Source organism: Spinacia oleracea, chromosome 1 (genome assembly GCF_020520425.1).
Source record: "Spinacia oleracea cultivar Varoflay chromosome 1, BTI_SOV_V1, whole genome shotgun sequence".
NCBI lineage: Eukaryota > Viridiplantae > Streptophyta > Magnoliopsida > Caryophyllales > Amaranthaceae > Spinacia > Spinacia oleracea.
Genome location: NC_079487.1, coordinates 56,786,036 through 56,858,124, shown reverse-complemented (window position 1 = coordinate 56,858,124; position 72,089 = coordinate 56,786,036). Strand labels below are relative to the sequence as shown.

At 38.7% G+C, this 72,089-nt stretch overlaps 1 protein-coding gene and 1 non-coding gene across 2 annotated transcripts; one reads left to right on the top strand and one right to left on the bottom strand.

Annotated features, from left to right (window-relative positions):
* The first annotated feature begins 19,085 nt into the window (after positions 1-19,085).
* On the top strand, positions 19,086-52,207 carry LOC110774875 (ATP-dependent 6-phosphofructokinase 5, chloroplastic). Its single transcript, XM_021979468.2, has 14 exons — positions 19,086-19,267; positions 19,590-19,915; positions 20,110-20,215; positions 22,041-22,114; positions 29,358-29,469; positions 30,334-30,429; positions 30,509-30,610; positions 30,744-30,818; positions 32,048-32,188; positions 32,314-32,430; positions 32,559-32,663; positions 48,970-49,050; positions 49,206-49,334; positions 51,689-52,207. Exons 2-14 carry the CDS (start codon positions 19,605-19,607, stop codon positions 51,866-51,868), a joined length of 1,629 nt encoding a protein of 542 aa, XP_021835160.1. The 5' UTR covers positions 19,086-19,267; positions 19,590-19,604; the 3' UTR covers positions 51,869-52,207.
* Positions 52,208-57,418: 5,211 nt separating this feature from the next.
* On the bottom strand, positions 57,419-57,524 carry LOC130466636 (small nucleolar RNA R71). Its single transcript, XR_008926808.1, has one exon. It is a non-coding gene; the product is annotated as a small nucleolar RNA R71 (small nucleolar RNA).
* Between the last annotated feature and the right edge of the window lie 14,565 nt (positions 57,525-72,089).

Here is a 72,089-nt window from a genome sequence, read left to right as displayed (position 1 = left end):
CTGCGACGAGTGGGCTGGCGCTGTGCGTGGGCCGCAAGGCCTGCGTGCGGTGCTAGCGTATTACTCGAAGTGTGTTACTCGAATCCTAAAGCGTATAGAATTCGTTTAATGATTAAATTCCTAATCCTAAAAGATAAATTAATTAAATAAGAGTTCCACTAGGATTCTAATTTAATTAATTCGTATCCTAGTAGGATTCCAATTCTCTTTCCATACCCCTATAAATATGTGGCCTGGGTTCACAATTTATAACGAGTTTTCAAGTATTCAAAGTGAGTTTTTGAGAGAAAAATTCAGTCACATACCTTGCCTAAAAGTGCCGAAATTATTAGTACCTTAAGGGCGATTCTAGTTGGTCAATCTTAAGGCGGATCCGGACGTGCTGTGGACTATCTACGGAGGGACGACACTCGGAGTCCTAAAGACTAGTTCTTGTTCGGTTCGGGCGCAGCTAGGGAAGGCACGCAACAAAGAGTATGCTTCTAAACTATGCTATATGATTATGTGTAAATAATATGTATTCCTGGCTTAATGGTTGTTTCCGCATGATTTATGAATTGTCATATGTATCATAACCTAATACGAGCATGCTGCCGCAGCCCATCGCTGGGCGCAGCGCTCGTCGCACGTCGCAACACGCACCCGCACGCCATCGCTGGGCGCAACGCTCGTCGCACGCGCAACAAGCACTCGCAGCGCGCGAGCGATCGATGCTTGGCGCAGCACTCGTGGCACGCGCGAGGCTCCGCACGCTTGTGCGAGGCCGTGCGCGCTGTGGCGCAGCTCGCTTGCTGCCCACACGCGACTGCTCGTGCCTTGCTCTCGCCCTCGCCCATTCGCCTATTGCACACAGCCCACGACACAAGGCAGGGCTGCTGCCTTGTGCTCGTGCACCATGGCCTTTCTCATTGCATTCGTACCGCATGGGCGACGAGCTCCCTTGCTCGTCGTCACATGCCCGCACTATACAACACCCCTTAAGGGTAACACGTAGCGTCCATTGCTTTGTGCGTGCAAGTTATATGAGCGAATCGCATAAAAAATTTAAAAAAAAAATTTATTAAAAATTAATGACAAATTAATAAATAATATTAATTTCATAATTTTAGAGCAAAAAATCGAAAATTTATTATTCAATTGATTTCCGATTAACATGGATTCAAGTCTAGGTCAAAAAAAAATTTAAAATTTAACATAAATTTACAATTTTTATGGTGGTTTTTAATCATAGGTATCTAATTAAATTATAACTAATTATGAAAATCAAATTAATTCTAAATTATTCCAATTTTCAACAAATTAATCATAATTACAAATTAGATTGCATAATTAACAAGGCTAGGCATTCAAACTTGTTAAACATATACAGTAGGTCAATCAAAAATTCAAGATTTATCAACAAGAATCGCAAATATTTAATTTAACATCTTAAATTTACGAAATTTTGCATTCGAAAAACTAAAACCTCCGAAAAGTCATAGTTAGGCTTCGAATTTGAGAATTCTGGGTTCGGCCGAAAATTGCTATTTTTGTCAAAATCTTAGAATGCCTTTTACATGCGGAATTGACACAAAAATCACTCGATTTGGATGAGTAACGAAGAAACTGCCGAAAAACTGCGTACGTATAATTAAATAAACGCAATTTGCAATTAATTAACAATTACGAAAATTAATCACCCCTTTTAATTCTTGCAAATTTGTAATATTTAACCATGTTCATGCAATTTAGATTATGAAAATAATAAGAGGCTCGTGATACCACTGTTAGGTTATGATACATATGACAATTCATAAATCATGCGGAAAAACCATAAAGCCAGGAAAACATATTATTTACACATAATCATTTAGCATAGTTTAGATGCATACTCTTTGTTGCGTGCCTTCCCTAGCTGCGCCCGATCCGAACAAGAACAAGTCTTTAGGACTCCAAGTGTCGTCCCTCCGTAGATAGTCCACAGCACGTCCGGATCCGCCTTAAGATTGACCAACTAGAATCGCCCTTAAGGTACTACTTAATGCCCTTGGTCCAAGTATGCATTCTATGTTGAGTCTAATAAATGCGGTTCAGTATTAATTAACAAGTTAATAATTCAGTGAGATCAAGTGAGCTGAATGCCTAGCTAGAGGCCGCTTCAGTTCAAGTGGAAATAATGATATTAATCCACAGCTTACTCTTGACTGAACCCGTAGGGTCACACAAATAGTACGTAAACGGATCAAGTATTTAATGCCATTAAATACTCCAACTATGGATATTCGGAATCGACGGATCTTGGTTTCAGTGGGAGCTGAGATCGTCACGGGCAAGAAATGAATACTCCGGAAACGATGATATTGCCGGAAACGAAAATATGGATCGTATCGGAAATATAAATATTATCCAAGTCGTAGATGTTGCCGGAAACGGAAACATGGTACGTATCGGAAAATATTATCGGAAATGGAAATATTGCCAGAATCGGAAATATTGCCGGAAACGGAAATATCGTCAGAATCGGAAATATTATCGGAATCGGAAAATAATTCCGGAAACGGAAATATTAAATATTTGTTCGAAACGGAAATTGATTCCGGGATCGGAAATATTAAATATTGTTCGTATCGGAAATGAATTCCGGAATCGGGAATTTAATCGGAAGCGTATCGTACGAATTAGCATCGGACGAGGCCCGCTAGACGAAGGCCCAGCACTGAGCCAGGCCATCGCCCAGCGAGCCAACGCGCACCATCGCACGCCAAGCCTCGACCAGGCCCAGCGCAAGGCCAGGCCCAGCCAAGGCCTTGGGCGCGCGCGCGAGAGCACAGCAGTGGGCCGAGCGCTGTGCGCCTAGCGTGGGCCGCAAGGCTTGCGCGGGTGTACGGTGCTCGTGCAATGCTTGTGCGGGAATCCTGAAGCAATCAGGATTCGAAGTATGATTAAATCCTAAAACTATTAGATAATGATTATTTAATTAGAGTCCTAGTAGGGTTATAATTAAATAAATTAGTATCCTAATAGGATTCCAAAACCTTTTCCATAACTCTATAAATAGGTGCCTAGGGTCACATATTTACATAGATTATTCAAGTATTCAAAATGAGTTTTTGAGAGAAAATTCAGACACATTCCTTGCCTAAAAGTGCCGAAAATCTTTAGTACCTTAAGGGCGATTCTAGTTGGTCAATCTTAAGGCGGATCCGGACGTGCTGTGGACTATCTACGGAGAGACGACATTTGGAGTCCTAAAGACTTGTTCTTGTTCGGTTCGGGCGCAGCTAGGGAAGGCACGCAACAAAGAGTATGCATCTAAACTATGCTATATGATTATGTGTAAATAATATGTATTCCTGGCTAAATGGTTTTTCCGCATGATTTATGAATTGTCATATGTATCATAACCTAACAGTGGTATCACGAGCCTTTTATTATTTTCATAATCTAAATTACATGAACATGGTTAAATATTACGAATTTGCAAGAATTAAAAGGGGTGATTAATTTTCGTAATTGTTAATTAATTGCAAATTGCGTTTATTTAATTATACGTACGCAGTTTTTCGGCAGTTTCTTCGTTACTCATCCAAATCGAGTGATTTTTGTGCAATTCCGCATGTAAAAGGCATTCTAAAATTTTGACAAAAGTAGTTTTTTCTGCCGAACCCAGAATTCTCAAATTCGAAGCCTAACTATGACTTTTCGAAGGTTTTAGTTTTTCGAATGCAAAATTTCGTAAATTTAAGATGTTAAATTAAATATTTGCGATTCTTGTTGATAAATCTTGAATTTTTGATTGACCTACTGTATATGTTTAACAAGTTTGAATGCCTAGCCTTGTTAATTATGCAATCTAATTTGTAATTATGATTAATTTGTTGAAAATTAGAATAATTTAGAATTAATTTGATTTTCATAATTAATTATAATTTAATTAGAAACCTATGATTAAAAACCACCATAAAAATTGTAAATTTATGATAAATTTTAAATTTTTATGACCTAGGCTTGAATCCATGATAATCGGAAATCAATTGAATAATAAATTTTCGATTTTTCGCCCTAAAATTATGAAATTAATATTATTTATTAATTTGTCATTAATTTTAAATATAAATTTTTAAATTTTATGCGATTCGTTCATAAAACTTGCACGCACAAAGCAATGGACGCTTCGTGTTACCCTTAAGGGGTGTTGTATAGTACGGGCATGCGACGACGAGTAAGGGAGCTCGTCGCCCGTGCGGCACAAATGCAATGAGCAAGGGCATGGTGCACGAGCACAAGGCAGCAGCCCTGCCTTGTGTCGTGGGCTACGAGCTATGGACGAATGGGCATGGGCGAAGGCAAGGCACGGCAGTCGCGTGTGGGCAGCAAGCGAGCTGCGCCACAACGCGCACTGCCTCGCGCAAGCGCGCGCAGCCTCGCGCGCAGCGAGCGCAAGCTCGCGTGCCACGAGTGCTGCGCCCAGCGTCGATGACTCGCGCACAGCGAGCGCTGGCGAGCGCGTACATCGAGCGCTGGCGAGCGCGCACAGCGAGCAATTGCTCGCGCACAGCGAGCGATGGCTCGCGCACAGCGAGCGATGGCTCGCGCACAGCGAGCGATGGCTCGCGTACATCGAGCGCTGGCGCGCGCGCAGCGAGCACCAACTTGTGCGATGGCTTGCGAAGGGTAGAAGCAGCAGCTATGCGACGAGCGCATGGGCTGCGCGCACATGGCCAGCGATGGCTGTGTGCGTGTGGCCCATGGGCGTGCGATGCGTAGGGTGTTTGCGTTGCGATTAGATCGTTTTGAATGTTTAATTTGAAATTTTCAGTTCACGTAATTTTAATTAATTTTAAAATTAATAATTTAAATTATTTTCTTGGATTTTAATTTTGAATATTGTAATTATAATAAATTTGATTTATTCTAATTATTTTACTAAAATTAAAATCATGAATTAATTTAAATACGACTGAAATTAAATTAAAATTTTTTTGGATTCAATTATAAATTTATATGAGCTTTAAATTTTAATTAAATTTGTATGTTTCCGGTTAGACTAGAAATACATTTTTATGTTTAAAATTAGTAAAGCATATGAATTTATTGGTTTAAGTGGGAGCACTTTTTAGTCATAGACTCTTGATTAGGTCTACAAATCCTTTAAGGTTAAAACAACTTGATTAGAATTATTAAGGACTGAATAATTGGTAGATTATTGGTGCCCTTGATTAATTGCTGCAAATGTTTATGTGATGCATACAATGTGTTTTAACTAACCAATTATGTGGGCCATTCATGATAATGAATGGGTGAATGGTATATATTGTATATGTACTGTTTTGCAGGTTATGAAGTGACTAGTATGGCCCAAATAGGATAGAAAATATGGTGTGCGTACCATTACTTTGAATGTAATTGGTCTAAAGCACCAAATTTGTTTTTCAATTTAAATATGGTCTGCGTACCATCAAATAGTTGTAATTAGTTTTAATTATAGCTTATCCTATTTGAAGAAAATGGCGCCTCCCACGGTGAAATTCAAGACGAAGTTTCCATTTTCGAGACGGACTTTGAAGTTAAAGCTTCAAGATGAAGTCGGGCCATACTAGATCACATTTATCTTATGCATGTTTTAAGTTATTTATTGCTTTTAAATATGTCTTAAAATGCATGAGATCAAAAGCTTGATTATGTTGCATGATTAAGGATTTTAGTTCACTTAAAATCTAACCAACATAGTTAGAGCCTTAAGTTCCAAACTTAAAAATTGAGTTAAAAGGTGCCATGCCAAAATATACACTTGCTTGGATATCCTTTACATCAATCTAGTAATAGTTTTCGCTCAGCGCGGTGTTACTTATTGGTCCTAAAGGGGCAAGGTACACAAATAATTGTGAGTACATGTTAGTTTTGGTGAAACTCAATGATATAAGTAAGGAGTCCTTTTATGTCGTGGCAAAATCGATAGGTTTACCTAATAAGTTCTTAGACGTACCTATCAACCAAGAATAGTTTCTAGACTATTAGCAAAAGGCTTTTGCTTACCTAAGATGTTTTAGGATTAAGTCGACAAACTGTGCTTAGTTCTTCAATGATTTTAGGATCTTGGAATCATTTTATTCACACCTGCCGGAACACATAACTTGAATAAAATTCTTAATAAACATTGAATTATGCATGTATGCTAGAATTTAAGTTTATTAAGAGAAACTGTGAATGGTTATTTATTTGTTTATTCTTTTCAATTGTAGTTTTTAATATGGCAAACAACAATTCATTCAACATTCGATCAATTCTCGAAAAGGAGAAGTTGAACGGGAAAAACTTTCTTGACTGGCAAAGGAACTTGCAAATAGTTCTTATGCAGGAAGAAAAGGAGTATGTCCTAGATGAGGCGATGCCCGAAGCCGCAGGCGACGGGGTCACTCAGGCAGCCCTCAATCGTTGGATTGATGCCAACAAGGATGTGAAATGTCTAATGCTCGCCACCATGAGTGCGGATCTGCAGAAAACGTTCATCAACTCAGATGCTTTCACAATCATCAGTGAGTTGAAGAACATGTTCCAAGATCTGGCTCGAGTCGAAAGATTCGAGACTCATAGGAAAATTCTTGAGACCAAGCTTAAGAAAGGCGAGCCCGTAAGTCCACATGTTCTCAAAATGATTGGACTCATTGAAAATATGAGTCGGCTGGATCAGCAGTTTTCTCAGGAAATGGCTATAGACACCATCCTCCATTCTCTTCATAACGGGTATGATCAGTTCAAACTGAACTACAGTATGAATAGTCTGGACAAAACGCTCACTGAGCTTCACGGTATGCTGAAGACCGCTGAAAAGGCGCTCAAAAGTGATAAGCAGGATGTGCTTATGGTGCGTGGGGGCAAGTTCAAGAAATCTGGAAAGAAGAGGAATGCTAAGAAAGGTGGCAACAAGGCCAGCCCAACTAAGAAAACTGGCGCCAAATCTGTAAAGAGGAAGGTCAGTCAACCCACTTCTGAATCCGAATGCTTCTACTCCAAGAAGAAGGGGCATTGGAAGAGAGATTGCTTGAAGCTAAAGGAAGATCAGAAGAACGGAACAGTCGTTCCATCTTCAGGTATTTTCGTTATAGACTGTATACTTGCTAATTCAACTTCTTGGGTATTAGATACAGGTTGTGGCTCACACTTATGTTCCAATCCACAGGGACTAAGAAGAAGTAGAAAGTTAAGCAAGGGTGAAGTCGACCTACGAGTGGGAAATGGAGCACGGATTGCTGCATTAGCTGTAGGAACTTACTATTTGTCGTTGCCCTCCGGGCTAGTTTTGGAACTGGAAGAATGTTTCCATGTTCCAAGTCTTACTAAAAACATCATTTCAGTTTCTTGCTTAGATGCTAAGGGATTTTCCTTTTTAATAAAAGACAATAGTTGTTCGTTTTATTTTAAAGAGATGTTTTATGGATCTGCTAGATTAGTCAATGGACTTTATTTATTAGATCACGACAAACAAGTATATAACATAAATACCAAAAAGGCCAAAAAGGATGATTCAGATCTCACCTATCTGTGGCATGGTCGATTAGGCCATATAAACTTGAAACGCTTAGAAAGACTTCAAAAGGAAGGAATTCTAGAACCATTTGACTTAGAGGATTATGGTAAATGCGAATCATGTTTACTTGGCAAAATGACAAAGCAACCTTTCTCTAAAGTTGGAGAAAGAGCAAATGAACTATTGGGTTTAATCCATACAGATGTATGTGGACCAATGAGTACAAATGCTAGAGGTGGTTTCAGCTACTTTATCACTTTCACTGATGACTTCAGTAGGTATGGTTATGTCTACCTAATGAAGCATAAGTCTGAATCCTTTGACAAATTCAAGGAATTTCAGAGTGAAGTAGAGAATCAATTAGGCAAGAAGATTAAGGCACTGCGGTCTGATAGAGGCGGTGAATATCTGAGCTATGAATTTGATGACCATCTGAAAGAATGTGGAATTCTATCAGAATTGACTCCTCCTGGAACACCACAATGGAACGGTGTGTCGGAACGGAGGAACAGAACCTTGCTAGACATGGTCAGGTCAATGATGGGTCAGGCCGAACTTCCATTAGAATTTTGGGGACATGCACTAAATACAGCTGCACTCACTATAAATAGAGCTCCGTCTAAAGCTGTCGAAAAGACTCCATACGAATTATGGTTTGGAAAGCCTCCAAATGTGTCTTTTCTTAAGATTTGGGGATGTGAAGTATACGTCAAACGATTAATTTCAGACAAACTTCATCCAAAATCTGACAAATGTATCCTTGTGGGCTATCCAAAGGAAACAAAGGGGTATTACTTCTACAATACATCTGAGAACAAGGTGTTTGTTGCTCGAGATGGTGTCTTTTTGGAGAAAGATCACATTTCCAAAATGACAAGTGGGAGAAAAGTAGACCTCGAAGAAATTCAAGTCGAACAACAAACTCTAGAGAATGCTCAAGATGACATTCAGGATGAAACTCAAAGATCTTTAGAAGAATCTGGTGAGAATCATGGTCAATCTAGAAATGTTACCCCGCGTAGATCGCAAAGATATAGATCTCAACCGGAAAGGTACTTAGGTATTTTGACGAACGAGAGCTATGACGTTCTATTACTTGAAAGTGATGAACCTGCGACTTACAAACAAGCTATGACGAGCCCTAGCTCCAAGCAATGGCAAGAAGCCATGCAATCTGAATTAGACTCCATGTCTGAAAACCAAGTATGGGATTTGGTCGATTTGCCAGATGGCTACCAAGCCATTGGAAGCAAATGGGTTTTCAAACTGAAAAAAGACAAGGATGGGAAACTTGAAGTTTTCAAAGCTAGATTGGTTGCTAAAGGTTACAGGCAAGTCCACGGTGTGGATTACGATGAAACCTTTTCACCAGTTGCAATGCTAAAGTCTATTCGGATAATGTTAGCAATCGCTGCATATTACGATTACGAAATATGGCAGATGGATGTCAAAACTGCTTTCTTAAACGGTGTTTTAACAGAAACTGTGTTTATGACACAGCCTGAAGGTTTTGAGGATCCAAAGAATGCTAAAATGGTATGCAAGCTAAAGAAGTCAATCTACGGATTGAAGCAGGCATCCAGGAGCTGGAATATACGTTTTGATGAAGCAGTCAGTGACTTTGGTTTCATCAAGAACGCAGACGAATCTTGTGTATACAAGAAGGTCAGTGGGAGAAAAATTGCTTTCCTAGTATTATATGTCGACGACATATTACTTATCGGAAATGACATTCCTATGTTGAACTCTGTCAAGATTTGGCTTGGGAAATGTTTTTCGATGAAAGATCTAGGAGAAGCACAGTACATATTGGGCATCAAGATTTACAGAGATAGATCTAAAAAGATGATTGGACTTAGTCAAAGCACTTATATCAATAAGGTGCTTGATAGGTTCAAGATGGCGGACTCCAAGCGAGGCTACCTACCCATGTCTCATGGAATGACTCTAAGCAAGACTAAGTGCCCAAAAACACTTGATGAGCGTAGACGAATGAATGGGATTCCATATGCATCATTGATTGGTTCAATAATGTATGCTATGATATGTACACGCCCGGATGTTGCGTATGCACTCAGTGCTACGAGCAGATACCAGTCAGACCCAGGGGAGGCGCATTGGACTGCTGCCAAGAAAATTCTGAAGTACCTGAAAAGGCACAAAGATGACTTCCTGGTCTATGGTGGAGATGATGAATTAATTGTTAAAGGCTATACGGACGCAAGTTTCCAAACCGACAAAGATGATTTCAGATCACAGTCTGGGTTTGTCTTCTGCCTCAACGGAGGAGCAGTAAGCTGGAAAAGTGCTAAGCAAAGCACCATTGCGGATTCTACAACTGAAGCGGAGTACATTGCTGCACATGAAGCAGCAAAGGAAGCTATATGGCTAAGGAAGTTCATAGGTGAACTTGGTGTAGTCCCCTCCATTAAAGGACCAATAGCCCTGTATTGTGATAATAACGGAGCTATTGCACAGGCAAAGGAGCCTAGACACCACCAGAGAGTCAAGCATGTACTTCGTAGATTTCACCTTCTACGAGAGTTCGTTGAAAGAAAAGAAGTAGAGATAAGCAAAATTGGAACTGATGACAACATATCAGATCCATTGACTAAACCTCTGCCGCAGGCGAAGCACAACTCGCACACTGCAGCTATGGGAATCAAGCATATTGGAGAATGGCTTTGATGTCTCTGTTTAATGTTTTAAAGTTTTAGAGTTTAAATCTTTGTAAAACATTATTGGTTAATCATTCACAATAAATGAAAAGAATTCATTTTTCCATTTAATTTGTGGTTTATTAAATGATGAGTCCCTTCAATTTGACGATATATTCAAGATAGACTGTCAGGACCAGTCCTGTGACTAAGAAATGTCTATCAAGTGAACTTGAATGTCAAAGGTTGAAAATGGTCCCTAGTCGGAGTTTTCTATAAAATTGGACGCATAGAAAACGTTAGACGATTAGAATGCAAGATGACTAGTAGTTCTGTTTCTTGAACTATGTGGACATGGCAATGTCATAAACATTTGCATAGATACTTACTTTGGGAAGACTAGTATCGGACAAGACCTATGAAACTTTACTGTAAGAGATGAAAATCTGTCATAAGTAAATTTCATTAAAATTATTAGACACTAAATCCTCAATACCTGAGTGATTTGAGATTACTTGTTTGAGAACTGGTTACTTTGACGTTGACCAACCGTCGCACCGTAAAAGGAGGCTATAAAGGCAACGCTCAGGTAATCACCTATCAAACGAAGTCTAATCTCAAGATCGCAAGATTGGGATTGTCCTCCCATAAATCGGGATGAGATTCTTAAAAGTTGTACAAGGCCACTCGGAGAGCTAGAAACTGTGAAATGCATGGCCGTGCTCGGATGAATCATAGGCTATGATTATCTGTTTATTTGATCAGTTGAACTCTGAAACCGAGGAACACCTCTGGACATAATAAGGATGACAACTCTTACCTTATGTTCAAGAGCAAGCATCGAGCGACAAAGGAATTAGGAAATGCACACTTGTCCCTAAGGACAAGTGGGAGACTGAAGGAAATAATGCCCTTGGTCCAAGTATGCATTCTATGTTGAGTCTAATAAATGCGGTTCAGTATTAATTAACAAGTTAATAATTCAGTGAGATCAAGTGAGCTGAATGCCTAGCTAGAGGCCGCTTCAGTTCAAGTGGAAATAATGATATTAATCCACAGCTTACTCTTGACTGAACCCGTAGGGTCACACAAATAGTACGTAAACGGATCAAGTATTTAATGGCATTAAATACTCCAACTATGGATATTCGGAATCGACGGATCTTGGTTTCAGTGGGAGCTGAGATCGTCACAGGCAAGAAATGAATACTCCGGAAACGATGATATTGCCGGAAACGGAAATATGGATCGTATCGGAAATATAAATATTATCCAAGTCGTAGATGTTGCCGGAAACGGAAACATGGTACGTATCGAAAAATATTATCGGAAATGGAAATATTGCCAGAATCGGAAATATTGCCGGAAACGGAAATATTGTCAGAATCGGAAATATTATCGGAATCGGAAAATAATTCCGGAAACGGAAATATTAAATATTTGTTCGAAACGGAAATTGATTCCGGGATCGGAAATATTAAATATTGTTCGTATCGGAAATGAATTCCGGAATCGGGAATTTAATCGGAAGCAAGTCGTAGATGTTGCCGGAAACGGAAACATGGTACGTATCGAAAAATATTATCGGAAATGGAAATATTGCCAGAATCGGAAATATTGCCGGAAACGAAAATATTGTCAGAATCGGAAATATTATCGGAATCGGAAAATAATTCCGGAAACGGAAATATTAAATATTTGTTCGAAACGGAAATTGATTCCGGGATCGGAAATATTAAATATTGTTCGTATCGGAAATGAATTCCGGAATCGGGAATTTAATCGGAAGCGTAACGTACGAATTAGCATCGGACGAGGCCCGCTAGACGAAGGCCCAGCACTGAGCCAGGCCATCGCCCAGCGAGCCAACGCGCACCATCGCACGCCAAGCCTCGACCAGGCCCAGCGCAAGGCCAGGCCCAGCCAAGGCCTTGGGCGCGCGCGCGAGAGCACAGCAGTGGGCCGAGCGCTGTGCGCCTAGCGTGGGCCGCAAGGCTTGCGCGGGTGTACGGTGCTCGTGCAATGCTTGTGCGGGAATCCTGAAGCAATCGGGATTCGAAGTATGATTAAATCCTAAAACTATTAGATAATGATTATTTAATTAGAGTCCTAGTAGGGTTATAATTAAATAAATTAGTATCCTAATAGGATTCCAAAACCTTTTCCATAACTCTATAAATAGGTGCCTAGGGTCACATATTTACATAGATTATTCAAGTATTCAAAGTGAGTTTTTGAGAGAAAATTCAGACACATTCCTTGCCTAAAAGTGCCGAAAATCTTTAGTACCTTAAGGGCGATTCTAGTTGGTCAATCTTAAGGCGGATCCGGACGTGTTGTGGACTATCTACGGAGGGACGACATTTGGAGTCCTAAAGACTTGTTCTTGTTCGGTTCGGGCGCAGCTAGGGAAGGCACGCAACAAAGAGTATGCATCTAAACTATGCTATATGATTATGTGTAAATAATATGTATTCCTGGCTAAATGGTTTTTCCGCATGATTTATGAATTGTCATATGTATCATAACCTAACAAAATATAACACTCACATTGTGGCACTGGAAGTCAAACATAGTTTTGAATTCCATTAATTGTTTTAAAGATGGGTTAGAGGCCCATGGTTGTAAAACATTCAGGTTGAACATCTATCATATATGAAATTTATTTTCATATTCCATTTAATCTTGGTTTAGTATTAAATGATGAGTCCCTTCAATTTGACAATATATTCAAGATAGACCGTCAGGACCTGTCTTGTGACTAAGAAATGTCTATCAAGTGAACTTGAATATCAAAAGTTGAAAAATGGTCCCTGGTCGGAAGTTTCTATAAAGGTGGACGCATAGAAAACGCTAGACGACTAGAATACAAGATGACTAGTAGTTCTGTTTCTTGAACTATGTGGACATGGTAATGTCGCAATCATTTGCATAAATACTTACTTGATAAGATTTGTATCAAACAGACCTATGAAACTTTACTATAAGAGATGAAAATCTTTCATAAGTAAATTTCATTACATTATTAGACACTAATCCTCAATACATGAGTGATTTGAGATTACTTGTTTGAGAACTGGTTACGTTGACGTTGTCAAGCGTCGCACCGTAAAAGGAGACTATAACGGCAATGCTCAAGTAATCACCTATCAAACGAAGTCTAAACTCAAGATCACAAGATTAGGATTGTCCTCCCATAAATCGGGATAAGATGCCGAAAGTTGTACAAGGCCACTCGGAGAGCTAGAAACTAAAAAATGCATGGCCGTGCTCAGATGAATCATAGGCTACGATTATCTGTTTATTTGATCAGTTGAACTCTGAAAGCGATAAATACCTCTGGACATCATAAGGATGACTACTCTTACCTTATGTTCATGAGCAGGCATCAAGCGACAAAGGAATTAGGAAATGCACACTTGTCCCTAAGGACAAGTGGGAGACTGAAGGAAATAATGATCTTCGTCCAAGTTTGCATTTAATGCATTTAATGCTAAGTCTAATAAATGCGGTTCTGTAATCCCCCGTATATTTATAAAGTTTATTAATATAGTTTTACGAATAATTAATTATATTTAAATTATATTGGTGAATTTTAGCAATAAATATACATATTTAATGTATATTTATTTATTTAAATGCATTTTAAATATTTTAAGAATTTACGAAATCGAAAATAATTTTAGAATTTTATTTCGAAATGAATTCGAATTACAAAAATGATTGAATTTAGAAAATAATCCTAATCGGTTTTGGGATTTCAAATTCTAAAACTAAATCCTAACTCTAGCCCAATTGGGTGAAGCCCAATAATAAAACCCAAACTACCAACCCCCCTTCTCTTTCAATATTACGTAAAAACAAAAAAAATGAAACAACAACCTCTCTCCTTCAAACTCACGCAAACCAGCATACCAGCAAACCCTCAAACCTTGGTACTCTCTGCCCCAGCCGCAGCCACCGTACACCCGCCAGACCGCCGCCGCCGCGTTGCACCGCCAGTCCCTCGCTGGTAACCCCCTCTCCTTCTTCTTCTTTTCTATTTCGCTTGCTGTTTCGTTCTCCTTCTCACTCTCGGTTGTTTCTGTCTACTCGACAGCCACCACCGACCACCAGTGTGCCGGCGCAACCACCGACCTGCGACCCCGACGTCGTCGCCCTTTTCTGGCCGGTGTTTTCTCTCCTCCCTAGTACTTTGCTTCCCCTCTCACGTCGCTGCAAGCCGCACCGCCCGCAGACCACCGCGCCGCCTGCCGACCTCCGCAACCGCCTGCCTGCTTCCGCGGCGCCCTGCCGCCGGCCAGCCTTCACTCCTTTCTCTTTGGTTAATTCTTGATCTTTTTATTTAATTAACGTACTTTTATGTTTTAATAATTTAATTAATATTTTCATAATATAAATTATTAGTTTTGATAATTTACATTTGGAATTCATATTATATGTTAGTATAACAAATTTAACTATTTTCAGATTTCACAAATTGATTGAAACGGAGATTTTGAATTAATCAAAGCAGGAATTTTAAGTTTTAATGGTTTTAAATTATAGTAAGAATGATTAGGAATGATTAAAACTATTATTTTTATACTCTAAGCATGTTAATTTGGTATTGGCAAAGTTTTTAAACGAGTTTAAATTGTTGAAAATTAAAGTATGATGTTAGCAAAGAGTTTTCAACGAATTTCAATCGTTGATTCAATAATTATGATGCTAGGAAAACAAATGTTCAAGTTTTAATGTTAGGGAATGTCCTAAATATGTTTAGGATGTATTTAGAATGCTTTGTTATTGTTGTGAGTGATTAGAAGTTGATTGGGAATATTTGTTGGTTGTTTTAGGCGGAGAATCATCTTTAGGCGACTTTTGAAAGTGTTAAAGTGGCCTACTAGTTGTTTACACAAGGTACGTACATACCTGTGTGCTTGGAATGTGTGCTAATTGTTGAAACCATGTTGAATTGTTGATAAACTTGGTTATGTTGATATTGTTGATGAACTTAGTCAGGTTGAAATTGCATGTTTAATACTGTTGGATGGACATATTAAACCTATATTGCATTTTGAGGATTTTAACATGTTAGTATGGATGATTGATGCAAACATGTTTGATTGGGAACACTAGATTACTTAGTATATAATTCATATCAGTTGATTGTTGTTCCCTTTTAGCTTTTCACTACTTTATGAGGGCGGAGGACCTTATTTAGTAAGTTGAAACCTTATACCCACATACAGGGTTGATCAGTATTAAAGGAAAGATTGGAGTTAATTGGAATGAGTCTTGTTTGATGCCTTTGTGATCACTTACTTAATTCCAGGATAAAAGCAGTTGTAAATAAATGTGAGTTGTATGCCTTATGTGATTGTTGAGTCATAACAGGGTGTCAATTTGTAAATCATGTAAAGTGAAACTGAGTAGCAATAGCTTTAGACTGTGCACGTCTAAAGTGACGGACAAACAGGAGTTGGGGTTCATGGTGGTAGCCCATGGCCTTTCATTCGGACCGGATTGATCACCGCGTCCTATTTTTAGTCAAACGTTCCTCGATATCGCAGGTCACTGAGGTTACGGAGTCGCGCCCGTACCTCGTCTTCCTTAGTGAAGACTTCTAGCTAGAAAACTCGGTCCATTGCCTATTTCAATTAAAATAATATTATTGTTATAAAAGTCTAGTCCAGTCTAGCCTAGTCTAGTTAAGTATGGTCGTCAGATTATCATGCTTTGTCTGCCCTTATTTATGTTCATTAGTGTCATGTTAGGATTGATCGTTTAATAGTATCATGTTAGGATCATTATTGTTTTAGTATGTAGTACTCAGCTTTGCTGATTACGTGCTTTGTTTGTGTGTGTTGATCATGGCTATGCCTTATTGATCCTGTGATGACCCATCTTTGGTGAGCAGTCTCTAAGGATCAATAAGCGTCGCCCATCTACAGGTTTGAAGATGATGCATCATTGGGATCGGGATTAGAGAGCTTGTAGTTATATTTGTTTAATTAAGTGATTTAATTTGTTAATTTGGACTTGAAATTTGTCGTACTATTCGTAATTCCTTATTTTCGTTAATTGGTTTTTGAACTTAATATGTAATCGATTATTTATAAACCTAAAAGTTAGTTTTATGTTTTCCACTGCAAAATTCTGAATAAGCCGTTACGTTTTCACACGGGCGATAATACTTTGATAATTCTCTATAGTTATATTTATAAAAGGGTTATTTTAGAAAACGGGAATTGTCGGGGTGTTACAGGTTCAGTATTAATTAACATGTTAATAATTCAGTGAGATCAAGTGAACTAAATGCCTAGCTAGAGGCCGCTTTAGTTCAAGTGGAATTAATAATATTAATCCACAACTTACTCTTGACTGAATGCGTAGGGTCACACAAATAGTACGTGAACGGATCAAGTATTTAAGTGAATATATTATTCATTAAGTATTCTATTTATGATCATTCGGAAATGACGGATCTCGGTTCCAGTGGGAGCTGAAATCGTCAAAAGGCAAAGTAAAGAATATTCCGGAAAGGAAGATATGGCCGGAAACGGAAATACGTTTCATGACGGAAATATAAATATTATCCAAGTCGTAGATGTTGCCGGAAACGAAAACATGGATCGTATCGGAAAATATTATCGGAAATAGAAATATGGCAGGAATAGGAAATATTGACGGAAACGGAAATATTACCGGAATCGGAAATATTGTCAGAATAGGAAATTATTTCCGGAATCGGAAATATTAACAGAAACATAAATATTTGTTTGAAATGAAAATAAATTCCGGAATCGGAAAACGAATCGGAAGCTTGACGAGCGACAAGCCGGCAAGCGAGTCGGCCCATCGCTCAACAAGCACGAGGCCGAGCGCACAACACTGAGCATGAAGCCTAGCGCCAGCGCCCAACCATAGGCGATGGGCCTGGAGCGTTGTGGGCCGCGAGCACGCCAAGGCAAGCAGGAGCGAGCCAAGGCAAGCACCAGCAAGCCAAGGCAAGCAACCCGCCAATGCCAAACTGCAGCGCGCTGGGCCTTGGGCCAGCAACGGTTGCGTTTGGGCCTAGCCTAGCACGCGCGCCAGTGTGGCCCTTGTGGCTGCGTTGGTTGCTTTGTCTTGGGCTTCAAGCAAAATCCGTTTACTTAGTCATCAAGTAACTTTGGCCTTAAGTATTAGTTTTCCTAGTCCTACTAGAATCGAATTAATTAAGTGTTTAATTATTGCTACAATTCTAATTGGTTAAGAATTTCAATCCTAATGGGATTGGTAATTTTTTTCCTATTAAGACTCAATTTCCTTATTTCCTACACTGAGCATGACTGGATATTTGTTTACTTATGGAGGCATTGCAATATCTTGGAAATCAACAAAACAAACGTTGACCGTTACATCATCCATCCATGTGGTGGTATTGATTGCTCTTTATGAGCTGAACAAGAATGTGTATGGCTCATGTCAATGACCAGTAATATCAAAGGAGAGTATGAAATTAACTTAGTAACAGAGAATCCAACCATCATCTATGAAGACAATATTGCATGCATCGCACAAGTAAATGAAGGAAACATCAAAAGGTGATCGAACAAAACACATTTCCCAAAAGTTTTTCTTCACACACGATTTCCAAAAAGAAGCAAAGATACACGTACAACAGATTCAATCATGTGACAATCTTTTACCAAATCCCTTCATTCGAAGAGGTTTGAGCAGTTGGTACACAAAATTGGAATGCCAAGGATTCGTGAGCTATGTTAAATTCAGGGGAGTGTTATATGCACTTCACTGTTTTTCCCTTCGATCAGGTTTTTATCCCACTGAGTTTTTCCTGACAAAAGTTTTTAATGAGGCAGTACACGAAAGCATATAATCACAAAATTTGTTCCCCTTTTCTCTCGCTATGGTTTTTATCCCACTAGTTTTTACCGAATAAGGTTTTAAACGAGACAACTACTACATCGTTAACGATGGACATTCAAGAGGGAGTGTTATGAAGTATAGGACGGCGAATGTCCTGCAAATGCTAGCTCTTTAGTTCCCTATATTTGACAAAATGATTGACAGATTTGTACTCCCTCCGTCCCTTAATACTCGCCCCACTTTCCTTATAAAGTCGTCCCTTAATTCTCGCCCCGTTTCTATAAATTGCTTACTTTTACTAATATTATATCATTTCTCTCACTTAATCAAAGGCACAATTATATTCCTACTTTCTAAAAAAAAACATTAAAAAAATTCAACTCACACTCATCCCTCAAAAAAGTTTGACACATTTCCCACTAACTATTTAAAAAAAATACCCCACTATCAACTACCACCTAATAAATTAATAAGTCAACTAAATTGCATAAAACTCTGTATTAATCAAACCGGGACGAGTAATAAGGGACAAAAGGAGTAGTAAATAGTTAAACTTGTCATTCTACAACAATAACAAATATCCTCTCTACATACTTACCTTCAAATTATAGTTTTACATATACTCCCTCCGTCCCGGAATACTCGACCCGGTTTGACCGGCATAGAGTTTAAGGGACTTGAATTGACTTATTTAATTTAATAGGTAGTAGTTGATAGTGGAGTATTATTTTAATGTAATTAGTGGGAAGTGGGTTAAGAGGTGGGGTTGGGGGAGAGTAGGGGTTGAATTTTTAATTATTTTTTGTATGCAGTAGGGGGTAGGTGGGTTAATAGGGTTGGAGTGAGAAATAATATAATATTGTTAGAATATTTCCACTTTTAGAAACAGGTCAAGTATTAAGGGAAGACCCGATAAGAAAAACAGGTCAAATATTAAGGGACGGCACGATAAGGAAAACAGGTCAAGTATTCCCTGACGGAGGGAGTAATTCATACGAACAATATACGTGTGTTTGTAAATTTCCTGGTAAAACTCTTACCTCACAACAACTTTTGATTTTTCCGCCCATTCTTTCATAAAAAATATTTTAGGAGAAAAAAGGTCCATATTTGGTTTGACCTTTGATACTCCATATTACTTTTCTGTTATTCCATTGTTTACTTCCTCCTCCCACCTTGCAAAGTTGCAAACTCTATATTCTGATTCTCCAAGCATCTTGCTACTCTCCTTCCTCTTACTTATCAAAAGGTATATCGAATTCAACATCTCTGAAAATTCCTACGGTTTTTTTTTTTTAATCTTTCAGATCACGAATTTTAATTACGAATCTTTTGGTAATAATCTGATACGAATACTTTCAATTTTATTTTTAAGTTTTACATTAAATCAGCCAATTTGTAAATCATAATCCTATTTCTTCGATTTTATTGTTAATTATTCAAATTATTAATTAATTAGATACATTCGAAGCATAATGCTAAATTCTGTGCTTTTTTTAAAACATTGTGAGTTGTTGTTCTTCAATTTGCTGTTAAAATTTGTCATTGTTGTTTGATTTTTGATTGTGTAGGGTTTTTGACAATCAATGGCTTCTGTTTCGTCAATGAATAATGCCTGTTTAAGTAATTTAAGTGCACATGTTCCGATGTCGAACCGAGATCAACACCGGCAGTTGTATTATGGAAATTTGAGGTTTAAGTGGATGGGAAGGCATAGTAGTAGAAAGATCAGATTTTCTGCTTGTAGGATTGTCGCGGAGAAGTTGGATATTGATTTCTCTGATCCTGATTGGAAAACAGAATATCAGAAGGATTTTGAGAATACATTTAATTTGCCACATTTGAAAGATGTCTTGGATGTGAAGCCGAGGCCTAGTACTTTTTCCCTTATGCATAGGTGATGATCCTTTCTGATTTTTTATTTTGTTCAAGATTGTACATAAAAATGAAATAGGTTTGGGCTTTTGATTGTGCACTTAGGTTTCATGATATTAATGTGTATCGGCTTCTGATGATTTTATTAAAGTGCTCATAATTTGAGTCGTATTCTTGATGCATTGTGCGTGTTGGTATTTTTCTTGGTGGCATTAGGGATGGTTCACGTTGGTTGAGAAATGAAAACGTCACTGATAGGGCCGAGGGACCAGAGGATCGGAAGAATGATTATGTTGACATTGATGACAGGACACTGCTGAAGGTACATCTTTCCCCTTGTTTTTATGGAAAAGAAATATAATTTTATATTTGTGGCCTCCTTGGAAACGCCTTAAGGGGAACCAAAACTTTAGACTTCAGCTAATTTCCTACCTCATGAGAATTTGAGATAAGTTGTGAAGATGCATCATAGGAGCTCCATATATGGGGAATTTATATGCTTGCATTGTTTTTTTTGTATATTTTAATTCAAAGGTTTCTCTGAAGTTTGAAATTGGATGTTTTTGCCTAATAGTGTTATCAATATCAAAGCTTAAGCCAATCAAGTGCGTAGCATGTACTATATTCCCATTAGTTAAACCCTTTAGCAATAGTATCACAATACTTTCATGATACTAAGTAAGATGTTAGCCAAAGGGTTAAGAGCTAAGATGGAATTTCGTATGGTTCTTCCCATGTTCTTAAAGTAAACTAATGAAGTAACATGTCCTCAAGGTTGATATTTGAAACTTCGGAACTCTTCTCGTGCTTTAAGTAAATACTTGAACTTTAACCTTTTTGTTTTTTCTAGATTTTTTTTAATTATACAATGGAGAATCTAATTGGCGCAATCATAATTTACCAACAAAATAATAAAGGGAGACTTTTGTATGCACCTCTAATATCCATTATGATGTACTTTCAGAATGGCACCTAACATATCTTTAGATACATATTTGAAGGTGGATAATGAGACAAATGTAAAGTAATATTGTTTGAATTTTTCTCCATTTGAATGACTGATCCAGGCCTACCTTGGATTAGAGATCAAACAATTGTGTATCTGTGTTTATCTAAGTAGATTCTTGAGTAGACAATAGTGTTTTGAGTATTGTATATGAAAACCTAATGAACTAAAGTTTATGTTTCGTGTCAGATGTTTTGCTGGATACCCCTTATGTATTTTCACAATCTCTTGGTTCTGGTTGATTTTCATTTCCTTTGTGTTCACCTGCATATGACTGATTGTGGTTAAGCTAAAAAATTCCCTATCTTAATAGCTGAAAGCCTGAAACCGAGCCATTAAAAATCTTTAGGAGTGCTTACAACTAGTATAGTCTCTATTGGTTACATTAATGGATAAGATTATCGAACGCACATTAGCTGGTTTGGAAGATAGGATTCGAATGGAAGAGAAAGGAAATGAATTTAGTGGACTTTTCCATGTTTGATTATAAAAGTTACGGGATTCGATAGGAGATGAAAGGAAGTGACGGTAAAAGAAGTTCATAACATTTCTAGTTTCCACTCCTCCCAGAAACGGAGGAATTTGGATGGAAAGAGAAAATATGAAGCTCTTGTTTTTATTACTTACTTTCATTTTTTTTTTGGCAAATTTTATTTTTGTTTTAAATGACTTATTGTTAACCAGCTGTTTGAACCTTGTAATTCCTTCCATTGAACCAAACACTAGGGTGAAAAAATATTTTCCGTTCCCTTCCGTTCCCTTCCTCTTTCTTATATTCCGTTCCTTTCAAGCCATCTGTAAGAGAGAAAGACGTAACAATGTTGTGAGAGAAAGGTTTAGCTAAATTTAGTTGTTTTAGGAAAGGAGTGGTAGACCAAAAGAGGCTTTTGATTTAGTTAATGTGGTTTAGCACTCAACATCAACTACCCCAATGTTTAAGAAGATGATCTTGCTCCAAGTGTGGTGGGGTGTGCAATATGATCCTTACCAGTGTGATGATATAAAAGCTTTCTGCATTAGCTCCTTGCAATGACTATTTGTTATTAGCTTTGGAAACTTTCTTTGAATTCTAGGTTTATTATGTTGGTGATGATGATTCCATTTTTGTTGTCTTTATAATTTCTACTTTGATATTTTGAAGGTGATCAAATATGCTTCTCCAACTTCTGCGGGAGCCGAGTGCATTGATCCTAATTGTACATGGGTGGAGCAATGGTAAAACTTATCATTGTAGCAGTTGATGATTTTTTTTTCACTCCTTGTTTTGATTATCTGTTGCTTTCTTTGAATAATATTTCTTGATTGATTTGATTTTGTATTTCTTGTAATCATTGCCTTAATTCTAGTAATATATATAGGAACTTTTTTTTGAAAAAAGATTTATAATCTTTGAAGGTACCGAAACCGAATTTGAAAATTTCTTTAGCCACTTTCAGAGTTTTCTGATAGATAAAGTCATTAAAGTGAGTAGAATATATGATATATGTGGTCCAATCTCGAAAGTTACTATGTGTAATTCTTTAGCATGCTGCTGGCATATCTCACTTTATTGTCTGGAAAGTGAAACAGAACGAATATGTACCAAAGCTACCTCAATGCGTAGATCTCGCTCATGACACTGAATGAGGGTGAATAAAAGGAGAAGTACATTATGTGTTCTTTAAAGCAAAGATACATATGATATTCCAAGGATAGATCTGACCCTTGTAAGGTTGAGTATAGGTAATTAAATTTTATGTTGGCAAGGTGGGAGTTGCACAAATGATGATGCTATGGTGCATTTGTAGTCATGCAGTCAGAGTTAGACACAAAATGAGGGTCTCAGTAGAAACTAATTTATTCATCAGAAAAGGTGAGACATACCTTAGATGGTTTGGACTTGTAAGGATGATTCCTTCGATTTCCCGTTGAGGATATGTCAAGAATTTACTTGTGTGGATTTCAAGAGAGTTAAAGCCAAATAGGAGTTGGATGAACAATTGAAGCATGACGCGGTTTTATGTTTTGAGCTTTCAGAGGATGATCCTCTCTATTTTCGGGATTATGTCCCAACTCTTCGGATCATAGAAATTTCCATCTCACATCAAAACCATATGTTGATAATTCAGAATTATAAGGCTATCATTAAACTCGTTATGATGTAGATAATTGATTATGTTTCCCCAAACAACCTCTTTGATTACATTGTATTTTTTCCTCCTAAATTCCAAATACTCTGAGATTCTCTTGTTTTCCTCTTCCTTTTATTCAGTACTATTCCTTATGTATGTCGAGTTTCCAAAATACACGTCATTGTAAATTTCGAGGAATTATGAGTTCTATATTCTTCCTACACTATCGTGTAAAGAACAACTTAAGCTATAGACAAAAATGGAATCAAGGGTTATTTGGTATAATGGCTTGAGTTTTTGCTGAGCACTAGAATCATATTTTGCCTTGAGCAGATATGAAAGCCATAGGAAATATTAATTGTTCCCTTAGTAAATGAGTAATGGGATCAAATGAAAGGAAGTTTTACCAGAAGAGAAGTCGCTCCCACTTTTTCAGGTGGCAGGATGATGCTTCATAGTGATTATGATTTATTAAGCCTAAGGGCATGCTTGGACCGGGAGTAATTTATTAAGGGGGTAATAAAAGTCAAACTAATGAAAATAAAGATAAATATCAATAATTTGTGGAGAGAGATGGGGCAATATTGATGTGATATAGGGAAAAATGAGGTATTGATGGTGTGATAGGAAGAGAGGGAGGGGAACAATTACCCTAATTTTTAGTTACTCCAGTATGGGGGTGGGTAACTATTACCCTAAATTTGGGGGTAAAAGTCCCCTATCTCTTTTTCTCATAGCATCACTAGTTTATTTCCTTCATCATCACCATATCCTTTTTATTATCATCTCCATTTGCATTCATTTTTCTTTGTTTGACTTTTATTATCACCTTATTGCATTACCCTCAATCCAAGCGTGCCCTAAAAGTGATGACACATTGACTGACACAAACAGTATGTTAACTTTTGAAAGCTTAGACTCCCTTTCGGCAACATGTGTTTAGGAATCTTTTTCCGCGTGAAATATGCTTAGGGACTTTGTTGCTAACTTTTTGAATTATTTTATCTTCCGTGCATATGTGAAACTGATCTCTGTAGGCGTTACTTTAGTTGCGCTCATATTGAATTTATTTATTTATGGTGAAGAAATATTCTCTTTACATGAATAAAACCTGCTTGTTTATTTGGGGCTGATCATGTTTCTATTTCTTTATGATATTTTGTTGTCAATAGACCTGTTTATTGGGAGGGCCGGGGCGGGTCAGAGCGGGTTGTTAGTGGGGCGGGTCAGAAGAAATCATAAGAGGGTTGGGTCAGGATTAGGTCGCAAGGGTCAGCGTCGGGTCAGGGTCAAGTCCATCTTACTAAAGGGTCGTTAACAGGCCAAAAGGGGTTGATCTCATTTCTGCTATTTTCAACAGCAATGAAAAATGTAATTTCTTTTGATTATCAAAATTTTTAAAAAATAATAAGTTTGCCATAAAAGATGTTAAAGAAACAGAACCATTAGTGACCACAATCCACAGTAGCACGGTAATGTCTTCTCTGACCAATAACACCAATGACCAATCATTGACCTCCGCGGCTCCGCCATGTTGATATGCTTTAAATAGTTAGTTGTTATTTTCTAGCTAATTTCTTTGCATTAGTCAGTAACTTAGTGGATTAGTGTTTTTACTAAGTCAATTGCATGTTCTCTTTTAGTTGAATATTAGTAGGAGATAGTGGGGCATGTTCACCCATTACTCCACGTAATTAGGCAGTTAGTTTGCTTTAGCTTAGCATTGTTGGTTAGCTTGTAGCCTATTTAAAAGGCAATGATTCTTCAAATTAAAGTGAATAGGAATGCAGTATTACTCTTCCAGCGTTTCTCTTATAATTTGCATTCTTATTTCCTACAAAGTGGTATCAAGAGCCAGTCTTTTTTCCTATTCTTTTATCTTCTATCTATGGCATCAAACAATTTTCATACTTCCATTCCAATTTCAAAGGAGAGAACTATCACTCATGGGCAATAAAAATGAAATCATATTTACAAGGTATGAGCCTATGGGATGTTGTTGCGAGTGCTAACTCCCCTTTACCTCTTTCCCAAAATCCAACACTAGCCCAATTAAAATAATACTATTAAAAAATGGCGAGAAAGCCAAGGGAACTTTCAATCCTACATGGGGCAAGTGTCGGAAGAAATTTTCTCAACTATTGTGGGTTGTGAATCTCCAAAAGAAGCATGGGAGAAAATTAAAGAGTAGTTTGAAGGAAATCACCAAACAAAATTAATGCAAATTTTGAACCTTAAGACGGAGTTTGAGATGATGGGAATGAAAAGTAGTGAAGGTGTTAAGAAGTATGGGAATCGGTTGATGTCCGTCGTCAACCAAATCAAGCTACTTGGTGGAGAATTTACTAACTAAAGAATGGTGGACAAACTTCTTGTCACTCTTACAGAAAAGTATGAAGGTAAAATTTCTTCACTTGATGATACTAAAGATTTGTCTCCACTAATATTTTGCTTCAAATAATTAGTAATGTTTATGAAGCACATCTCTTCACTATGTGATGCACGTCTCATCACCGTCACAGTGTTGTTGATGCACGTTATCACCAACCTCTAATGTTTGGAGTACTTCTCTCCCTTGGTGCACATTTATCACCCATCTTCTAAAACATATTTTCTTCTACGGCCACTTGTATCATAAATGCTTCCTCGATATTTTGAAGCCTGCAATTTCTTGCCAAGTGCCCAAATTTTTGACACTTGAAACATTTTGGCTTTCCCTTATGCCAATAATTTTTTTCTTCATGACCTACCATCTGACAATGGTTGCATTGGAGGGATTTGCCTTTCCACTTTTGATTATTAGACTTTGCTAGATAAGCTTTTTCACCCTTGTTTTCACCATCTTCATTTCTCATGATCCTCCTTTGATCCACCGCATGGAGTGAATTGATCAATTATGAAAATATTAGTGTGGACAAATAATCAAAGGAGGATCATGAGAAATGAAGATGGTGAAAACAAGGGTGAAAAAGCGTATCTAGCAAAGTCTAATAATCAAAAGTGGAAAGGCAAATCCCTCTAATGCAACCATTGTCAGATGGTTGGTTATGAAGAAAAAAAATTGTTGGCATAAGGGAAAGCCAAAATGTTTCAAGTGTCAAAATTTGGGCACTTGGCAAGAAATTGCAGACTTCAAAATATCGAGGAAGCATCTATGTTACAAGTGGCCGTAGAAGAAAATTTATTCTAGAAGATGGGTGATAATGTGCACCAAGGGAGAGAAGTGCTCCAAACATTAGAGGTTGGTGATAACGTGCATCAACAACACTGTGACGGTGATGAGACGCGCATCACGTAGTGAACAAATGTGCTTCACAAACATTACTAATTATTTGAAGCAAGGGGGTGTGATGATAATTTGATATGCTTCAAATAATTAGTTGTTATTTTCTAGCTAATTTCTAGCATTAGTCAGTAACGTAGTGGATTAGTGTTTTTACTAAGTCAATTGCATGTCTGGAATTAAAGCTGTTCTGTTACGTGACGAACGTTCTGTAACCTCTTTAGGATTTGCCGTTCCGCGAAACCCCGTTATGTTACGGTTTGACAAAAATCACGTCTGTCTCCCCGCGTCGTCCGTTACGTAACGGTGAATCGCCGCGTTAGACGTTTTTTTCCCGTTACACGTTCTTTTACACAAATTGACCAAAAATAATTTTGTAATTAGTTATGTAGTTTATGGAACATGATATTTCGAGTGTTATTTATTCACAGAATATAATACTTACTCATATTAGGATAGATTTGGTTATATTGTGTTGATATAATACTTTTTAGACTTAAAATGTAATAATAAGGCTTAGACATGCTAATGTGGTTTTTTTCAAAAAATTCACACCGCGTCAGCCGCAATCCGTTCTATTCTTCCTTTACAAGCGATTTCCGCGACAACCCAACCGTTACCACGAACGTGACCGCATCTGCGGTTTTTTTCTATGATTGCATGTTCTCTTTTAGTTGAATATTAGTAGGAGATAGTGGGGCATGTTCACCCATTACTCCACGTAATTAGGCAGATAGTTTGCTTTGCTTAGCATTGTTGGTTAGCTTGTAGCCTATTTAAAAGGCAATGATTCTTCAAATTAAAGTGAATAGGAATGCAGTATTACTCTTCCAAAGTTTCTCTTATAATTTGCATTCTTATTTCCAACACGCCAAACCAATCCACGAACACCAAACTCCATCCTTAAAATCTAAAATCTCTTCCCTTTATTTCTTACTCCTCATTTCCCCCAATTCAATTCCATTCTTCAACCCTAACCCTACCCAAAATCCTCAACCGTGACTATTTATCTTTCATCTAAATCGACCGACAATGGGCGTACTAAGAGCATCAATAGATCGGCATCACTGTCGATGTTGCCGAATTTGGAGTACTTTGTCGCGGGAACAATGGTGGGTGTCGTCGATCTCGATCTGTCCTTTAGCTTCTCCTCTCACTTCGGCATTTTCAAACTCGATTCAACTCATAAAATTGACGGAAGAATGCTCCAGTCATTGTTGATTAGTTTTTGGTGTTTTAAGTTAAGAGAGAATAAGAGAAAGTAGTTATACTTACACGAGTATGTTGGTGTTCGAATACACGAGGGAGGAGAGAAATAATGTGTGGTATTGACCCTTATTTGTTTTTAGAAAATTATTGGGCTTATAAGTGAAACCCTACAAAAACCCTCGATGATGTGACCCTATGACAACCCTGTTCATTAAGAATTAATGGGTCAAGACCCTTTTAAAATTGGCCTGACCCCGCTGGCCGTTGGACTGCCCTATCCAATAACCAGGCCTAGTTGTCAACTACTTTGTATGTTGGAAATTGTAGTGTGGATGATATTTCAATGCCTTGTTACATTTGACACTCTTAACTTTATTTTTGTCCAACCGTTTTTATTAGTATCATAACATTCTTGCTGGTGCAGGTGACCTACTATATGGACTTGTCCTTTCACCTTTAAATAGTAGGTTTAGTAATGCTTGGTCATAGGTTTGATGTGTAGACTCTTGAGATCTGTTCAGCACTTGCGTTGTCTTTAGATAGCAGTGATAGAGGGAAAAGGAGGAAACATAGGGAAACAGGGGGTGGGGGGGTGAAATGAAGCATATGACTAGTGTTGTTTTGTTTTCTTTTATTGAGTTTATTAAAAGTACAAAAGTTGCACAGTGCTTGGTGAATTGTTTGTCATTCCAAGGTCACCAGAGATTTAGGAGGTAGAGATTGGTTTTTGGGAATTTGGCTGCTGTTGATAGGCTGGCTTGTGCTCTCTGTAGGAAGCAAGGTGGTCTTTTAAATGAATTTGGGTCCTGACTTCTGTTCGAAGGGGAGAAGACTTGCTGGAAAAGCCTCTTCATAGCAGGCCTCTTGGGTCTTGAAAAGGTTTGTTTCTACTGGATAGTGATGGATTTACTGGTTTCTGGTTGTTAAAAGGCCTCACTGGAACGTAGCTGCTGCTTGTGAAGGCATAATTGCATGTGAAAGTATAGTTGGATGCTTCAATATATATGGGATTTGGTTACTGCCCCTATCTTCTTAATAATGTGATTACAGGTGCAAGGGAGGTTTCCTGACAAAGGTCTTGAAAGTGCTGATTCATAGATTGTTCCATCTTACAGAAAGCCTTTGCATGGATTACGAATAGTGTTTGATACTTGATTTGCTCCAGTATCTGGAGCAGGATGTGAAATGTAGAATGAGCCAGAGCCATTTACAGATTTACTGGAAAACCTGTCACCTGTGTCATTTTGTGCGTATGGTATTTTGTGTCGGGAAGAAACAAGTGCTCTAAATTTCAAGAACAGGACTTTAGATGTTGATTCTGTAGTTAGAAGGATTATTTTGCGGACTTACATTTGGAGCTATGTTCCCAGTCAATGTGTTAAGAATCCACTAAAATGTTTTAATTGCTTTTGTCCAGTTATATTTATTTGAGTAACCCCAGCTTTTAAGGCAGTCCTCCTTGGAGGGGGTGTCTGTGGAGTAAGGAATTCATTGCAGTTTGACTTTTGTGATTTTCTGTGTACCTATTCTTTGCTATGATATGTTCCTTATTTTTGTGGTTCCTCGAGTTTGATAGTCCACTTCAGTCAGTAGACCATTAACTGATTCTCTGACAAAACATATCTGCTGTCATAGTCATTAGCAATCTGTTTCTCTATTATATAACTAGCACTGTACAATGTATTTTGGCAGTGTTTGGTTTATCTGTTTTCTTGGATTAAACTTGCAGTGTGCAGTTTCATACTATTTATTTATTTGATTTTGGCTCCAACGTTTGTTACTGCCTGATAAGTTAGGCTGTTATTGAATAGATAGTCATTTCTTGCTTATGTACTAAATTTTATCATTTTGGTAGGGTACATCGTGCAGGTCCACGTAAGGAGATATACTTTGAGCCTACAAAGGTGAAAGCAGCGATAGTAACATGTGGAGGGCTCTGTCCTGGTCTTAATGATGTCATAAGACAGGTTATTGACTCTGTAGTTTTCTCTTTATGTATAGTCTTATGCTAGTGTTAGTAAGTTTACATAAGCACGTGTGCCATCACTCCATCAGTACTTTAATCTGCCCTATTATACATTCTTCTGATATCAAGAAAGTGTCTGAAAATAGCATATTATGGTCAAAGAAACATACTGTCTTTTCTTTGTGGAATTTGTGTAGACAAAAAACTTATTTCGTATCTTTCAACAAGTATAATGAATTGAACCAATTTTTTCCCTTCAATCTAAATTTTAATTCACATCAATCATTGAGATCCTATCAACATGCTCAATCGTGCATGTAGCCCCTACTTATTTCATTTCTACAATGCATAAACCATATGTTTAATACATTATCCTCTGCCCTCAAATATATTTTATGTCGAATATGTTATGTCGTGTCTGTCTTTATGTTCACGTATGGAGCTAATTAAATTTCATAGATGTCACGAGTTTGCATTAGGGAGTTTCTTATTCTAGGAGATGGGGATGCAGATGAACATGACTAATACCTTTGGGTGAAGATTTGCATGATTTGTTACTTGGAAAGTGAGCTTTTCCTCAGCCATGTTCTACACAAGGAAAAGGATTCTTAATCGAAGAGTTGGAAATTTTAATCAGAAATGTATTACAATGGGCACGTGGCTCGTGCTTAGGTTCTTTTTCTCGTTTTGTTTGGTTCTGAATCTTTTTGTTCCTCAGCATTGTATACATTTGCTAATCTTTTCAAGATTTACATTTTTTCCATCCTAAAATCTTTGATTATACTCTTTTTTTCAACTTGTAATATTGTTTCTCCGTTGTTTATCAGAGCTACAGGGTTTTCATTTTTTTTTTTTACTTGTACAGATTTTTTTTACGCTAGAAAGATATGGTGTTCAAAAGATATTCGGTGTTAGATATGGCTTCCGTGGATTTTTTGACCCTGAATTACCTATGAAGAAGGTGAGGCTTACCTCCTCAGTCGGTTCTTCTAATTCTTTCAGTACTCCACTCTTTAAGTAATAGTTCAGAGAATTCTCAGCTTTCTCGCGAGCACGTCCAAGACATCAATCTTGAAGGTGGAAGTCTTTTGGGAACATCTCGTGGAGGTGCCAGTACGAGTGACATTGTTGATAGTATAGAGGTACTCAGATCCCTTCCGATTTATGTTTGGTTTGGTAATGCGAAGAGTTGACTGACTGTCAATCCTTCTCATTACTCCTTGGCTTAGAAAGAGTATGTTTAGGAATATGTAAGTAATTGTAGTTCATTTTCAGGCAAAGGAGATAGATATGGTTTTCATTCTTGGTGGGAATGGTACACATGCTGGAGCCAATGCGATACATAATGAGGTATGATTCAACTTGCTTAAAGAAATGCTTATTCAAAATCAAGATAGCTGTTAAACATAGACAAGCATATATGAATGTGGTTTGCATAGTGCTTCCTCTCTATGTAGTCAAGGTTCTGCAGCACTGGATGTTTCGACATTGTAGTGACTTATATCTATTTTGTGAACTCTAAATTTAGATCATAACCATAAGTCATGAATGGTGACCATGTTAATTCCTATAGAGCACAGTACTAGATACCTTGGAAAAATGAGCATGGCTTTGAAATGAGTAGAAACTAGTAGTGTAAGGGGGAAGTACAGCACTTACTAGTGATTGTATACTTTAAAAAACATATAACATAGTTGCAATACAACAACAGCAATGTCACATCCTCAATTCCTAAAAGGATGGGAATAATATGGGATTGACTATGCAAACCAAGATGGCAAGATCTCATCCACATGAATTGTTCTCATGAAACCAGTGGTGTTGTTCTTGACCTTATCAGTAACTACAATATGCCGTGAGTCAGAAAACTTTTCAATACTGCACTGCTCAACTTTACAAGCTTAGTGACGAGCGGAAATGGAGTGTAATTCCTTACTTTCATTTGCCTTGTAAGTTATAAATGAGCATAAGACTTTCCAAATACTTCTAAATATGAGAAGCTCGAGTAGAAAGCTTATGATCTGCAATAGAGCTTGAACCTTGAAGGCACTAACTCCAACAACCATAGGTTAACAGACGAGGTCCGCCAAAATTCAAAGGCGATGGACCTAACTACCTAAACTCAGCAAGGCATAAACAAAGATTGCAGTTTGCCTTTATCGATCTTGTACCAGGTTGTTCTGTTGACATCTTTGAATGGATCATCAACTTATAACTCGCAAGGGTGAGACAGAAAATTTTGGAACGCTGGTCTATGACATAGTTAGAAATATTTTGAAATGTGTATCAAATTTGTTTTACATAGCTGATTAAATTATTACAATCTGTGCATCTACCATGTTAGGCTTGATTGTCCTTTAAAGTCGCAGAAATATTAGGGATTGAAGCACTCTGGTAATGTTTTGATGGTGATCCTAGAAAATATCACCAATAAAACATAGTGTGTTTGTTGGTACTCTTCCTTTTTGTTCTGCAACTCTAGAGCAGAATCATGCATGACATTTCAGATAAAATTCAAGTTGCTGCACACTTGCATCTTTAACTAATTGATTCATTACCCCTAAAAATAATTAATGCAGTGCCGCAAGAGGAAAATGAAGGTATCAGTTATATGTGTACCAAAAACTATTGACAATGACATACTTTTGATGGATAAAACATTTGGATTTGATACAGCCGTGGAAGCAGCACAAAGAGCAATCAATTCTGCATATATTGAGGTCAGTAATGTTGGTAATTAACTGTCTTCTAGAGTTGAACGATTATTTTCTTTATAATGTGCTGCTTTCTATGAATTTTTTATGTTTTAATCATTGGAGTTTTATGTAAAATTTGGAATACCTAGGCACACAGTGCATACCATGGGATTGGCCTTGTGAAACTGATGGGAAGAAGTAGTGGTTTCATAGCCATGCATGCATCACTGGCAAGTGGCCAGGTTGATATTTGCCTAATTCCTGAGGTGAGTTGCAAGAATTTAATCCCTGTCTGGCTTTTGCCTTCTCCCTTTTAAACGCTGCTAATTATGAGGACTATTCATCTTCTAATATATGTGTGTTCTAGCTGAATGGTTTCTCAATGATATTGCAGGTCCCTTTTACTTTAGATGGACCCAATGGTGTCCTCTCGCACTTGGAGCATCTTATACGGACAAAAGGGGCAGCAGTGGTGTGTGTTGCTGAAGGTGCAGGACAAGTGAGTTTCTCAAAATGGTCCTGCCAAGTAAATTTTAGCTGTCATGATTTTTTAACTTTTTTTGGCTTCAACTAAGTCAAGAAAAACTTTTTTTCTTTGGATGTCTTATGTAGGGCGGGTTAGTATGGGTCGGGTACCTGAATCGATATCATTTTCGGACCGGGCATCCGATAGCTTATAACACTAAATTTGATATCAATGAACCGTTCGGGTATCCAAGGTACCCGATATGATATGAAATCTGAAAAGTTAGACATGATAATCAAATTATTATAATTAGCATTTAACACTGACTACCAATATTAGCACATGATTTCGACTACATTACTAATAAAATTACGGAGTACTATTTACTCAATTAGATTATTAACAGACTTCGTACTTTAGACTTTCGACAAAAATATTCATTTAAGCTGGGTGAAAAGAGTACGAATCATTATCGGGCACCCTTTACTTTTAAAATGATATCCATAACCGTACCCATATGTAGATATTCGGATCGGGTACCTAATTCGATTACCATATTGGTTTTGGCACCCACTTTCTCAGAACGAATATCGGCTTAGGTTTCGATTTTTTTGATAATTTTGCTCAACCGTAGTTCTAGCTTGTCATGGATCTTTTTGAGAGGTTACATATAGGGGTGTAAATGAGCCGAGTCGAGCCTAGTAACCTTACTCATGTTCATGTTTATTTAACTTAGGCGAGCTCGATCCGAGCTTTTAACCGAGCTCAAATTCTGTTCAAGCTCAGTTTTAGGAGATCATGTGTCCGTGAACGTTTTGTGAATGACTCAGTTATTAATCGAGCCGAGTTAATACACGAGCATTTTTTAAAATGAGTTTTGCGTCCGGTAAAACAGAATTTAGAGTTCTGTGCTTTGGGCTCCTCCATTTTCCTTTCCAATATCAAGCTTTGGAGATTTTCTAATTTTATCTAACTTTTTAAATAAAAGAAGGTTATCAAATATGAATATACGACACTTTATGCCATAATTTTGGTTCTCTGCAACCATGTGTTGGGATGTGCGCTAATTAAACAATTATAATTCTGTTTTTAACTTCTTTTTTTATTCTACTGTGTATGATAATGTTTGTTGGGAGGTTAAAAGTCAAAATATAATTTTTAATTTATAATAAAAGTAGGAAAAAATAATTCTAATAATCCAACCTTTGGTCTTTCTTCTTAAAAAAGTCCTACAATTTTATTAACTAATAATAATCCCTATTTTGAGAGTTTCTTTTTCAAATGGCCCCTAACCTGAGCTAACCCGTTCAACTGGTTCAACTGGTAAACTGAGCCATGCTTCTTATTTCTATTGCTCCTACTTATTTTAAAAAAAACCTAAAATAAAAAACAATAATCTCCTTCCCTCTCTCCCTCCCCTTAAATCTGGAACACCCATAATTGCAGCCACCATTGCAGCCCATTCCCGGACCTTCGACAACCTGCAAGGAATCCCTGCTCCTGTCTTACTGATCTGCTAACAGAATGTATGAGTTTTATAAATGATAACGCTTGAAGCTTACAATGTAAAATCACCAAGAGACATTCGAGAGGTCTCAGCTCTCCCACTTACCAAATACTCTCAAGATAATTCTACTGCTTCCCTTCCCTCTACTTTTATTTACAAACTTCCACATACGACAAAAAACATTTAAACAAAAAGTTACTCAGCCAGAGATAGCTGTTATGAGATAGTTGTTACAACAGGACAAACTTCTTTAAAGACTTAAGGGTTGCCTCCACTAGGTGAAGTGGTTCCATGTTCTACTGTGTGTTCCTGCGAGTGTATGTCTGCAGTGTGGGTGGAATAGGTGTAGGTATTACAATACTCCCTCGCAAGAAACTCACCTTTTCCTCAAGGTGGAAGGCTGGAAAACGATAAGCGATCATTCTAGCATCCTCCTACATAGCTTCGAACTCAGATAAGCCTTGCCACTTTAGTAACATTTCTAATACTGCTTTCCAATTCCTACGAACTGAACGCATCTGCAATAATTCACAACCAACTCAAGGTCAAAAGTGAGTTGATGCCCATGGCCTGTTTGAGCTGCGACACATGGACAAGGTGCACCTTGCAATCAAGTGGTAGATGCAGTTTGTAGGCCACTTTGCCCACCATTTGCATCACTGGGAAAGGCCCATGTATCGTGCAACCAGCTTCTCAAAAGGCCTCTTAGCCAATGACTTTTGTCAGAAGGATTAGAGTTTCAAGTAGACTAACGTACCTACCTCGAACTCCACCTCTCTCCTTTGGCGATTTTCCACCTATCATTCGCTTCTGTGATTTGAACAAGGTTAAGAGTAGCTCGACCAGCATTAAATCAAGTTTTCCTCAAAGCTCTCAACTCCTGTTTCACCATTATTAAATTTGACTATGGGGGAGGATCTCTGCCATAGACAACCTTGAATGGGGTAACTTTGGTGGCGTTATGCGGTGCTGAATTGTATGAATATTCCGCCCATGACTACCACTTGGACCATGTCTTGGACTGATCGGATGCAAAACATCGTAGGTACGCTTCTAGTACTTGTTCACCACTTCCGACTGCCCATCCGATTGAGGGTGATAAGTTGTACTTCATTCAAGAGAATTCCCTTGTAGTCTGAAAAGCTCCTTCCTAAAGATACTCAGGAAAATACGATCATGATCGGACACAATTGATGAAGGAAATCCATGTAATCGAACGATTTCCTTGATGAAAGTGTGCTACTGTTACGACAGTGAAGGGGTGGCGCAAGCCCAAAAAATGTGCAAACTTTGAGAGCCGGTCAACTACCACTAGGACTGTATTGATCCCTTTCGAAATCGGGAGCCCCTCTGTGAAATCCATGGAGATGTCTTCCCAAATACGAGAAGGAATAGGCAGCGGTTGAATTAATCTCGTGGGTCTTTTCTGTGATGTTTTGTTTCGTTGGCATACTTCACCATGCTTCACATAATCTGCCGCCACTTTACGCATTCCCGGCCAAAACCATTCTTGAGCTATTCGAAGGTAGGTCTTTACATCACCCCCGTGTCCCCCAGTTGCTACTACTGAATTGTGGTACTCAAAAAGCAAGCAGGGATGGTGGATGAGTTCTTGGGAAATGCGTACCTTCCCTTGTAGAGGAGTTTGCCTTCCACCACCTCAAACCCCTCCTTCATCCCTTGAATCAGCGTATCGGCGTTCACCTCTTGTTCGAAAACAGCCTAGTCCACCCTTTAGGACGAAATCGAAGCGCCTAACTCCACTTCGCCATGAGTCTTTCTTGATAACGCATGTGCCACACGGTTCTAAGAGGAGGATTAAGAGGGGGATTGGGATGCCGGAAAGCCGCCATGCCCTCTCCTAAAACTTGTTGAATGGTGCCTTCAAGGATGTCCACCCATCCTTCTACCCCTGACATATGCTGCCCCACTTACGGTATCCCAGTTTCCAACGTCTCAATCCTCTGGTTGTATGATTGCACCATGTTAGCTCCTTTTCTGATTCGTTACTGCTGTGATACCAATTGCATGGAATCCCTGCTCCCCAGTCTCACTTGCAAGGAATCCCTGTGTGCTCTCCTGTCTATCTCACTGATGTGCTAACAAAATGATATAGAGGAATGTTGTATGATTTTTATAAATGATAATGCTTGAAGCTTAATGTAAAATCACCAAGAGACATTCGAGAGGTCTTAGCTTTCCCACTTAACCAAATACTCTCAACTTCCCCCCCTTTTTATTTACAAACTTCCACATAAGACAAAAAGTAAAGCTAAGATAGCTGTTACAACGGGACAAACTTCTTTAAAGTCTTAAGGGATGCCTCCACTAGGTGAAGTGGTTTCATGTTCTGCTGTGGCTGCTTCTGTGTTCAGTTGCATTTGGTGCAGTGCTTGTCTCCTCTTCCCGCGAGCTATGTTACTCCGGCACTTCTTCTCGCGGTGGGTGTCGGTGTCGACACAACCCGACCCGTGACACGATACTCGACACGTCCAGGAAGGTGTCGACACCGGTGTCGGAAAAGGGTCCGTAATGAAGTGTCAGAATCGGGAAGATAAAAGAAAAGGAGTAAGAAAATTCAAAACTTGTCACGAAATCGAAACCCTACCTCTGGCAATTGAAGGTCAGAGAACGCGAGATAAGTAAAATATTGTTAGGGCTTTTTCTATAGAGGAAATAACGAATTAAATGCACTCTTCAATTTTGATTTTCATTGAAATTAACTTCTTGACGATAGCCATGGCTATGGCTTCCATCGTTCTTCTCTTGGTGGACTGGTGCATCTTTTTCTTTCTTTTCTTTTTTACCTTTTTTAAATAAATTAGGGTTGTGGGGAGTGGGAACAAACCCATGTGCATGATTCTAGTTTTCTGCAGCTTTTTCATCTTTTTCTTTTCTTTTCTTTTTTTGGATTTTTTGGATAAAACCACCTTTTAAAGTTCAACTTTTTGAAATAACCACGTTATATGTTTTTTTTTTTAAAAACCACCTTAAACTTACAAAGTTTAAGAAATCACCACCTTCTGTTAACTTCCGTCAAATGTTCCGTCAAATGTTCCGTTAACTTCCGAATTTTTGGTCGTTGGATGTGGGCCCCACTGACGGAACATTTGACGGAAGTTAACAGAAAGTGGTGATTTCTTAAACTTTGTAAGTTTAAGGTGGTTTTTTTTTTAAAAAAAACATATAAGGTGGTTATTTCAAAAAGTTGAACTTTAAAAGGTGGTTTTATCCAAAAAATCTTTTTTTTTTAATAAATTAGGGATATGGAAAGTGGGAACATACCCACGTGACTGATTCTGGTTTTCTTTCTAAAACAAACTCACGTGCCTGATTAATACGCACCCCTCCGATTTAATTTTTTTTCCTGATTTTTTTATGTTTCGAGACCTTTCAACTTCTAAGTATTTATTTATGTAGAAATTTATGTTGTTAAATTTTGCATTTGGATATTGAGTAAATTTTATTAATATTTTAGTCTTTAATTTTTTTAATAAGCTATTTATTTTTATAAAAAGTGTCGCGTTTTATTACCCGACACTTTGTATAGGAGACGTGTCTAAAACAAGTCAAGACACTCCTTTGACCGTGTCGGAGTGTCTGCAAATTTTTGAATCGGAGTGTCACATACTCCGACACCTTGTCGGACACGACACCGACACTCGTGTCTGATCAATGTATAAAAAGGCTCAAGGCGCAACAAGGCGATTTGGAGTTCCCAGCGCCTCGAGGCGCGCCTCATTGAAGTGAGGCGCCCTAATAAAAAGTGAAAAAAAAGAGTGAAAAAATGGTGTGTCTCTTGGTCGGTGCGCCTTTTTTGCGTCTTTTTGCGCCTCAAAGTGCGCCTTTTTGCGCCTTAGGTGCGCCTCATTGAAGTCGCCTCGCCTAGACAATAAAAGGCGCTGGCTCCAATCGCCTTGCGCCTCAGAGCCTAGGCGCGCCTTTTTATACACTGTGTCTGAGTAACATAGCCCGCGAGTGTACGTCTGCAGTGTGAGTGGAATAGGTGGAGGTGTTGCACAACCACCTAACCTACCAACCTCCATACTAAGCCATTGCTCCTAATTATTTTAAAATACTAAAATAAAATACAATAATCTTCTTCTCTGTCTTCCTCCCCGTAAATCTTGAACACACATCATTACGACCACCATGGAAACCAATTCCCGAACCTCCGAGAACCACATACCATCTTCATACACAGCCAAACCAACACCTGATCTTGTCCTTAATTCCTTATGCCCGCCATTTTCGTAACTCGACCAATCAACAATGTCGCCTACCCCTTTCACAAGCTATTTTCGGCAACCCAATCCCACTCCTCCGGCTCTTTTCTTCTCTCCCTTTTCCAATACTCTTCAATTAATTGATTCAAATCCAGCTGTCCATTCCAAAATATTCACCAGAAAAATTTGACTTACATTTTGCTTATTTGAGTTGCCCTTCAATTGATTGATTCAAAATCCAGTTGTTCTATGAGTACCCATTTCAATCTTTAGAGCTTATTCTCGCTAAAGTAGATTAATGAAGATTTGATTGAGTTTACATATACTCCGTAACTTTTAATTGATTATTATTATTATTATTATTATTATTATTATTATTATTATTATTATTATTATTATTATTATTTTTTTTTTCTGTAAAAGGGATTTTTGGTTTTAAGTAATTAAAATGGAATAGTTATGGATTGTTGTGGTATTTGGCAATGTTGTTTAGTGGTGGGGGCCTGGTTTTGGCCTGCAACAAAGATGCTGTAATATGGAAGACGATGAACCGAGATCTTGGAGGGATAATACTCTTTAAAAAGAATATTATTCCTTCCGTACCAAATTAGTTATTAAACTTACCTTTGCACAAACTTTTAGGTGATAAGTGGTTGTTTGATTATCAATTGTTATTTTATTGAAAAAGTAGATGTGATAGGAGTTAGTGGGACATTTTTTTAATTGAATGAGAGAGGGTGTGGGGACCAAAAAAATTAGTGGAAAGAGAGGGATAATATAATAATTGTGGGGTCATTCCTAATTTAAAAGTGTAACAACTAATCTGAGACGGACGAAAAAGGAAAGTGTAATAACTAATTTGGGACGGAGGGAATACTTGTTATACAGGATGAAGGTCCCAAGGGACCGATTTGAGAAGGTAATCCACCAAAGTTCGGATTATTTGTAATTACCTGGAAGGTGGGATTGTTTTAGGACAACCGTCCAATGGTTGAATTATTAGAATTTATTTTTCCCAGATAACATACTTTATAGACGGGCTTGTTCATGACCATAAATAAACAAGTTGTTCATGAACTTTAATGAACGAGTATACATATGTTCATGTTCAAGCTCGTGCATTAAATGAGCTTCAAAAGTTGATCAAGCTCGACTCGTTTATTAAGAAAACAAACATGAACGAGCTTTAGCCGAAACTGAGCCCGAGTAGTATATTAAAATTCTCGTCTCATTGACATCCCTAGTTGCTGATCCAAAATGGTTGGACATAAATCTTACAAATGAGTTCTAAGGAACAACGCATGTTAAGTATGGAGTATTATTTTCCAATCCCCGACCTTCCAAGTCCCAAACATGCATTGGCCGGACCAAACACGTGCTATAGTAACAAATTCCCCTTTTAATCACCCTTTTTTTTCAATTTACATTATCTTACCATAAAGATGATTAAAACCCCAAAATCTCAGCTAGAAACTCCAATACAGCCTTAATGGTTAATTTTAATATTATCTTTAAAATGAAACAAGATCCATAGTGGTCTAGGATCTTTCCTTTCAATAGTTTACCGAAACTAATGGCTTAATGGACAAAGGAAAAATAATTCCTTCTTGAGTCCTCCTCACATATGGGGCTGCTCATCTATCATCTTACATTGAAAATATTTATTGAATAGAATCTAACATTATCCCAAATGACTATATTTTTCCATGCAAAACATGGGTCAAAGGGGAATATGTGAATAGTGTTAAATACAAAGCGTGTAAATTATAAAAAAAAAGGAGTGTATTACTTTGTATCTCTTCTTGAACCAGTGTTACATAATTCCCTAATCTCCCTGCGAATTGCGATCCGAAAAGAGCGAATTATGGTCGGCTTTCGCCTATATTTGTCCCATTTTGGGCGAACCGGGAATTGAAAAAGCAAATTATGTTACACTGACCTGAACCCTTATGGAACTATAAATTATACTCCATGCATTCCTACTTCCCATTTATCTCTGGTATGCATATTTAGGAGAGAATTGTGGTGAGGTTTTGTTGATTAAAAGTGAATGTAAACAAAAAGAAGATATGTGTGTAATATATCATATATGTATGTTATGTATGTATGTTTGTTTGTATGTATGTATGTATGTATGTATGTATGTATGTATGTATGTATGTATGTTTGTATGTATGTATGTATGTATGTATGTATGTATGTATGTGTGTGTGTGTGTGTGTGTATGTATATATATATGTGTGTGTTTTTTTTTTTTTTTTTTTTTTTTTACAAGGTAAGAAGAAAAGGAAAAGCACTAGGAGACCCTCCTCACGAGGGGCACTCCTAATGCATCAGAAGAAATGATGGGAAATAAACTAGAGTTATTACAAATATCAATATCTAATCTAGTAGAAACCAGATGACCAACATTAGCAATCCAATCTGCAGCTCTATTTGCTTCTCTGTAGACATGTCTGATTTTCCAATTGCAGAAAGAATTCAGGAGAATCCGAATATCAGTAATAATGTGATCAATTTGCCAGGGAGAGGACCACGTACCAAGCACCGCATTTATTACTAAGAGGTTATCACCTTCGATGTGGAGGTTAGAAATACCCATATCACGCGCAAGGACGATGCCAAGGTGGAGAGCTGTGGCTTCTGCGACGAACGATGAAGTAGAACCTAGATTGTAAGCACAAGCTTTGTGAGGTTGACCATTGGAGTTGCGGATGATTACTCCTGCTGCTGCTGAATTATGATGAACCGAACCGTCGAAGTTGAGTTTGAAGAAGTTAGGAGGAGGGGCCTCCCATGCTACTGAGATGAGGTGGTGGTTAGAGGGAGGGTGAGAACGGGGTTGCCTGATAGGCTCCCCCAAAGAAAGAAAAGAGTCTATACGGGTTCTGTAGTCCCATTCCATAAACGTGTGACGAGCGCGATGATAAATTCGAAAGACATCAAACTTTTCATTACGGAAAATTGTGGCATTGCGTTCTTTCCAGAGACTCCAAATGAGGAAAATGAACTTCCTAAGTGCGGTCTTGTGCGTTTGATAGTTTTTAAAAGCTTCGTCAATTGAAGTAACAGAGACAGGGGCATCCAGCCAATGTTTGGTTAGAGAAAGAGTCCACAATTTCTTTGTCTTAGGGCAAGAGAGAAATAGATGGTCAATTGTCTCAATACGGGTGTCACAAAGAGCACAAGTATTGAAGGGTATTATATGTCGTTTAAATAGGGTGTTCCGTACACTTAAGCTGTTATGAATGACTTGCCATAGAAAGATTTGAATTTTTGGTGGTACATCCACTTTCCAAATCCATTTTCCCTTCCAAGTTGATTTGTCGGGGTTTATTCCATGAGCTAACCAAGTTGCCGATTTAACAGTAAAGGTCCCTGAAGAGTTTAGACCCCACACCGGAGTGTCGGTCATTGGTGAAGTTGGGAGGGGAATCCCAGCTATTATCTTGACATGGTTGTCCGAAAGAATGTTTTTAAGCTTCTCTAAATCCCATTTTCCCCCAGGAAGAATATAATCCGAAACTTTTTCATTAATGTTTACTTGAGTGGGGCTGGTACCAAGTAATTCAATAAGGCTACAATGACACGTCCAATTGTCTAACCAGAAAAGAATATCTCGACCATCCCCTATTTTCCAACGAATTCCTTTTCTTAAGAGTTCCCTTTGAGATAATATCTTTCTCCAAATGAAAGAATCTTTCGACTTTGAATTATAGTCGAAGAAAGTTGAATCAGTCAGGTATTTATTTCGAATGATTTTTACCCAAAAATTGTTTGGGTCAGAAAGGATTTTCCATCCTAATTTGGCTATAAAAGCTTGATTAAGGGGCATAGTTCTCCTAAGGCCAAGCCCTCCCAGCTTCTTAGGTTGGCATATTGTTTTCCAGGCAATTAAGGGGATACTATTCTTTTCTTTAGTTTGTCTCCAGAAAAAGTTCTTGTGGATTGTATCCAAATTAGAAGCAATGCTCGTCGGTATCATCGAGGATGAACAAATATAAGAGGGGAGAGCTTCAAGGTTGCTTTGAATAAGTGTGTGTCGACCTGCCTTCGATAAAAAACCTGATTCCCAATGTTGGATTCTTTGTTCCGTTTTTTCAATAATATTGGTACAATCTTGCTTCTTTGGATAGTATGAGCTGAAACTCATTCCTAAATACCGTCCCAGGCTAATTTTTGGGGCCATGTTAAAATGACTAGCTAAAGAGTGACGTTTAGAATTTGATACATTTTTTGAAAAAATTATTGAAGACTTATGGAAATTAACTAGTTGTCCCGAGTCTTTACAAAAGTCGTCAATCAAAGCTTTTAACTTTTGACACGAAGAAGCAGTAGCTTTACAAAAGACTAAACTATCATCAGCAAATAAAAGGCATGGGATATTAAAAGAGCGGGGGCAAATTTTGAAACCTATTCCTGCCTTTGGTTTAAGGCTCTCAATGGCTAGTTTACGAATAAGGACCTCCATACATAAAATAAATAGGTAAGGGGAGAGGGGATCCCCTTGTCGAAGTCCACGAGACGGTCTAAACCACTCAGTTGATGTACCATTAATTTTTAGGGATGATGAGACTTTTGTAACACATTCGTGTACCCAATCTATCCATTTTTGTGGAAAACCAAAGGCTTTAAGGCATTCCCAGAGGAAATCCCATTCCATTCTATCGTATGCCTTTTCCATATCAAGTTTGAGAGCACACCAACCAGTTTTATTTTTCGAATTTTGGAAAGTATTTACTATAAGCAGGTTATCATGGATCGATCTATCTGGAGTAAAAGCATTTTGGAGCGGGCTTACTTTATTTGTTAGAATTGGACATAAGCGATTGACTAAAATTTTTGAGATTGCTTTATAAATCGTATTGACTAAACTGATTGGTCGGAAGTGATTAGGGGTTTCTAGCATCTCAGTCTTGGGAATCAATGTGATAAGAGTGTGGTTTAGAGAGAGAGGTAGACGACCATGGTGAAAGAAACTATTAATGGCTAAACATACATCTTTCTCACTAATTGACCAGTACGAATGGAGAAACTTCGCTCCAAAACCATCTGATCCAGGGGCTTTATGAGGGTTCATATCAAAAAATGCATTTTTAATTTCTTCATTAGTAACTTGGGCTAGGAGCATGTTGTGGTCTTCCGGTTGAACAATGGGTTCAACAAAAGAAATGTCAATTTGTCTTGGGTTGGTATGATCGGATTTAAATCTAGCTTTAAAAGAACGAATTAGGAGATTTTTAACTTCATCTTTCTCGTTGTGCCAAATATCATTCTCATCTCTTAATCTATAGATAGTTGTACTAGCTATTTTCTTTTTCATTCTATGATGAAAAAATCTAGAGCTTCTGTCTCCTTGAGTTAGCCACTTTTTCCGACTAATAGTCCCCCAAGTCTTTTGGCCAAATAGGAGAATCTTCTCCCTTTGTCTAATCATTCGATTAATATGGCTAACTAAGATTGGATTGAAAGGTTGCACTCGAAGGCTATTTTCTAGTTTGATATTTTCTTCATTGGCAATTAGCTTATTGTTATTGTTGCCATATCTTTTTTTTGCCCACTCTTTAAGATGGTGTTTAATTCTTATTAGTTTTTGTTGAATCCTAAAAAATCGAGAACCTGTAATAGGTGTTGGCCAGACGTTCTTAACTATTAAGTGAGACTGATCCTCTAACGTCCAAAGGTTTTGGAAGCTAAACAGTTTTGGATCATAGTTATTATTCTTAAAATGCGAGTCATAAAGAAGGGGGGCATGGTCAGAAACAGTGAAAGTTCCATACGAAGAAGTGCTATTAGAAAAGGAATTAAAGAAATCTAGGCTTCCTAAAGCTCTATCAAGGCGTTCATAGATGATATTATTACCATGACATTGTTTCCAAGAGAAAGCATTTTGTAAACATGGAATATCAATAGCATTAGTTTGTGCCAAAAAGTGGGGTAAACGATTTAGTTGATTATTCGAAAGAGGGAGACCACCTAGTTTATCATTATGGGTGAGCATTTCATTAAAATCTCCTACTAATAACCACGGAGTCTGCACATCATGGAATAAAAACTCGGCCGTTCCGTTACGTAACGGCCGTTCTGTAACCTATTTTGGATTTTCCGTTACGCGAAAACCCGTTACGTTACAGTTTGACAAAAATCACATCTTTCTCCCCGCGACGTCCGTTACATAACGGTGACTCGCCGCGTTAGACGTTTTTTTCCCCGTTACACCGTTCTTTTACATAAATTGACCAAAAGTATTTTTGTAATTAGTTATGTAGTTTATGAAACATGATATTTCTAGTGCTTATTTGTTCACATAATATAATAGTCACTAATATTAAGATAGATTTGGTTATATTGTCTTGATATAATATTTTTTAGACTAAAAATGTAATAATAAGGCTTAGACATGCTAATGTGGTTTTTTTCAAAAAATTCACACCGCGTTAGCCGTGATCCGTTTTATTCTTCCGTTACAAGCGGTTTCCGCGACAACGCGACCGTTACCGCGAACGCGACCGCATCCGCGTATTTTTTCTAGGCTGCACATTCTTATAGAAATTTTCAAGATATACCCAAAACGGATCCTTATCTGCTTCCTGAGCTGGGCAGTAAACCCCAGAAATAAGGAAATCTTTATTTAAAGGCTTATAATTGATAAGTAAATGGGCACACCTATCATTTAAGTCAAGACTTTTAATCATAACATCATTGTTGTTCCAACATACCCAAATCTCACCGGTGTGATTAACAGGTTCAATAATGTGTTTGTTATCAAAATGTAGAGCATTTAAAATCTTCTTACTGTTTGCATGGTTGGTTAAAGTTTCAAAAACAAAAATGATATCTGGCTTATACTTATACTTTAAGTGCACCAATTCTGCAAGAGCTGAGGGCTTTTTCCCACCATGAATGTTCCAACTTAGGACTCTCATCTATTACTTAAAATTTAACGATTGGTGCACACAAGTGCCACCCATGATCCACAGCGAGTGTCTCGCACTCGATTCCAAGGGGTTGATTCAACCCATTCCACAACATAAATCAGAGTAATACATCTAAAGAAATACAGTAATATGAATATGAATAAAACAGATGTAAGAGTGAAAACTACAGGAGAGAAAGAGAAATCTTGTTGAGTAGGAGCATATTGGCTCTTCCTCATAGTCCATCTGCCCGGGGGAAGGGCTACCGTACTTTGAAATTGTATCTTGCACAGAAAAGAAAAAATGTTAAGCATATCTGTAATATTCATTATCAAATTAAAAGGGGTCATATTGTATAAACAGCAAGCCCAATTAGAGGAGTAAGTACAATTCATGGAGTTCAAGAGACAAGTACAAATGAAGGGACGAACGCAAAGAACCTCAGGTTCGGGATAGACCTTAACATTAAACTGGAAAAAATACGGGTTCCAAATTCGTAACTTAGTTATCAAATTTTCCATTATCTGCTGCCATAACCAACTAATATGAGGATTGGAGATGGAGAGAGCATGAACCCAACTAACATTACTCACCAAAGACCAGATGCAAAGAGATAGCCAAATGATATTAGGTATGACTAAGAAAAAGTTAATGAAACATAACAGACAGTTCAAAATGCATAGGAGAAACTCATTAGGAGAAAAGATAAAATATACAAGGAGGAAGAACAGTAACACAAGGGCATAAAGTAAACTAAATTGATTCATACTTAGCATAGCAAAATGTTTACAAAAGGAGAAAACAACCACAATATTAGCAGTGAGAGCAAGGCTGTTTCTCTTGGCCAAAATACTACAAGTACAAGAAAAGAAAATGGAAAAAGCTAATAAAATAAAAAGAGACAAGGAGCAGCATCTTAAGCTAGGAAGAACACACGAACTTAGGTACAATATCATGGAGTAGCAATGTAGGGAGATGGGGAAGAGCTACCCTCATCTCTCTTTCTCCTCTTAGGAAATTCAGCCGGATCTTCAATTGTATGCAACAAGGACATCTCCGCATCAAAGCCTATGTCAGGATTATGATGGATTACCCCCAAAGAAGAGAAAAAAGCATCATCCATATCATCTCCCTCATTATCAGCCACCAGACCAGAAATAGATGGAGCAACAACATTAGGTGGGTTAAGGGTTATTTGTTGACCCGAAGTAACTTGGAAATCTCCCAAGGTTGCAAAGGCATTAGAGACCGGGACAATAGCATCGGAGTTAACATGAGAGATCGGAGAGACTTGAACAACACCTATGGGGGAAGAGGAATCAGTGTTACCATTCCTACTCGGGTTATGGGCACGATGGTGATTGTTGAAAGGACCACGCCTCCCCCTACCTCTTCCATAAAAGAAAGCTCTACCCTTCCTCCGAGGTTTTACAAAAATCCAATCATTTTCCTGAGGTGCAGAATTTTCAGCATTGGACCCTAACGTGCTAGCTTCAAACTGTGCTACAACAAGCTCAAGACATGGGGAGGGCTTTTTCGGGCAGGCACTTAGGGTATGGTCTTTTTTTCCACAAAGGGGGCAAACTTCATGAACTCCCTCATAGGAAAGGAAAAAATCAAGTTTCCTAGATTCACCCAAGATGGTTAAAGTGCATGGAACAGGCTTGGTAATATCAATATTTAAACAAACACGAGCAAATTGAGCTTTGTCATCATTTTGAAGGGTGTATTTGTCTAGCTTTATAAGTTTACCTATGCCCTTAGTTAACTCAGCCAGATGGTCCCATGTCCAGTACTCATTAGGTAAAAAGGGGATTTTAATCCATTGATCAACATGGGTTATATCATTTTCAAAAGGCAAAAAATCTGGTTTCCAAGGGTGAAGGACAACATTAAGCCCCTGAACAAACCAAGGCCTATTTTCCCAAACTCCAGTTTTATCTATAGGATTGGTGAAAGTGATCATAAACCAGCCATTGTTAGTGTATCTAAAAGAGACCTCACCTTTGATAAAACTCCAATCCCGGCGCAACCTGGAAGAGATAGCTGCAGAGGGGATGAAGTCACCCCAAACTTTAGCAAGGAGGACAGTGGACTTGAGGTTGTCTATTTCAGCTGAGGAGACCTTTGGAGCTTTGTCCTTCACGCTAGGTTGAACTGGATTTTGGAATTGTCTGTGGAGGAGGACATGGACCATCTGTAGCAGCGGGATCGGAAGGAAGACCAGAATTGTTACTTCCCACAAGTTGTTTCGGATTTGAGGGGTTGGAGTGGGAAGAGGTGTCACTATGATAGCTATCCAAACTATCACTTCCATATTCATCAGACCCAAGTTGGGAAGGAGAAACGGGAGAAGCAGGGTGTTGTTTTGTAAGAGCGTTGGCATAGCTTTTGGAAGAGGTGAACTCAGACATTAAAGAGGGAAACAAGCAGGCAAGGAAGGAAGTAAAGTATAAGGTTGAAGGCAGAACGGAGTTTAGTAAGATTGCAAACTTGGAGTGAAAACTGACTTCAAAAACTAGGTATATATACTCCACAAAAACCCATCCCCACGCAAAAATTTGAGTAAAAAATAAGCACACATGGGAGAGGGGGAACCAATTCAAATTCCAGGAAGGATCTAGAAAAGTAATTAAACACCTCAGCATGCACATAGAGAAAAGAGGAGTCCAATTAAGACAAACATAAAACATTAAAACGGAATCTAAATCGACTGAAATAAGAGATATAGACTTCCCTGTAGCGTGTGGAGATGAGAAAAACTCAGCAGAGATGTTCCCAAAGCTTGTAAAGAATGCAAATCGATTTTCTTGAAACGCCCCAAAATAATAATCATCACAGCTACAAAAAGATTAAACTTGAGTAGAGCTGGAAAAACCTTTTCCTTAATCCCGAGCAAATTAAACTTTGGACCACTCGCCATCAACGATATCTCATAATTATGAATACGGTAGCTTTTGGGTTTCCCAGAAAGTGTATTAGCTTTTTGGATGAAGGGATTACACAACTTTAATTGACCAATAACAAGAAGCGGTGAGTTATTATTACTGAAAAAATCCCAAAGAGGCAAAAAATTAGCAAGGTGGTTGATAGATCTACTAGTGTTCTTGAGGAGGTGAAGCGACGGACTTATCAAAGATCTAGTTTTTGTGAGGTGTGGCGGAGAAGTTTCATGGGATGGGTTCACTTTTTTCTTTTTCTTTCTCTTTCTCTCTCTAAGTTTTCCTTTGCCTCTCATGACTCTTAGTTCGTTACACTATCGGTTCATATGTATGTGTTTGTGTGTGTGTGTGTGTGTGTATGTATGTAGGTGTGTATGTATATGTGTGTGTATGTATGTATATATGTATAATGTATTTTTGTATCTGGTTGTCACTGTTGAATTTGTTACAGAGATCTCTTCTATAAATGTAAAACAGGTGCGACAATAGCTAATCTAAAGGGGTGGGGAATCGAACCATTGCCACGTTATATGTCACTGCCCACTTCTACCGATCTGATTAACGGAACAGAAATTTTCTTTTGAATCAATGATGAAAATTTTGTGTTCATAAAGAAGTTTCTCCAGCTATTTTATACATTTTCTCTAACCAGAATCTCCTTCAGCTTGTTGAGTATGGCAAATATTTTTCTCTAAAACTGTAACTAAATGTATTTATTCCACTATCAATGGCCATATTTGAATGCAGGAACTGTTGGCTGCACCAGATTTGAAAGACTTATCTGGAAATGCTGTTCTTGGAGATATTGGAGTACATTTTAAGAATCAGGTATCCTGAGCATGTGGTTACCGAGTGCTTAGTATTTTGTCGTCTTCTCTGTTCTGTTCTTCATTTCTCTTTGGGGTAAAGGCTCTAAGTCTCTTGTTCTCCTTGTCAATGTACTCAATAATACCATGACATGAGAAATGTGATCAATTCAACAGATAAAAAGCTATTTCAACGAGAAGGGTATTCATGCTGATGTCAAATACATTGACCCCACCTACATGGTCCGGTCAGTACGTGCAAACGCTTCTGACGCCATATTGTGCACTGTTCTTGGCCAAAATGCTGTGAGTTTTTTTTTTCCTCTGATGTATTAATAGTATGTCTAATAATAGATGTTATGGAAAAGCCAAGATTTTAAGGCGATGGCTTGTTGTATCACACAAACAATTTATACTGTACAATGTTGGGAAAAAAGTCCTTTATCTCCTGCGAGACTACAAGCTTTTTTTTTGTTTGGTCAATTAAAATTCATTTCAATCAAACATCTCATACCATCTAATAGGACTGAGGGGAAGGGAAAACCCCTCCCACCCCCTCCAACCATCACCACCACCACCATCTATACTACCCCCTGGCCAAACAAAAAAGTGGAAAGTCAAGATATCTATGTAGTGAAGGAAAGAGGAGAAGCTATGAATCAAAACCTTCTTTCTACTCAAAACTTGTCAGAAATCACCGGTTCTGTAGCCTACCAAGCAATACAGCCACATCATGAACCTGTGTTTGAAAGGGTAAACCTAGATCTACAATTAATCCTATGGTACGGATCCCTAGGATTCCAAATCTATTTACACAGTTTCCGTTTAATCCCAGTCTTATTAAAAAAGGATAAGTCTTTTTTATGCTGTATTTAAGGCACACCGTCCAACTATCGCCTTGTAGTGCCAATCTCTGATCATTTTTACACTTACAAATGCATTCCCAATCCCAACTTGTAGACCTAGGAGCCTTGTAATCAATCCACTCCCTGTGCTTGATATAAACCCTATGCACCAACATTACTATCTGCTTTTCTTGCAACTTCTCACACTTGCTTTCCTAGAACTGCCTTATTTTCGGTAGAACCACATTTCTTATCCCCAGACCTCCATAATGTTTTAGGCCTATACAATTATTACACCTTACGTAACCTGGTTTTGAGCTACTGCGCTGTCCTGTCCGGCAGAAAAGATCTATAGACGGAGTTTAAATTTTCTTCAAGACACTATTAGGTAGATTCTTTTGTTCTTTTGGCGGTGGGATGTAATGGACTAAATCAAAATGGCTCTTAAAACCTCTTCGCTTCCTTTCTAAGAAGTAGGAGATGGTCGTCCCGTTGTCGTCCCGTTATCGCTTTTGGGTCAATTGGAAACAACCTCTCTGCAATTGCAGGGGTAAGGTTGCGTACACCCGACCCCCCCTTACCCCGCTTCTTGCGGGAGCCTCTTTGAGGCACTGGGGTAATGATAATGATAATGATGACACTATTAGGTAGAACGAAAATCTGAGCCCAATAAACATTGATGCTCATAAGGACAGATTTACCAGATGCAAGCGGCCAAGCGCTCTATAAAAGACAAGTGTCTAGAACCCCAGACTTTGATTCTAGCAGACATTTTCTATTAGCTTTTCACAATCTGCAGCAAACAACGTTTTCGCAGTTACAGGGACCCAGACCCCCAATATCTGAATGGCAATGGCCCAACCTTGAAAGCTTGAACCATACTGCATTGCAATTCCATGCAACTCACCTGCTTTCATACCACAGCCATAAAATGCCGACTTCTCTCTGTTTGCATAAAATCCAGTGATACTAGCAAGCAAGTTTTTATTTTGCTGGTGTCCTTTGCACAAGCTCCTTTGTTTTTTGGGTGTGACTGAGGGAGAAGGGTTGCACTCGTTGGTGCCAGAAGCTGGGACCAAAGTTTTAATTTTGTCAAATGTATATTCAAAATGCTGTTATCCAAACCTCCTTGTTCCTGTCCTCTAAAACTCAGATAGTAGATAAATAGTGATCAGACCCCTGTTAAGAGCTCCAACACACTGATCCTCCGATATATCCCTGCTTTATTCATTTTGGGCATAATATTTTCTTAAAGCACTTTTTGGATATGTTCTTGGAAAAAATATGGAAGAACTTGACCTATCAGTTTAGATTCTTCTAACGATATTAAATCTTAAAACTTTTAAATTTTTTAAGTAATCTAGAAATGTCTGCTTCAACTTTTCCAAAAGAAGTTCTACTTTCCAATTACGAGTTTACTTTTAACTTTTGCTTAAATCCTTTTCCCTTTGAAGAGCATGTCTAGCACAGGACGGGTGCATATTAAGAGTTGGATAGTTTTTCATAGGATATCGGGTGAATTTCATTAAAGAAACTTTAACAAGGTTAGATGTTCTGCTATAGAATGAGGTAAATTTTTTACAAGATTAGGGAATACCAAGCCATCGTATGGGCTGTATATATCCGTTTGGTGTGTACTCAGTGCTGACTTGGATCTTTGAGTGAGGAAATTTGGTGTGTACTCAGTGCTGTGTATCTAGAGTGTCCTGGCCTCCATAAAAAAAATACTAGTATTAAGAAATAAACAAACTCAAGTCCTGTATTTGAAAACTATTAAGATAACAACAAATTGAAGTTGTAATACTGTATTTGCAGGTTCACGGTGCCTTTGCAGGATATAGCGGAATCACAATGGGAATTTGTAATACGCATTATGTTTTTCTTCCAATCACAGAAGTGATCCATACTCCTAGAGCTGTGAATCCGAACAGTCGAATGTGGCATAGATGTCTTACCTCCACGGGTCAACCAGACTTCTCACCCAGGAATTGTTGATCTTTCCGTCATACGTCGATAAACCTATACTCCATACTTTCTATTATAGGTGATTTTGATGAATTCTAATGTGCCATGGCTGCAAGAATATCAATATCTTTTCGTAAAAACGAGTATAATGGTGCAAACGAGTAGGTAATACATTGATTTTTTGAGGTTATTCTACTAGGTTTGAAGAATAATCTTACTTGATTTAACCTGCAGTAACTGCAGAAAATTGGTTAATGTAGTCTCCCTTTCAAGGATTATTCTTGTGTGGATCTGGTCTACAATAATATGGCCAACAATTTATTCCAGCACCTCTTTACATATATACGGAGTAGTGACTTTTATTGTTCACATATAGTGTCTATAATAAATTAAACACCAACTTCCTTAGATATATTAACAATTTTTTGAATCAAAGTAATCCTATGTTTTAAAAAGAGATACGTGACTTAAAGTTACATGATTCAAGCACATGTACTGACCACCTATTTGATGTTTTTTTCATAATAATTCTAACAAGCACTTCAAAATAAATTAAAATCAAGTTATTGACTTTTTTAGGCACGGTCCACAATAAATTTAGTGTGGACCAGGTCCATTTAAGAATTTGGCCCTTTCAAACAATATTGTTAATAAATTTTATGTTAATGCCATCAAATTAAATTTTCAAGTGATTGTCTCATTTGGATGGCCACATATAAAATATTTCATCAGCCACTAAAACATTGCCCTAAATAGTAAACTTCCTTTTTGAAGGGGCGGGACACGAGCTTGCTTTTGTTATGTTGGAGTGACATTTGCGATTAAGGAAGAGACTTATCCTGCATACAACTAGTGTATGGAGCCCGCTCGATAATTTTAGACTTGTTGGAGAAAATTAACAAAACTCGGTGTTTGTGCTATAAGAGTAGTAACAAATGAGACATTTGCATGACAATTTAAAGTTATTAAATGTATTTTAGAAAAGAAAAAGATTAAAAAACTCTCTTTAGAAATGGGGAAATAAGCGCACGTTATGGTCCTTTGCTAACCTGCGCCACCTTCACACCTGGCTAGAAAGAAGAAGACACAACAGCTTGAACATGGCGGCTCTCATGGAGGTTCTCCTCCCCGACCTTATGGCCAAACCACTCGGCCGATGAACCAACATCAAAGAGAAATCAGTAACCCAGTTACGTCGATAATGAACCACTTCCACCGGCTGCAGCAACATCTGCTCCACCTCATCTGAGTTCGGGGCCGCCGTCGCCGGAAAAACTGGAGGTTATTGGACAGTACGTTGATTTAGGCACTTCTTCGTGGGAATAACCAAGTTATTCCACAAACACCTTCAATGGTGTCTCTGCTTACAGATGCAATCGATTTGGGAAATTATGGGGGTACTCCGCAAGATAGAGTTCGTATTATTATGAGGGGCATTAATGAAATGCTAAGATCTCCTTCATCTTTTAATGATGCTGGTCAACTATTAGCACACAAGGACACCCTGGAACAGAGCAACTAGTGGTGTATACTGGAATCCCATAACCTGGAAAAACGAACATGGTAACACAAGGAGGTAGCTCGTGGGTGAATGTTGTCCAAGGTAACCAACTCACTGCGAAAGGTAGCTCTCTTACCTTTATTGCTTCTGTGTTGAATGATGGTAAGGCGATAAAATGTAACTTGATAAAATAAAGATTGATAAAATGTCTGTTACTTGGGAAAATGCCATTGTGATGTATGGTGTGGGTGATTTACCCCCAATAGGTGATGTAATGCGATTTATTGATAGAGAGTGGCACCAAGTTAGAAACCCCATGTGTACCTTCATGACGAAGGTTTCTTCATTCTCAAGTTTGCTTCAAAGGAGGATATGAACTGTAGTCTAGCTGCTGGCCCTCACTCCTTCAATGGAAGGCCTATGATTGTTAAATCATGGGCACCTGATTTCAATTTCCACAAAGAAATTATGAGAATGGTTACCTTATGGGTGAAGCTACCCAAAATACCCTTGAACTGTTAGGGTACGTGCTGACTCTCCAAGCAGAATTGGAAGCCTGTTGGGGGTTTCTGTTTGTGCTGATGAATGCACTTCTAAGCAATTAAGGGTGTCTTTTGCTAGGATCCTAGTTGAGGTTGATGTAACAAAAGAAATACCTAGTTTTGTGCTGATTCAAGACCCCAATGGTAATGTTGTGAATCAGAAGGTAGAATTTGACTAGTTGCCACCCTACTGCAAGAAATGCAAGGTAGTGAGGCATGATTGTGCTAAAAATATCTAGGTAAACTCTGTCAAGTTTCATCCAGCCCCACATAAGAATGTAAAGAAATGGGTTCCTAAACAAGCTCAACAATCTACCACCCAGGTAGACATGTCAAATATCGACCCGACCCGAAAACGACCCTAACCCGACCCGGAAATATTGGGTCTTGAACAAGATTTTGTTACCCGTAACTCAATTTTATCTGAACCCGGGGCACCCGAAAAGCAATAGGTCAAAACCCGACTGAACCCGTTATTGACCCCACCGATTAAAAACCTTTGTTTTTATAGTAATAAATGATATTATGAGGAATTTAAGCATAGTAAACACGTTGTTGTTGAAGGAAATGTGTCCTTCACCCAAGGTGCATTAGTCTAATACCAAGGTTCAGATTAATTACAAACAATTAATTCAATAAGATCAAGTGATAGGAACAACTAGTTGGAGCAATGTTTCCTATCAGTGAGTTCTAATCGTTATTAGGCTCACAACTTACTCTTGACTGAACCTACAAGGTCACACCAATGATATAAAATAGATCGCCGAATTAAATGAATCGAAAATTCATTTAATGACTATTCGAGAAATTAATTCGGAAAACGTAAATATGCGATAAGACGTTAGATGGTAATCATATATCGTATTGCTTATATTCGTAAGATAGGCGAAACGAATAATCATATCGTACGACATTGGATCGTCAAAGTACTATACGATGAGCATTGGTCGAAAGGCCACCGGAATGCAAACGAGGAGCAGCCCACGAGCCGGAGCGCACAAGCGCAAGGACCACGGGCGCAACGCGCATGGCAAAGCAGCACTGGCCCATGGCCTTTTGTTGTGGCGGGCGGGGGCTAACCACTTCAACTGGTGATTGTTATGGTTAGGCTTCCCATTCTTGGAATAACACTCATATTATCTATGACCAGACTTACCGTAAAACTTACAAATCACCGTGTTACCACCACAATCCTTTCCAGGGTTGTTCGTATTACAACGCCTACATTCATAGCTTCTCACTTCGTTCCTCCCAGATTGGTTCCCATTACTGATGAATCATATTTATATACGGTATTTTAGGCTCATTTAGGTTACATTTCTAGGCATTTCTCTCATTTTTGTTGCATTTAGAGTCATTATTGCATAAGTCGTCGTTATCGTACTCTATTACGCTCCGTTTGTGTTTTCTTTGATATTTCAGGTAATTTTACAATCATTTGGATGTTTCTGGAGATTTAGAGGTGGGTCGAATGGCTATCGGATGGTTCGTATTGAAAACGTCGTGTTTGATCGGAAAATGAAGTTTTCGGAAATGATTTGCGGAAGTTCCGGTTCACTTAGTTTGATTTATTCGGCCATCGAGGCAATTCGTTATTTTGGATGACATGAGGCTAGTTTCTGATGCTCGCCATAAAATCTTGGTAATGTGGGAAGCATCGTCGCAACATCGTACCTGAATCGTGCAATGTGGCCACATCGAAGTGCTTTATGCCCACATCTAGAGCTTTGTGGCCGCACCCAGCCCGCAGCACCCCGTCGCTTCACTAAACATCGTCTGCCATGCTCACAGCGAAGTGCTGCGCCCACAGCGAAGTGCTGCGCCCACAGCAAGAAGTGTTGCGCCCACAGCAAGGGTTGCTGCGCCCACATCTCACTCACGCTTCACTAAGCAGTTGCTGGCTTGCTCACAGCGCAAGGCTGCGCCACAGTGCGTCCGGGCCGACAAATCCCATATTGCGTATGTCTCTCACGCCATCGACCAATCGTTGACGACTTCTATTTTTATTTTCTCATTTATTTATTTATTATTATTTCAGAAATAGGAAGCCTATAAATATTGAAGGGAATTATATTCCTAGGTCTCTCTTATGTTATTTTCTTCCTTAGAATTCTTTGAACGATTATTTTTACTTTTCTCTTTTCATTGTCGAACGCTTTTCTGATTTCATTCATTCATCAATCTAAGGTAAATTCATAATTTCTCTTGCTTTAATTCAAATTTATTATTTTCGTTCCTTAGATTAATTCGTTCGTTGATTATGAATTCTATTCTTATTATTTGTTTCATGATTATTAAATTAATTATGAGCGAGTAGTCTTTTTCTAGGGCTAAGTAAGGGAAGCCATGTTTATACCATAATCGTTATGCATTAAAGTTCGTTAATTTATAGATTATGATTGAGTAATTCCAATTGATTTGTTCTTAATCGTTGATTCATGTTATCGGCCAATTTCATGGATTAATTATCTAGCTAATAGGAGTTAGAATCGAAAGATCGTGTTTTTAGAGGCTTTGTACAATTGGCAATTCTGATTATGTTAGCGATCGTACTGCATATGTTGAATTGAAAGTGTTAAGACCCGACCGTAGGATTAGCATGTACTTTAATTACTCGGCCTAGTTTATTCGTTGTCGAATTGAATTGTGTTATTGGATTGGTATAAGCATGGTGAACCGAACAGACGCCCTAGACCTTTAATTCATTGATAAATTACACATTTTTATTATTGCTTTAGCTTTACTAGTTAATACTCAAAATCAATTTTCGTTATTGAAATAATTCGTATAATTGGGCAAAAACTAATAGAACTTGTCTCCCTGTGGGATCGACCCGTATTTGCTAAGTATCTGCTAACAACAGACACCGTGCACTTGCGGTATCACTTTTTAACTCATCAAGTTTTTGGCGCCGTTGCTGGGGAGACGGCTAGATTCTATTAGTTTTAGTTTGATTATTTGAACTATTTCCATTGTCTTATTGGAACTCTTAGTTCCAATTGAGGCAAATCTCACTGCGTTTTCTTTCGTTGTTGTTTATGCCCAGGTCTGCCAGAACGGGTACCTTGGTTCCTCCCGATCCCGATCTCGAAAAGACCCTTCGCCAACTAAAAAAGCAACAGAAAAAGAAGAAGCAGTCAGGGTCCCAAGACTCACAGACTCCACCGAGTCACACGATGTCTAAATCCCTGAAATCATATGGGGTTCCTTCCTCGAATAGTGTTCCGACTGGGCTCACAATGCCAACTATTGATGCAGTCAACTTTGAGATCAAGCCCGCTCTAATCTCCATGGTATCACAAAGTCAATATGGTGGCCATCCATCTGAGGAACCCACCAACCATTTGCAGAGGTTCAACCAACTGTGTGGTACTATCAAGCATCAAGGGGTCACTCAAGACCAATTGAAAGTCATGTTGTTTGGTTTTAGCCTTCGTGATAAGGCCCAGACATGGTTGAATGATGTCAAGGAGACAGAGTGGAGTGCTATTTCACAAGCCATTCTAGAAGAATTCTTCCCACCCACCAAGACTGCTGAAATAAGGCATAAGCTGACTACATTCACTCAAGAACCCGGTGAATCACTTCGAGAAGCCTGGGATAGATTCAAGGCTTTGCAACAGTCGTGTCCGCATCACAACATTGAAAAGTGGTTCTTGGTTCAGATTTTCTATCATGGTTTGCAAGATGAAACAAAGAACACGATCGATTCTGCTGCTGGGGGTGTTTTTCTTGACAAAGAAGTGGATGCAGGTTATGATTTTCTTGCCAATTTAGCTGCCAACCATTACAGCACCACCAGAACCACATCTAAGAAGGGAAAATTGGATGTCGATGCTTATGCTCTATTGTCCTCACAAGTGGCAGCCTTGAACCTGAAGATCGATTCTTTGAATGCTCCTCAGTCTAGTACACCCCCAATGAGTATCAATGCTATGTCTAGTGTAGCTCCAGTGACAACTTCTTACTGCGAAGTATGTGGCATCCAAGGTCACTTTGGTCATGAGTGCTCTTATAGTTTACAGGATACTACGCAATTGGAGCAAGTGAATGCTTTTCAACAGAGACAACCCAATAACCCATATTCCAATTCATTTAATCCGGGTTGGAGGAATCATCCAAATTTCTCATATCGGGCCAACAATGTTCAGAATCCTCCGCCCCAACAACAATGTTCGCAACCACAGTTCCATCCACCTCAGGCACATGTTGCTAGGCCTCCATTTCCACAAGGAGCCTCACATAATGCTCCCCCGGGGTTTAATAGGCCCCACCAAGGCTATCAACAACAAGCCCCTCAGACCAGTGCTACTCCAGAGCCTAACATGGGTGATCTGTATAAGCTCATTGCAAATATGTAGAAGACCGCAGAGATAGCCCAAAAGAACCATGATGAGAGCATCAAAGAGTTGAAGAATCAAAATAGAATGTTGGAGAATCAAGTTGCTCAACTTGCTGACACTCTATCTCAAAGGCAACCGGGTACACTACCAGGGCAACCTACTCCGCCCCAGAACAGAGAAAGTGCCAATGCTATCACTCTTAGAAGTGGCACTAAATATAATGGACCCCCCGATGCCCACTGATGATGCAACTCTTGCTAAGGGGAACACAGATGGACCAGAGAAAGCAATTGATGTAGAACCTCAAGTCTCGAAAGTTGAAAATGCTGATGACGTTGGCGCAAATAAGGGGAAGGAGAAGATCTCTGATTCTCTCCCTATTGTGCCTAAGCTTCCTTTCCCTCACCGGATGCAGAAAACTAAGGTCGATCAACAGCTTGGTAAGTTCTTGGCAATGGTCAAGAATCTTGAGGTAACGGTCCCTTTTACTGATTTAATATCTCAAGTTCCTGTTTATGCAAAAATTTTGAAAGAGATGATCACTAAGAAAAGGGATTATGGTGGTGTGGAGAGAGTCGCTCTAACTGAAGAGTGTAGTGCGATATTGCAAAATAAGTCTCCACCCAAACTTAAGGATCCGGGTAGTTTTTCCATCCCCTGTCATGTAGGTGCATTGTTCATTGATAAAGCATTGTGTGATTTAGGTGCAAGTGTGTCTGTCATGCCCCTTTCTGTCTGTAATAGGTTGAATATGGGAAAACTAAAATGCACACAAATCACTGCAAATGGCAGATCGTTCTATAAAGTATCCCTTGGGTATTTTGGAGGATGTTCCTGTCCGGGTGGGGAAATTCTACATTCCTGTTGATTTTGTAGTGCTAGATATGGAGGAGGATAGTCAAATCCCCATAATTTTGGATAGGCCATTTATATGTACTGCAGGTGCTGTCATTGATGTCAAGTCTGGGTCTCTTACTTTGAGTGTTGGTGATGATACTGTTACTTTTAATCTAACCAATGCTATGAAGTCTCCTATGCTTGAGAATACTTGTTGCAGGATTGACATTGTAGAAAAGATTTCTCTAGAAAACATCCCTAGGATGTTGTATGATGATCTATTGCTGGCGACTCTCACCTTGGAGGCCCGAAAAGGAGAAGGAGATTGTGAGATTGATTCCTTGATCTCGGATTTAGATGGAAGTGAAGCTGAGAAGGTCGATGGTTTTGAGGTATTAGAAACTGTTTGCTCTATTTCCGAGCTACAGGTAACGAAAGTAGAACTAAAACCATTACCATCTCACCTTAAATATGCATTTCTTGATGATAATGAGGATCTTCCTGTGATCGTTAATGCTGCACTCGATGATAGCCAGCTTTCTAAGCTTCCGACCGTGCTCTGTATGCACAAAAAGGCAATCGGGTATAGCATTGACGATCTCAAGGGCATTAGTCCTGACTTTTGTATGCATAGAATTAATTTGGAAGCAGATCACCGCCCTCGCATCCAGCCACAACGTCGTTTGAATCTTTATATACAAGATGTGGTGAGAAAAGAGGTAGTGAAACTACTTGACGCGGGCATCATCTATCCCATTTCAGATTCTAAATGGGTGAGTCCGGTGCAAGTCGTTCCCAAGAAGGGGGGAACAACGGTTGTTAAGAATGATAAGGATGAGCTTATCCCCACTCGTGTTGTTACAGGTTGGCGTATGTGTATAGATTATCGAATGTTGAATACGGCCACCTTGAAGGATCACTTTCCCCTCTACTTTATTGATCAGATGCTAGAAAGATTAGCAAAACACAACTTTTTCTGTTATTTGGATGGATATTCAGGTTTCTTTCAGATTCCCATTCACCCAGACGACCAGGAGAAGACGACGTTCACTTGTCCTTATGGAACTTTTGCATACCGCAGAATGCCGTTTGGTTTGTGCAACGCCCCTGCTACATTTCAAAGGTGTATGATGGCCATTTTTTCTGACTTCATCGAGGATATCATGGAGGTATTTATGGATGATTTTAGTGTTTATGGTTCTGACTTTGATGTATGTTTGCATAATCTTTCTAAAGTGCTTCAACGTTGTTCTGAAGTGAATTTGGTATTGAACTAGGAAAAGTGCCACTTTATGGTCAATGAAGGAGTGGTACTTGGTCATCTTATTTCTGAGCGTGGCATCCAAGTTGACCGAGAAAAGATTGAGGTGATTGAGAAACTTCCCCCTCCTGTGAATGTCAAGGGAGTAAGGAGTTTTCTCGGTCATGCGGGTTTCTATCGCCGTTTCATAAAAGATTTTTCTAAAATCGCGAAACCCCTCACTCAATTATTGTTCAAGGATGCCACATTTGAGTTCACTGATGCTTGTTTGGAGTCTTTCGACAGGATTAAGAAAGCATTGATAACTGCTCCAATCAGTCAGCCTCCGGATTGGGATTTGCCGTTCGAAATTATGTGTGATGCGAGTGATTATGCTGTTGGAGCAGTGCTTGGCCAAAGAAAGAACAAGGTGTTGCATGCCATCTATAATGCAAGAAAAACCTTGGATGGAGCTCAGATGAATTATGCTACTACTGAGAAAGAGCTCCTTGCGGTTGTTTATGCTCTTGACAAATTTCGGACGTATCTTGTTGGTTCGAAAGTCATTGTACACACTGATCATGCCGCCCTGAAGTATTTGTTGGCCAAAAAAGAGGCCAAACCGAGACTTATACGATGGATTCTTCTTCTCCAGGAATTTGATTTGGAGATTCGGGATAAGAAGGGTGCAGAGAATGTTGTTGCAGATCATCTCTCTCGGTTGAAATTTCAATCTAGCACAGACGGGCCTATCAATGATTCGTTTCCTTACGATCATCTATTCTCTGTGTCTACTCAATCCCCATGGTATGCGGACTTCGCAAACTATTGTGTTGGTGGCTCCCATCCTCCGGAGTTGACATATCAACAACGTAAGAGATTCTACCATGATGCTAAGCGGTATTTTTGGGATGATCCACATTTGTATCGGAAGTGTGCCGATGGTATATTTCGTAGGTGTGTAGCGGATTGGGATACCCACGGGGTTCTTAAGCATTGCCACAGTTTACCTTCTAGTGGTCATCTTGGTGCTATTCCGACCGCCCATCGAACTCTTCAAAGTGGTTTCTATTTGCCTTCTATATTCAAGGATGCTCGTTTCTTTTGCAATGCATGTGACGAATGTCAACGAACGGGCAACGTTTCGAAAAGGCAAGAGCTACCACAGACTGGAATTCTTGAGGTTGAACCATTTGATGTATGGGGCATCGATTTTATGGGACCGTTCCCTTCTTCATGTGGGAATCGGTACATCTTGGTTGCCGTTGATTATGTTACAAAGTGGGTGGAAGCTATTGCATCGCCAACAAACGACTCTAACGTCGTAAAGAAGCTTTTCAAGAAAATCATCTTTCTGCGCTTCGGAGTCCCAAGGGTCGTGATTAGTGATGGGGGTTCACATTTTCATCAACGGACTTTTAAGGCTCTTCTGAAGAAGCACGGAGTTACTCAAAAGGTTGGCATGGCTTATCATCCTCAAACGAGTGGCCAAGTCGAAGTTTCTAATCGACAGATCAAGAGAATTCTGGAAAACGTGGTCAACAAGTCTCGAAAGGATTGGTCGTTGAAGTTGGATGACACATTGTGGGCGTTGCGCACGGCCTACAAGACTCCGTTAGGGACAACTCCGTATCGGTTGGTGTATGGCAAAGCTTGTCGTTTACCGGTTGAAATGGAATATCTCTCCAAATGGGCTGTCAAAGAGATCAATATGGATTTAGAAGCGGCCGGTGAAGCGAGACTTCTTCAATTGAATGAGCTAGATGAACTTCGGTTTGAAGCTTACGAGAATCATAGGCTCTATAAGGAGCAAACGAAGAAGTTTCATGATAAGATGATCCAGAAACGAGAGTTCAACATCGGTGATAAGGTCTTGCTTTACAATTCACATTTTCATCAACGGACTTTTAAGGCTCTTCTGAAGAAGCACGGAGTTACTCAAAAGGTTGGCATGGCTTATCATCCTCAAACGAGTGGCCAAGTCGAAGTTTCTAATCGAAAGATCAAGAGAATTCTGGAAAACGTGGTCAACAAGTCTCGAAAGGATTGGTCGTTGAAGTTGGATGACACATTGTGGGCGTTGCGCACGGCCTACAAGACTCCGTTAGGGACAACTCCGTATCGGTTGGTGTATGGCAAAGCTTGTCATTTACCGGTTGAAATGGAATATCTCTCCAAATGGGCTGTCAAGGAGATCAATATGGATTTAGAAGCGGCCGGTGAAGCGAGACTTCTTCAATTGAATGAGCTAGATGAACTTCGGTTTGAAGCTTACGAGAATCATAGGCTCTATAAGGAGCAAACGAAGAAGTTTCATGATAAGATGATCCAGAAACGAGAGTTCAACATCGGTGATAAGGTCTTGCTTTACAATTCACGATTACGACTTTTCCCAGGAAAGCTTAAGTCTAGATGGTCCGGACCCTTTACTGTCACCGACGTCAAGGAACATGGAGCTATTGAGGTTGCTAGTGACAATGGCACCAAATTTAAAGTGAACGGTCAACGTTTGAAGCTATACACTGAAGGAGCGTTTATCGGAAAATTGGAGACGATCTATCTCTCCGATCCTCCCATCGACGCTTGATTATTGAGGTTTGGAGTCAAGCTAATGACTTAAAACGAGCGCTTATCGGGAGGCAACCCGATCCCTAACTCTCTCTTTTTTTCAATTTTTGCCAATTATTTCAATTTTTTTTTTTTTTATTATTTCTGTTTTTTTTTATTTATTAGGTTAATTTAATTTACTTTTAGTTTATTTTATTTTTAGTTTAGTTTTCCGTTCTTCGTTTTTATTTATTTATTTCGTTTTTTTAATTTTACTAACGAAACTAACATTTGTGTCTAGTGATGTTTGGGTCTATTTTGTAGGTTTTGTAGGCACGAGATCAAGTTTTTTAGTGTTCGATTTAGGTAATTCCGGAGTTTCGATGCATCGATAAGCCACGCAAGGAGTAAGTGACAACAAGCATTGTACGCGCATCCCTCCTCGTTGTGGGCGCAGCTAGCTCGCAGCTAGCTCACTCCCCTTGCCCACAGTCTGCCCTGGTCGCAGCACTTTGCTGTGGCCGCAGCGCAAGGCGCGCATGAAGCCAATGCTGCGTCCCTCGCTGCGCTCGCAGCCAGCTCGCCCAATTCCCTCGCCTGCGCCCGCAACCAACCCGTAGCTCCTCACCCCCTCTCCTTAGCCCGTGACTGCCGTGCTCGCAGCAATCTGCTGTGGGCGCAGCTCGTCTCTCCCTCGCCTGTGCCCGCAGCTAGCCCGCATCCCGTACTCCCTCTCGCAAAAAAAATAATATAACCAACCTCCACTCCATCCACTCCCTCTCCCTCCCTTCGAACCCGCGACCCATCACCTTACTCCCCTCCTTCTCCAACCCCTCAACCACCCCTCCCCGCCGGCGCTGCACTGGTGGTCGGAGTAACACCGACCCAGCCCCGCTCGCCCTCGCCCACCAAACCCAACCGTCCACCTCAAACGCACCCCTTTTCCCCATAACTCACAAACCCTAACCTTTCAATCAATTTGGGGTTCTTGCTATTCTTTTAATTGATGCAATTGAGTGACATTTGGGCATTATTGGAGCATACTACAATTGGTTTTCAATCATCTAATTGAATTCATTGCTTGGGTTTGGTGTAAGTGAAAATTTTTCTTCAATTAATTTCACTTTTGCCTCTACTTTGCCATATTTGGGAGATCTTGTTGCCTCTTTATTGGTGTTGGAGATTAATTAATTGATTCTTGTGAGTTTATTGTGGCAATTGTTCATTGATAATAATTGATCGAATACTTGATTGTTCTTGTCACAATTGTGGATTAGAATTGGGGAATTTTATGCTTGAATTTGGTGAACTTGTATTGTGGTTGCCTCTACATTGTTGTCTTTGGTGAATTGGAGTGAGCATCATGATCCCTACCAAAAGAAATATACCAAAGGCTAAGGCGAATTCCACCGCCCTTGAGCCTAAGAAATCTATTGAGAAAAAGAATCCCACATCAAAGCCTAAACCCGCACCCAATCTAAAGACAAATCCAAGCATCGTGCATCCACTTCCACTACACCCCCACCATCACCCCCTACAAATCACCCCACCCCTCCTCCATCGTCTCATCAATTCACGTTCCCTTGGCTTAGCGAAAGGCAACAAGCCTTTTGCATTGATTTGCAAAAGAAGCCAGTAAAACCTACTCTTTTATACTCACCGAAAGATGCAATATTAATTGGTGTTGATGATTGCCTTCAAGGGATTGCAAGAAAATATGGATGGACCAAGGTGTTGAATATGCAATATGATACTTATCCGGAATTGACATATGAGTTCCTATCCTCCTTTGTTGTTGGTTCGGGTGAAGGTGATGTCGTTTTTTATCTAGGTGGTGTGAAAAGAGTTCTTTCTTGGAGCGAGTTCAACAATGTTTTCGGGTGGCCAAAGGATGGTGATATTGGCCCGGATGAATTTGGCGAGTTTGATGCGGACTGGGAAGATGGTTATTTTGACAAAGGCTCCTTTTGGGAGGAACTAACAGGTCGGGATGATTGGAAAGTGGGGCATAGCCGAGCATTGTCTATAGTGAATCCTGCCATCCGACTCTTTCACAGGTTTTTACTACAAGTGCTTCACCCGAAAGGTGAAAAGGGTCAACCCACAGATCAAGATTTGAAGTTGCTTTGGTGGTTCCTTCATGGGGATGTAGAGACCATGGGTCAATTGAACTTTGGCAAATTCCTAATGCAGACGTTCCTTACTGAGAGGCTTAAAGCCGGTGGCAACATAACCTTGGGTGGTTTTGTGACGGTTCTTGCCACCAAACTGAAAATCAACTTGAAAGGGAAGCGGAAGTCTCCCTCTACTAACCTCATCGATATTGTTGCTATGAAAAGATTTGACTGGTTGAAAGTTCATGATGATGCTAAATATGCATGGTTTGTGAAGGGACTTGAACCAAAATCAGAAAGAATTCAACATGCCTTTTTGCCAAACCCCCGAGCTCGTTTGGATCAACCCAACTCTTGGTTGTTTTGTCCTGACCCGCAACCCGGGAAGGGTGTTGCACCACGGATAACAAGGCCTTCTGTTCCTGCTCCCTTGCTCGAGCCGACTACTCCACTTGTGCCCATCGATCGTTCCATTTCTTTGGCTCTGATACACCCTAGGAGTGTTGCAACATTGTCCGTCGCCACCGATCCTCAGCCATCGGACTCTACCCTCGTGCCACTTGGGGAGTTTCGTAAGTTTCTCACCACCTTTGATACATTTTCCTCTGATGTTATTCGTTGTTTTGATACCCTTGGGCAGAGATTCACAACTCTAGATTCGGAGGTCTCCACTCTTCGTCAACAGGTTGCAGCTTCTGGCTCCAACGCTGCACCTGTTAACACCACTACTGGACCAGCTTCGGTAGATGATGCTCATGCTGAGTGAGCTAACCCTCTCCTTTTCCATTGTTTTATGTGTACACAGTAGGGACACTGTGTTCATTCTAGCTTGGGGGAGGGATATCTATCTTTATTGCTTTCTAGTATAGCTTTATTGTTTTTTTTTTGTAGGTGTTGTACGCTTTGTACCATCCATTAGGGGTGGGAGTTTACGTGCAACGAAAAAAAAATGTACTGCTTTCCTAGTATTATTGATCAGTTTAGTTGTTTTTCTTTACTTGCATTGCATTCATATTTCCTTATACCCTGCATAGTGAATTTGACTTTCAAACCATGTTCAGACTCTTTTTGACTCTTTGGAGCTTCTCTTGAACTTAGCTATGATTCTGAAATTCAGTCGGTTGTGCTATACATTGATAACTGCTTGGCATTGTGTGAACCAATTGAATGGTATGCGGTAAGATGTTGGTCTCGTGTCAAGAATAGCTAGCCAATTATCTTGTAGGTCACCTGACTATGTGTTTGGGTGATTGATGTGACTTGTTATCGTATGATTTTGGCTTGAGATTCATTAGTAGTTTAGTTGCAACTCACGCATGCCGCGTATGGCAGAGGCCATTCTCTTAGGAAGCCTTCAGACGAATTTAGAAACATCAGATCCTGCCTTTCATACCCATGTTGTAGCCTTGTCCGTTTATTGTTTTAACTCCACAAAATTGAGCCCTATTAGCCCCGTTGGTTACGTGTCCCGAGTCTAGCTTGGGGGAGGTGTTCGTAATGGTTTCGTTGATGTTGATTGATTGGCACACTAAGCCAATAGTTCGTGGTTCGAGGCTATGTTTGGATTTGTGGTTCGGAAATGGTGTATATTATTGTTGGCACCCAAGCTTGTAACAGTTAGCATTAGATTTATTTATGTACTTTCGATTTCATTCTTTAGTTTCATTTTCAAAAAAAATAGAAAAAAAAGGAAAAAAAAAAAAAAAAAAAATCAAAGAAAAACCAAAAATATGTTTTTCGTTTTTTGTATATAGTTTGAAGGCAAGGAAAGGGGATTGAACAAGGAACATTGACATTATATTATGTTTTTCCCCTTGGTTATATATAACTTGGTTGATTGTTCGGGTTTCATGGTTCGATGGAGTTTGATTTTCGGCATTATCACGCCGACGCATATAGTTCACATTTGCTCCCCAAGTTGGACCTTACTCTCACTTTTTCCCAAATTATATCCTACCCTTCCTTTTCACCTAGCCCCATTACAAGCTTATTATAAAGACCTCTTGATCGGCATGTTTGTTTTGTGAATGAGCGAAAATTGTTTCTTGCTATTGTCATCTTACCCCGCGTTGCATCATATATTCATATTCTACAAGGTATGCGGCGACGACTAGCTTGATTGAGAACGGTTTGTGGCTAAGCTTGGTTGTTTCAACTGTGGATCATGATGCTTTGTGGTTCTATTTTATCCGAGCTAAATTTCTGTCTTAATAACTTTGTTTGATTGTTTGCCCGAGAGTTGAGTAGGTTTGTTCAGGTTCAATGAAAGTCATGTGCGTCTCATTTCTCTGTGTTCGGTCTAGTGTTGCTTGGGGACAAGCAACAGTTTAGCTTGGGGAAATTTGATGAATCATATTTATATACGGTATTTTAGGCTCATTTAGGTTGCATTTCTAGGCATTTCTCTCATTTTTGTTGCATTTAGAGTCATTTTTGCATAAGTCGTCGTTATCGTACTCTATTACGCTCCGTTTGTGTTTTCTTTGATATTTCAGGTAATTTTACAATCATTTGGATGTTTCTGGAGATTTAAAGGTGGGTCGAATGGCTATCGGATGGTTCGTATTGAAAACGTCGTGTTTGATCGGAAAATGAAGTTTTCGGAAATGATTTGCGGAAGTTCCGGTTCACTTAGTTTGATTTATTCGGCCATCGAGGCAATTCGTTATTTTGGATGACATGAGGCTAGTTTCTGATGCTCGCCATAAAATCTTGGTAATGTGGGAAGCATCGTCGCAACATCGTACCTGAATCGTGCAATGTGGCCACATCGAAGTGCTTTATGCCCACATCTAGAGCTTTGTGGCCGCACCCAGCCCGCAGCATCCCGTCGCTTCACTAAACATCGTCTGCCATGCTCATAGTGAAGTGCTGCGCCCACAGCAAGAAGTGTTGCGCCCACAGCAAGGGTTGTTGCGCCCACATCTCACTCACGCTTCACTAAGCAGTTGCTGGCTTGCTCACAGCGCAAGGCTGCGCCCACAGTGCGTCCGGGCCGACGAATCCCATATTGCGTATGTCTCTCACGCCATCGACCAATCGTTGACAACTTCTATTTTTATTTTCTCATTTATTTATTTATTATTATTTCAGAAATAGGAAGCCTATAAATATTGAAGGGAATTATATTCCTAGGTCTCTCTTATGTTATTTTCTTCCTTAGAATTCTTTGAACGATTATTTTTACTTTTCTCTTTTCATTGTCGAATGCTTTTCTGATTTCATTCATTCATCAATCCAAGGTAAATTCATAATTTCTCTTGCTTTAATTCAAATTTATTATTTTCGTTCCTTAGATTAATTCGTTCGTTGATTATAAATTCTATTCTTATTATTTGTTTCATGATTATTAAATTAATTATGAGCGAGTAGTCTTTTTCTAGGGCTAAGTAAGGGAAGCCATGTTTATACCATAATCGTTATGCATTAAAGTTCGTTAATTTATAGATTATGATTGAATAATTCCAATTGATTTCTTCTTAATCGTTGATTCATGTTATCGGCCAATTTCATGGATTAATTATCTAACTAATAGGAATTAGAATCGAAAGATCGTGTTTTTAGAGGCTTTGTACAATTGGCAATTCTGATTATGTTAACGATCGTACTGCATATGTTGAATTGAAAGTGTTAAGACCCGACCGTAGGATTAGCATGTACTTTAATTACTCGGCCTAGTTTATTCATTGTCGAATTGAATTGTTTTATTGGATTGGTATAAGCATGGTGAACCGAACAGACGCCCCAGACCTTTAATTCATTGATAAATTACGCATTTTTATTATTGCTTTAGCTTTACTAGTTAATACTCAAAATCAATTTTCGTTATTGAAATAGTTCGTATAATTGGGAAAAAACTAATAGAACTTGTCTCCCTGTGGGATCGACCCGTATTTGCTAAGTATCTGCTAACAACAGACACCGTGCACTTGCGGTATCACTTTTTAACTCATCAATTACCATTGTTGTTGTTATAATTGTTGTTGCGGTTTCCACCGTTGTTTCCCTTGAACTAGAAATGGTTATTCCTTCTGTTCTTCTTAAAGTTCCCATGGTTCTGTTGGTTACCTCCATGACCTTGGTTCCCAACATCCTTTCTTTTCTCACCAGTGTTCTTCCTCAACTGTAATCCATACAGGTGAGCACCCTTTCCATACATGGTATCTAGAGAAGTAAAGGTTTCTCCAGATAACAACAACTGCAGATCCATTGACATTCCATTTTCTAACTTTTGAGCCCTAAGCTCCTCCGTTGCCACCACTTCAGGTGCAAACCTAGACAAATATATAAACTTGGAATAGTATTCAGCCATAGACATCCCGTCCATCTTCAGCTCAATGAACTCTTGGGCTTTCTGCTTTTTCAAGTATGGTGGGTAAAATTTGTTTCTCAAGGCAACTTTGGATGATTCCCATACAAATCCAGGTGTAGCCCTTAATTAAAGCATTCTCACACCTTTTTTTTTACCATAAATCAGCTTCCCCCCTAAGGTAATATACAACACTATTAACCCTAAGGTTTTCCGGGCAGTTCACATCAACTAATCAAATTCTCTTAGCCAGTTCTCCAGTCACTTGGGTCAGACTCCCCTTGGTACAGTGAAGGCTTACTCTGAACTACCTTTTTGAACATTTCCCTAGTGGGATCATGAACTGGGTTCTACCTAGCATCTGTTAGATTCTAAACTACCTCAGCTAGTTGCCTAACCACGTCATCTATTCCCTGGTTATCCATACGTCTTCTCCTGAATGAAATAAAAGGCTAACTTTAAAGTCTGGGTTTGACATAGACAATGCTAAGACTATAGTTCAGACAAGTCAATCAATTTCTATGCAACAACGCATCAAACATTTCGAACACGTGGGAAAAAGTGGCGCCACCCATAGCCCTTCTCCCGATCCGTTTGTATCACATAGCTAATTGGTATACAGATACACCACAATGCATTTAGAATTTCATTAAATAAATAAGCACATAATCCCTTTGCGTTAATCACTCAAACTCACTTGAATTGGAATAACTTAGAACTAAGAACTTGAAGAATAACGAAAGAAACTAAACACTTCCATTGCTTTAATAAGAATCTTACATCCTTGTATAACAAAAGATTTCTCCACTAAAACCATAAATACTAGCTTTGTTACTTAATTTCTCAACAACAAATGAAAGGATTAACTAAAACAATAGAATGCTCAAATGTTAGCGGCATCACGCCTATCAGCTCTCTCTCTCTCTCTCTCTCTCTCTCTCTCTCTCTCTCTCTCTCTCTCTCTCTCTCTCTCTCTCTCTCTCTCTCTCTCTCTCTCTCTGTAGTGCTCTGGAGTGAAGTCTTGATCTTCAGGATTTTCCATGTCTTCTTCTGGATCAAAATCTTCATCCATAACCTCATCATCTTGTTTTGGCACACTATTAACCTCATTATCAGCTTTCGGTTCCATTTCAGATCCACTAGGCAACTCAATAGTAGGTTCACGAACCACTAGATTCGGATTCTCAACCTCAACAACTTCATCAACATCATTCAATTCCTCATTTTCTTCCATCTTATACTCATCATCATCATCACCATCTATGTCACCAAGACTTAATCCCATAGCAAACTTACCATCTTCATAGCACCTTTCTGCTAATTCAATGATAATAGTCATAACCTCATTGTCATACCTCTGTCTACCATCTACAGTATAATACTTCCTCCAGTTAGGTGTATCATCCTCAAAATGCATATCACTAAACTTATGCTTAATCCCTATATAAGGTGTCCTATGGGGTAAACAATATATAATCATCTCAGGCATAACATCCCTATTCCTCAAATGTGGCATGTTCTTGAGTGTAGCAAAATAATTGCATGCAAACTCAATCTTCTTCGCATACAAGTGTGGAGTCTCACTATCAAGCTTCTCTAACTGTCCTAGATTGGAAAACTTTGAGGTCAACATCTCAAATCCTGAAACACACAACTTAAAGTCTTACTAACGTGTTCCGATACAAAAATTAAACCCCCGAAAGAAAGCAATTTAAGTTTGTGGAGCCAAACAATTTCAATGCACAAGTACGTGCTTAATCATGAATTATGATGCAATTAATCACATAAAGCAAAACAAAACATGATCAAAGCTTTAAATGAATTCAATTAAGTAAACACTTAGCATATAAAAGACACTTAATGCATACTTAACTAAATATGCCCTTCTTAATCTACCCTTTCCTCACTTAAAAATAAATTATAGTTTTCGAAAATAATTAAGAAATAACTCCTAAGTAATCGAAATTATTTAAATTAAAATAGAAAATTATTATTAAATAATCGAATAATTAAAATAATAAAATTCAAATTTAAATAAATACTTTTTCGAAGCCTAAGGCTACTTTTTTGAAATTAAATAAATAACTAAATAAAACATTCGGAAAAACAAATTCGAATGGAAAATTCGAAATTAAATCAAAATTTCGAAATTTGAAATTAAATAAATAATAATTAAATAATTAAAAATTCAACTTGATTTCAAATAAACTTAAATACTTGGCATTTGACTTTTCAAAATATTGTGTACTCAAAATATTGTTTTTAACTTTAGGGAAATAAACTTTCAATATATCCTAAAGTTCCGCAAAACCACTCAAATAGTCTGAATTACTATTAAGTAGTCATTTAAATTGTAGTTTAAGGAATTACCACTTTGCACTATTATTTAATGCAAAGCAGCTCTTAAACTAAAGCTCTGCAAATACCATTTTGTAACACCCTAATAATTCATTCCTTTTATAAAACCATTTTCCAACTTAAAATAAGGAATTACTAAAGTGTTACCGCCACCGTGATAACGGCCAAGGCTATTACCAGAATTACGCAGCGGAATTAACTAACTTTTAAAGAAATAAATAATAGTTAATGGCCTCCATACAATTAGTTGGAACCATAACGGCCCAAACCAAAGTACTTTAAAACAAAAATCCATTAACTAATTAAAAACGTTATAGTTTAGACTATAAAATGATTAGAGTTTAGAATAATGCAAGTACAAAAACTCTCTAAACCAACCCTTGAAGAATTACGTGTCCTGCAACTCACCTCTAAAAACATGTTATTGATAAACTACTCCCCAACAATGCATATGCAAATG

Excerpts from the sequence above, each read along its gene's own strand:
- LOC110774875 (XM_021979468.2), top strand. The coding sequence starts at position 19,605 with ATGGCTTCTGTTTCGTCAATGAATAATGCCTGTTTAAGTAATTTAAGT. Across the intron at positions 20,216-22,040 it reads ATGACAGGACACTGCTGAAG|GTGATCAAATATGCTTCTCC; the intron begins GTACATCTTTCC and ends GATATTTTGAAG. Across the intron at positions 30,611-30,743 it reads ACATTGTTGATAGTATAGAG|GCAAAGGAGATAGATATGGT; the intron begins GTACTCAGATCC and ends GTTCATTTTCAG.